The sequence below is a fragment of the Argopecten irradians genome, chromosome 4 (genome assembly GCF_041381155.1).
Source record: "Argopecten irradians isolate NY chromosome 4, Ai_NY, whole genome shotgun sequence".
In the NCBI taxonomy this organism is placed as follows: domain Eukaryota; kingdom Metazoa; phylum Mollusca; class Bivalvia; order Pectinida; family Pectinidae; genus Argopecten; species Argopecten irradians.
Genome location: NC_091137.1, coordinates 14,135,049 through 14,197,771, shown reverse-complemented (window position 1 = coordinate 14,197,771; position 62,723 = coordinate 14,135,049). Strand labels below are relative to the sequence as shown.

Below are 62,723 nucleotides of genomic sequence, written 5' to 3'. Positions count from 1 at the left end.
TCGTGCGAATTGTTTGATGCATGTCTGACCATCTAGTGTTGTATGTATGAATTGCGGTTGGTGTAGGGGGTAATGTGGAGAAAAGATATGTTTTTTTTTAATTATTCAAACTTTTTGTTGTTACACTCATCAGCATGTGGTCCAGATGTTTTCATTGATATACAAGCAGTCACTGTACATATACACTACATCCTATTTCGATTTCTATAAACATAGTTTGTACATACCAACTTTTAAAGATGTCTTTTCCATATTGTCAATGGAATCAAATACCATAAAAAAAAATTGTTACGAAATTCCATTTTTGGGTTATTTTTTTCTCTTTTCTTTATTGGATACGAATCCGAGTCAAAAATTTCAATTTCTTTTCTAGAAAAAAGGTAGGTTTACCAATCTTCAACTGAAGGAAGTTTTGATTTCAATTTACAATGATATATATAATATTTTAATTAAAAAAATCAAAATCAATCAATTGGTCCTCAAAACAATTGTCTACAACGCCAAAGACCATTATAGTCGGGTCTCTATATAACTCCATATCATATTTTTTCTTCAATTCAAACACAAGGCCATTCTAATTTGATTTTTCGTTCGTCGGATTTCCCGCTCCTATTTTTCCGAAAATGAAATAAAAATGAAACACTTTTTTACCGCTCCTCATTTTTTGTCCGGGAAGTCACTCAGATGTTTGAATTTTTCGTACATTGTCTCTTTAAACACGCCAGCGACTTACAAACCTTTACAAAAACATACCTAAATGTCAAGTTTTTCCGCCACCACGTGCAGACAGAGTGGTACCTAGAGATAGAGACTAACGGACGCATATGTTTTAATCAGTCTGATTTTGTCGATGTCCGCAACTATTTTAAAAGACTTTGCATTCGATGTCACGTTAAAATGGCGACCATGACAGGTGATTTGACTGGCCGATTTACGAACGAAAAACGGTAATCAGACATGTCAATTATTTGATGGGAATCGCTGATCAATTAACACCATCTTAAGACCCAGTCAGTGTGTATTTTGACACGTGGCCCTCATAGCTTGTATTTGCCAACATGTTTTGAATGCTTGACTTACATTGTAGTAACAGCTAGGTGATGATTCGTCGACTATTCGGTCAAATATATGTAGTAAATTACACACTTTACTGGGATCCAAACTAAGTGTTACTTATGTTTCATTTTGATTTCTACAACAATATAACATATATTTGCCTTCTTTTTTGTGTTGATAGATTATATGTATGCTTACGTTTGATATTCCCAAAGCGTTTCATGAGAAAATCATAAAAAAGGAATATAAAATATTTCTTTTATGATTGCTAATATACACGTAAATGTGGTGTAATTTTTGAGCCATACTCTCCATATATTTTTTTTTATACAAATACACTTTTTAAAGAAAATGAAGGAATGTAATTAAAATGAATAATTTTTTGTGTTTATATTTTTGGTAGTTACATGTTTAAACATTATCTCGTTGTAAGTATGAGCAGCTAAATAAGTAACATGCTAAAAAAATAATCCATACAATATAATGTGACAACTAAAAAATACTGCACATGTCGGATGAGGTTATATTTGTTTAAAAGATTTTCCATTAATACTAATAGCTGATTGTTTCAATTAGTTTGTTGGCTTTTGCTGATAGCTCTGTCAACAGCAAATTAATTATTGAAATTATTGACAAGAAGTTAAACTTTCTTGACTATTTTCTTTTAAGTATTAAACATTGCTATTCAATGTTAAAATTGTTATGATTTGTCTTAAAATTGAAATATACTATGCATTGAAAGAATGTGTAATAGCATATTTTCAATAGCTGCACAAAACTAGACTTCCTGTTTTTAACATCTTTGATACAGTTATGAATGTTGAAAATAGCAAAACTCATCTTTTAACATAAAAACTTGGTTATCAAGGGTCATTTCACAAATAAACATAAAAGTCTAATAAAAACTCATGTGAAAATATTCGTTCGCTCCAATTTTTTCCGCTTCCAAAATATTTTTAGAATTAAAAAAATCGCTAGTTCGCTCCTATTTTTAAATTCTAAAATCCGAAGAACAAGAAATCAAATTGGAATGGCCTAAAGGATGACCATATTGACTGTGAATGGCAACATTCCTCAAAAAAGTGCATTTGTGTTTCTCTTCAATCTTTACAAAAAGTACACTTTTTTGTTTCACTCAGTTTAAATAGCATTAATTTAGGGTATTATTTTATGGAGAACTGGAGTTTTGTCTCATCTGTGACATTCTGAGGTATGAGAAATTTTTACGCCAAACTTCTTTTGGAATGTTGAAATTCAAAGTTTCATGCAATGAATTTCGAATTTTATACGGAGTTTCGAGTATAAATTGTAACGTATGATAATTAAAATACTTTGTAATTTTATCATACTTTTTTTTAATATTTAATAAATATGTTTTGTTTTGACTCATTTTCAGAATTTTGTTGGAGCATTATATTCTTCCAATGCAATGGTATTGAATTGATTACTCTAATAGAACTCAATAAAATAAGTTGTTTAATAATATTTTCCACATAATTTTTCTAAAGTTAAGAAAAATTTATTTTCTACTAAATCCTTAATGAAAAAAAATCCTTTTTCAAACCAACGTTTGTTTATAAAAATTTGCTATCAATCTAAATAAACTTGTTAAACCGTAAAGGTTGTGATGCAACCATGGCTGGGGTTGTGGAGGATCATCACCATTTAACTCTGCCCATGTCATAAATATTTATTTCTAAAACTGATTTAAACATTTACTTACTTCTAAAATCCCTTCTTTTTTAGTCCCAATACCTTGCCTCCTCCGAATGGTTCAATACTACCAAAAATAATGTCTCCCGGGGAGAACAGTTCAATGGGTCTAGCAATTTTTTTAATCCAGCACATTTTCAGAGCATGAGAAAAGGTTGAAATATGAGGTACACGTATTCCCCATCGTTAAAATCGCCATACATGACTTTACGTTTAACTTTATCTATCCTGCCATCCGAAATAAATGCAAAAAAAACCCCCAAAAACCCAACCATTTTTGTAATTCTTGCACAATATCTAAAGGAGGGTCTGGTAAGACTGTCAAAGATTGGATAAAAGATATTTTGGAGATGTGTTATGAACCATTTTTTGATATTGTAAAAGTTAATGTTTTCTACGACGTTCGACTAGCTTCTCCAGTTGTGTCTTTATACAGTAATTCTATGCCTGGAAGTTTGGTACCCCCTGTTACTATTCGGGGCGCTTCTGTTTGAACACTTTCTAACCTAACAATTATTTTCAAGTATTTTGGAATATTGTCCCAGATTATATCCGCATATTCTAAGATAGGTCTAATGATTGACATGTAAATGTGTTGTTAAGTGTCTTTATCAAGTGTAAATTTTAATTTTTTCGGTATGTTTAATCTATTAGAGGCTGATTCAATAATATGTATATTCCAAGAAAGATTTGAAGAGAACCAATCTCCAAGATGCTTGTGATTGGTAACTTCAGAAACAACACTGTTATTTAGGTAAATGTCTCCATGATCGGGTCTTAATAATTTCCGTGATGTTATTAAACTTTCTGTTTTGTTTGGGTTAAAAGTTACCAGCCACGTATCAGCACATGTTTTAATAGTTTCAAGATCGTTATTCCTCATTGATCTTGCCACATTTGGGTTATTAACAATAACGTACAGAGACGTGTCATCTGCAAACAGTTTAACGTTACATCGTAAGTTAACAACTAGGTCATTCATATAAATAAGAAAAAGTAGAGGACCGAGTATTGACCCTTGTGGTACACCCGCATTTATGTTTTACAAGTTTGAAAATTTACCACCAACAACTACCATTTGCTTCCTGGTTTTATTTTTAAATGACTTTCAAACCATTTAATAATGTTACCCCATAAGCCCGCTAGCAATTTATATATCAACCCATCGTGCCAAAGACGGTTTTTACTTTATCACAAAATACTATTCTTATTTCTCTCCCAAAGATTTCCCAATATCTTTTGTAATATAAAGTAATAATTGCAGAAACAACCGTTGAAAAACCGGACTGGTGTTCAGTGAAAAAGTTTTTTTTTTTTTTTTTTTTTTGCAAATTGTAAATAAATCTTAACACAAAACATTCCATTAGTTTACCAACAATACTAATTAGAGAAATGGGTCTATAGTTTGCTAGATTAGATCTATCGCCTTTTTTAAATACTGGATTTACATTAGCAGTTTTCCAACTATCTGGATAAATACCTGAATTAAAGGAATTATTAAAAATACAACAGAGTGGTTTACATAATTTCTTTTGCATCAATTACATCGGGAACAAATGCTTTAGACACGTCAAGAACACTTATGGCGTCATTTACATCCTGGGGAGTTATAGTGAATATGTATATATAAGGTGGATGGAACATATTGTGTGTAGGTAATGTAGCTTGTGAATTTTTTAATGAAGACTGTTCTGCGAAATAGGTGTTTAGTGCACCAGCTTTACATATATCATCATTAATTACTATGTTGTTACATCTAAGAGGGGTATAGAAATAGAGTTTTTGGAGAAACGAGTAAACATGTTTGCTGATTTCAAGCATTGTTGAGTGCATGGTTATGTAAGTTTAAGTGTATTTGACAATTTAGTTTGGTAATCTGACTTAGCTTTTCTTATAGCATCAACACATGAATTACATAATTTTTTGAACTTCTTCCAATTGATTTGACTTTTGATATTATTTTGCATCCAAGGAGAATCTCAAGGAACTTGTTAAAATTGATTCGAATAAAAAGTAAACAGCATATTGCGGTACCTGTCAATCAATTTCGCCAAATTTGTTATTGAACAGCTAATAGCTGGACAGCTGAACAGCTAACAGCTAATAGCTGGACAGCTGAACAGCTAACAGCTTCGATTGTATAGCCATATTTTTCTTTTAAATGTACAACTATAGCTGTTTAGGAATATAAATATAAACATATATAGGGCAGTGGTATCTATCTAAAGCTGGTAGATGATTCGCAAACAGATACCGGTTTTAATATATTCATATTATGAACTATGAAGAAAGCGAGTAAAGAAGAATTTTTTTCATCGAAGTTTGTTGGATCATTTACTGATTAAGATAGGGTTATTACACATTGGTCCGTGTGTACCAGGCAGGTTCAACATGTTTTCATTAAAATCACCAGTTATAAAGATATTCTCAGTATTTGTATCAACAGTATGATCTATAGAGTTTACTGTGAGAAGCTATATATCATTTTTGGAATTTGGAGGCCCATAAAATGTCCCAATTAAAATATCAATATTGTTTACACTTATTTTCAACCAAATACATTCCAAGTTTGCTATTCAAGATCAGTACGACGGTGTACTTTTATATTTTTATTTACATATACAGCTATTTCTCCACTTATGCGATCATATCTACTCCTAAGAAATGGGTAATGGAATTTGTCGAAAGTCAAATCATCCGAGGTCTCAGTGATAGAGTATAACCAAGTTTCGGTAATAGCGATAAATTCGAAATCTTAAGTTCAGACATTATAATATCTATTTTTGGTAACAAACTTTGAACATTATAGTGAACTTATCATTATCAAATGATACAGTGCTGTATGATGAAATTATGTCTGAGTTATCAACAGAAGAAGTTTTGAATTTAGCTGCTGGTTTTCTCATTTTCTCATTTTATTGATACAATTGGACATTTATATGCAAATTAAATAGTGTACATTTGAAAATATTTTATGCATATTTAGGACGATTACCATGGCAACTGAAGCTACAAATGGGAAAAAATATAATACAAGTGAATCAGAGATGTACTAAATATATCAATTACAACTTAATTAATTAATACTATTACTATTCTTTTGTCACTGTTCTCTTTATAAAACTTAACTGCTTTCTTCTTATTCTTCAACTGTTTATCTTATTTGCAAGTGTCGTGTATAGAATTTGTAATTTTGTACACATTCAAACATCAGTTGTGACGTCTTTTGATATTTGTCTAATGTTTAAAGTGAATAGTCGGGCAAAGAAAATCAGTCTAAATGCGTTCATTGGCCTTCCAAAAGTTCTCACATATTAATACGACGGCTAAGTTCTGCTTACGTTTCCCAGTTCTGACCATTAAAATAAAGGAAAGTTGAAAGCATTGAAAGCGAGGCTGCGTGGAAATGTAACCACGGACATAGTCAGTCGGGAGGACGTTTTAGGATTCCTATACTTTAAATTAATTTCTTCGTACGCAGACAGATTTTGGCGAGAGATTTTATTTTTCTATTTCATAAGAAATTATACTGGATACATTCACACCATTTTTACCGACTTCAGCCATCCTGCCCGACTGTTCACTTAAAATATATCATAAAATGATGGTAAGATATACAATGAGATGACATGAAAGTTAAGAACCAGTTTAATAGCAATATTCCTAGAAGGAACTTCGACTATCCCATAGGCTTGAAAAGACATATAGAAGAAAATAGGTTACACGTTATTTTTTGGCCTTTTATTTATTAATGTTTTCAATTTGTTATCCCCATATGTATTATACAAATGTAGCTATATAATTGCTAGTTAAAGATTGTTCTGTCAACAGTTTTCGACGGAGTGTTTTTGTGTAAACACTTCTATGACAACCAACAAATACGAATGTGATAGACGATGTGGCGGGAAGCAGAACGAAACATGTGGCGGCACCTGGAGAATGTCTGTATATACGACAAGTACCATAACTTATTTGACAGATTTGTGTTATTATCATCTTTTTTTCTTAATCTGATTAAAATACAGAACCTTATAATCACCTTGTTTAAGGAGTTTATGAGGATCTGACTACATCCCATAAGAGGTCACGTTCGAATAACCTTTATACCACCTATTAATTCACATCAAAAGCATTTTCTACATCTACATCAATTGTAAACGACATATTTTCTCAGTGTACTTATTGATTGATACCATTTATTCGCCTGAATTATTAATTTAAGGATCTGGAAGCAGCAATGTGATTTGCCAATTCGAAAGGTCACCGAAACGTGACCCCTATTAATTACATGTTGTGATTATGATTGTGATTATCAGGATCTGTATTTTAATCTTTGATTTTATTTTTTTCACTTGATAAATTCTATTTGATAGATTCTAAAAACACAATGCTTCATCGATCTTCCAGGGGTTATTATCGTTGTAGTTATATCAGCTCCATGACAGTTAAAGCGAAAATAATAAATAAAATCTTAGTGTAGATTAAATAAACCTTGAATAACTCAAGTATTGAATTGAATATAGTTTTGTGTTACGGAGATATAACACATAAAAAGATTGTTGTTACTTAGTATACTAGGTGATTTTTCTGTTACATACTTAAGAAGTGACCGTCATGGTAATTAGTAAAACATAATGTCATTAATATAAAAGACCATGATTTAATTATAATATGCGTGAATATGTGGATGTTAACCTTGATATAAAAAGAAGAGAACAAATCTTGTCGGTTTTGGAGAACAAATATATCTTTTATTTAATTGTAGATATTGAAACAACAACTGCATGTTTACAACTATCTGCAGTCGTTACTGACCACACCACCCCAAACATGTTCGGTTGATCCAATCACGACAGTACCTGAAATATTGGCAACATCATATACTACGAATACAAGCGCGATATACTTTTGTAAATGTATTTGCCATCGCATTTCAAATCGAACAGAAGTAGACCTTGGTCACACAATGTAATGACAAATCTTAAGATCGCATAGCATTCCACTTCTACCTTTAAAAGAACATTAACATGCGCCTACAGTCCGCAGTCGAGTAGCCTAGCCATCGGTATTATATAGCTAAAGTTGTCATAATTGGCAAAACAGCAACGGTTGTCGTTCCTGATATCCTACAGTTTATCCGAGTTGTCAATAGATGGCGCTGTTGTTGCGGTAGGCAGATCAGGAAATGATAATAAATAATTGTTGAAAGGGTGATTTTCTATAAAATGCAAAGAATTCCCTATTGGGCATGTTTTACAGCTAACAAACGACTTAGCTGTAAATAAGTAATAACCCAATATACTGTTTTTGTCTGTCAAACATTCTCTCGGTAAATGGAAGCAGAATGATAGTGTTTGTACTATTGTTTACTATTTCTTTGTTCTTTAGTTTTTGCATATTTGTATACAGTTGATATATGTCCACTTTTCTGTAATTCTAAAAATACCATCAATACTAGACTGGAAAGAGACATGATCAGATTCACTGAATACAGTGTGCTATGTGTAGAATCAGACACTTGGAATTTTATTGAATTGTTGTAGCATCACATTTATTCTCATATTACGCTTATGTTCAACTAAGGATTTAGTCTATATTATTATAACATAGGTGAAGTTGTTACAGCCTAAGGCGCTTTCCATTCCGAAACACGTTTGATTCGTTTCTTCATCACGTGATAAAAGTTATCCAGGTATTTAGTTGTTACTTAAGGATGTTTAATAGGTATTGTTTGTTGAGAGGACTGGCGACAGCTACATTATTGATGTTTGATATATATAACTAGCGGTAAGTATGGGATGCTGCTATTCTCTAGGCAACTACACACCGGGGTATGTGCTTATTTTATTATTGACGCTGATCATCAGTACTGATATATGGAATGTATTTTTTTTCTTATATATTCCCATGGGACCACATGGTTTATTTGGCAGCTTTAGGGATTTAGGATTTGTAAAAAAAAACATGATTAATTCATTCGATAGCCCTTCCTAATGATCCAACTGAGATAATAGGAGATTTTACTGGTTACGGTGCGGAAGGGCACAATCGCTCGATCTGTGCACAATGGCAGCTCTATATGTTTCTATCGGACTTCTTGTTTTAACGGACTCTACCGAAGGAGGTAAGTGCTTTAATAATCTACTAATTTTTATGTGAAAATACGATTGATCTAATATCAAAGGATCGTTCAGATGGCTTAAAACCATAACATTGATAAATAGTCACATTTCTGAACATTAGATAACATGTTTTAATGTGAAAATCGTTCAGCAGATTCAGAACGGGCAAATGAATGAAAAAATAAAAACACATTATTTTCAAAGATATATGAATCAATAGAAAATAAAGATTCAAAACTAGATATCAGATGTCCGTCAGAAAAAAAAATCCATCCCCACTATATTGACCCTTAGTGGGAACATACATGTTGGTCGGGCTAGTCATTCTAACATCTAAAATAGTAATACAGGAATTTTGTTTTGAAAATGCTATTATTGTGTTCAACATTACATAAAAAAGTACGGGATTTGAATAATTTGATCACAGCCGTTGTAATAAGCATTTTCATTGAGTAAAATGTGTACAGTACTACACTGCAAGTGAGCCAACAAATTATAATGACATGTTTGAGGCAATACATTATTAGTTAAACAATAAACTAAAACCGTTAAATCACACGATCAGGAAGAAGTTATATCTACAACTTTTATGAAACAATTTCACGCCTACTTTACTATATCAAGATCGATAGTTCTCATTGGCAGTTGCTGATATACTTCCACTGATATTTAAACGTATCAGCCGCCGTAATCTATCCGGAATTTCCGATTTATAAACCCTCCAATCAGAGGATGAATGAGTGGTCAAGTTGTGGAAATGGGTGGCGTAAATAGCGCTTTCATATAATAATATATAATATACAGCATACGACAGGTATTGATGATAATTGTCAGAACCAATACAGATATCCTAGTTATCATTATTACATGAGTGGCTATATAATAGGAAGGGATTAAGTACGGTCAATTCCGTTTTTAGCCTTCAGATCCGTCAAACATAGAATACATACTTGACACATTATACAACTATGTCATCTGTGGAAGGTTACACCTAAAATTGTTTCCCTTTTAAGAGTTATTCTATTAATCACATCACTTTTCATTTTGTTTTTATATAAGAGAAATCAGGCTCAGATTTGACAGTTCCGCCTATCGAATCATGCGACGTCATATTTTGACATCACGATAGTATACACGTGTGTTGTGCACTGTTTATGACATGGCTGACGGCTAGTAATGAGAAAAATAAACAAAATAAACGTTTGTATGAAACAAGAGATCCCAGAGGGATCTTGGCGCCCACCAAAGAATGATCTATGTCTGACAATGGAAAGAGGGATCTTTTCCCTGCTTTTCAAACTTTTTCAAACATACTACATATGAAATTTAAGACAGATTGCTTCATTACTTTCTAAGAAACAGTGGTGAAATCCAAGATGGTGGCCGCTTAGCCATCTTGTTGACAGATAAGTCCCAAAAGTACTATGCACAACTAGGGCCCAAAGGGAACCTATGCATGGAATTTGAGAGATATCCCTTCAGTAATTTCTGACAAATAGCGGTAACTATCAAAATCCAAGATGACGGGCTGTCGGCCATCTTGTTGACCTATCAGTCCCAAAATCTTTTATGCACAACTAGGGGCTAAGGGGAGCCTACGTATGGAATTTGAGAAAGATCCCTTCAGTACTTTCTGAGAAATAGTGGTAACAAACTTCAACTACCAAAATCCAAGATGGCGGCCAGTCGGCCATCTTGTTGACCGATCAGTCTCAAATTGATATATGCACAACTAGGGCCCTAGAGGAACCTACATATGAAATTTGAGAAATATCCCTTCAGTACTTTCTGAGAAATAGCGGTAACAAACTTTAACTATCAAAATCCAAGATGGCCGCCAGTCGGCCATCTTGTGGACCGATCAGTCTCAAATTGCAATATGCACAACTATGGCCCTAGGGGAACCTACATATGAAATTTGAGAAAGATCCCTTCAGTACTTTCTGAGAAGCAGCGGTAACAAACTTTAACTATCAAAATCCAAGATGGCCGCCGGTCAGCCATTTTGTTGACCGATCAGTCTCAAATTGCAATATGCACAACTAAGGCCCTAGGGGAAGCTACATATGAAATTTGAAAAAGATCCCTTTTGTACTTTCTGAGAAATAGCGGTAACAAGAATTGTTAACGGACGGACGGACGACGGACCACGGACAAAAGGCGATTTGAATCAGATGGTGGGCTAAAAATCAAGACACACTGTTTTCTTTTTTTTATTACCGGCGCCCTACATTTTAAGCAAGATCGCATTTCTACGGAGTATCATTTCACTTGTCAGAAATTATCGATTGTGACGTCATTATTTTGTAAGAGAACCTCACGGCATTTTCTATGAAAAATGTCAAGTAGCGCTCGTAAATATATGACGTCATGTGAATGAGTGTAACGTTCAAAGACGGAATTTCTACAACAACCTTGTATGAATACGATACAAAATAACATAATCAGCTTCGTCCGAAATCCACGTCTTTTGGATATGGACAAAATACAAACATCACTTATCATCCAGATTTTGAAATATCTAAGATATAAAGACAACTTGTATATGAAAATTATAAAAGAAATAGCCAATATCTCAGGCATTATCTTATGGGAGATCAGCGGGTATAATATATGCCATTACATTGTTTTATAGTGTAAATTCTGCGTAAGTACTATGTTTAATATATATAAGATACTTGTTTTCGATAAAAAAGTTCATAAAATGGAAGCAGTTCTACAAAAATATAATGAAAAATAAAATATCTCTGAAAACGTTAATTCTAACATTGATTTACATTTGTGTTTAGCATACATCGGCTGTTTTATTGACAACTCCAACAGAATCTTAAATGGAAAACAACAAAATGACCACCAGCTGACGATAGACAGGTGTATTGAGATATGTGTCCAGGATCAGTATGCCTATGCTGGCACACAGGTAAGTCCTTCTCTGACTTATGATACCGTATAGCCGGTTATAATCGCGAGGTCGCGAAAATCTTATCCACGAAAAATGAGAAATGGATCAATTATGTATTACCTTACAACCCAATTACTAAATTGAAAACCGATAAAATGTATTTTTCGTTTTAAGTCCAAAACACGAAAATTTCGCGACCTTAACCAGCTAGATAGAATAGATATTTACTGTGTTTCTACCTCTACTAATACACAAGCAAGGTTTCCTACTTATCTAAATTGATTAGGCATCGAACTGTAATTGAACACATATTCTGGTCCATTTCAGGTCATGCAATTTGGCTTGTGTAGGGACAGCAATATAAATCATCGACTTTTATTAATGCAAACCAATAAACAATTCCTCTCGGTAATAACACTTAAGGAAGCGATTTGCATGATATATTATTCATTGCAAATATACTTAATTCAGAGGGAAGTCCTCTACTGTTGATAACTGTGTGGTTCAGCTCAGTTCATATATTAACACTGTCTTAAGAGTGGGAGTCATTTAGGGACAACACATATTTGGTTTAGGAGAAGAACGAAAGCTGGAGTACCCAGAATAAAACACCGCTCTACTATCAGTTTCTTTTTTCGCAAAATATTATGGTTAATCAGATAATGGAGACATATATATTGAGTGTGATCAAAATAAGAAGGTTTGTACAAATGTATGGACACCACAAGTAAACATAAAATCAAAACAAGGATATTTAAATATCTTGGTAAATAGTGAGAACTACAATGAGCCAATGATCTGAATGATTTATCAATATACATAAAAACTCGTGCAGCCATTGTGAGACATGTCATAGAACATAGCGGATATCCATCCTTTTATCAAAAAGCCTGAAAGAGATTCACCATGCCTAACAATGTCATGGAAAGAAAACAAAGGCATTTTCAGGAAAAAGGACTTCTACAAAGCTATTGTTATTGAATATTTCAAAATTATAAATTTCTAAAACTATTTATGGCCACATTGTCACAAAGGTCTACAACGAATATAATAGGTGTAGAACAGCGTGGTAAGGGGAAACACTATATATTGTCCATACATTGTACAAACATACTGAACTGTTAAATATTGAATGATATTTCTATACGAGACCCATGTTACCTTTTCGAACTTTAGGTCACACATCCCAGCGGATATATCGCTTTACAAATCAACAACATCAATATCAACCTTTCTATACACTCTGTATGATGCGATAAAAAGTGATAATGCGTTAAAGTAATAAATAGAATTGATTTTTAAAACATTAATAGGATTTAGGTTGTGGTACAGAATCAACACATTTTAACTAATTTTCTAATACTGCCTCACTTTACGTTAATGTGTTCAAATTTACTGCCATCACTTCATCGAACTCAATAGTAAGGAAACTACACTTTGTAATTGTCATGGCAACATGATGTATGCTTATCTAATACTCAATTTTTTTTTTAAGTTCTGACCCTTTGAACTGGTTCAGCGGCGGGCTCATGGTTTCACTATTTAAAAATTACAACGTATATTTCTTTTTGCAGTTTTGGAATTCATACACATTCTTAAACCTTTTTAGTTTCGATTTTAAATGTTTTAGAATATTTCAGAATATTAGATTCAAATATAATATATAGCGTAAATTAATACTTAACATGTGCTATTAATACGTGATACCAATGTGTACGATGTGAGATGCCTGGCATGCCGTTACATGCTCGATATGATTTCAGAAGTAACTCACTGGTCAATAGAGGAAGTTGATTATCATTTTATTGTAGCATACAATTAAAATAACTAAATAAACATGGATTTGATATGTATATGTGCTAGTCGGCTGCCCTTCGTTGTAACTGGTTTGTTTCCAGTACAGTGAACCTTGGCGATAAACAATGTATTTATAGACGAATCAAGTGCGTGCATACGTGTTAATTAAATGTGAACTCTTGCGTGTAGGGTAAACCATTACACCAATTCAGTTCAGTACATGACAGTCAATGAACAAATTCGCGCATTTATAAAAACAAGAGGCCATTTTGGTCCTGAATTAACGGTCACCTGACGTGCGGCACAAATGTACTGTCTCTGTGGGCCTTTGAGAGTAACTTTATATTTTCCAAACTAAACTTAATATCTACATTTTATGTAGGTTTTGTTCAAAGTCCCATTGAACTTCGTGAACACAGCTCGGGTAATTGTGTTTATGAATAAGATTATAATTAAAATGGACAATGACTCTGTACTCAAGTACTTTCTAATATGTTTGATTTCCCCTTAAGAGATCTTACTAATGGTAGACTTCTTACAAAGTTTTGTTAATAAGTTATTATGTTAAAAATGTTCAATAGAAATATTCATTGCGAAGAGACTTAAGTTAATGCTTATTCAGTCCAATTTCCAAACTTGTCCTTTCGGCCTCGGGAAAATATCCCCTTTCTCAGATTTAACAATTTCTCGTATTCACCTACAAAAAGTTAATTTTGGTATATTTTATGTTTGATATTTACTTGGCTTTGGCCCCATTTTAGTGCGATAAAGGTTCATGATTTGATGGAAAAAATACCTGTCCATGGTTTTATTTAAAATTGCCTTTTTATAACCAAAATATCTGTAATTGAACATAAACAAAAATCGCAATTTAAAACTACTTTAGAAACGTTATATTATTCGAAAAGAAACTGCTTTGAAATAAGATGACCGTTATCACATTCACGTTACAGTTAAAGTTTCAGTATAAATATCATAAAATGTCATCTAGATCTAGTTTTATTTAAACACAGTATTTAGTGTAATGTATTGATTTGATACACAATTCTATAGCCCAACGATGATCATGTTTCTACTTCAATATTATGAATAATTTAGTGCAATGTGTTCTACTCAATGGGTAATTGTATTTGCATGGCTTGGAATAGCTGTAGTTTAAACTAGCAGTTAGAACAGTTATACATAATGTACGTCAATGGCTGCGTAGTCTAGGTTCTGTTAAGACCAAATTCAAACTTTAATCGACGGGACCCTTATGCTACCAAATAATTCTATAATCTGATTCAACCAGAGGGATCCTGGCGCCCACAAAAGATCGACCTATGTCTGACAAATGAAAGAAGGATCTTTTCTCTGCTTTCAAAATTAAACTGTTTTTTCTTCTGCTTTTCAAACTTAAAACTATCAAAAAAAGATGGTGGTTGGTCCCAAATTTCGGTCCCAAATGTAATCAAAATGGAAAAGGCAGAACTAGGGCCCTAGAAAACCTACAGATAAAAATTCCAGTGCCTCCTGAGGGGTGACAAACCTCAACTATCAAAATCCAAGATGGCGGCCTGTCGGCCATCTTTTTGACCGATCGAACCCAAAATGCAATCTGCACACCTTGAACCCTAGCGCAACAAACATATGAAATTTGAGACAGATTCCTTCTATATTTTCTGTGAAATAACGGTAACAAACTTTAACGAATCAAATTCCAAGTTGGCTGTCGGGCGGCAAACTTGTTTATCGATCGGTCCCAAATTTAATTAAAATGCAATAGGCAGAACTAGGGCCTTAAAAGAACCTACAGATAAAAAATTCCGGAGCTTTCTGAGAAATAGCGGTAACAAACCTCAACTACCGAAATTCAAGATGGCGGCCTGTCGGCCATCTTTTTGACCGATCGAACCCGAAATGCAATATGCGAAACTGGGTCCCTAGGGGAACCAACATATGGAATTTGAGAATGATCCCTTCTGTACTTTCTGAGAAAAAGCGGTAACAACACTCAACTATCAAAATCCAAGCAGCCATCTTGTTTACCGATCGGTCCCAAAATCAGCATGACACTCCTAGGGCCCCAGGGAAACCAACATATGAAATTTGAGAAAGACTTCTTCTCTACTTTCTGAGAAATAGCGGTAACAATTATCAACTGCCAAAATCTAAGATGGCTGCCTGGCGGCCATATTGATTTTTTTTATTAGTCTAAAATTCAGCATGACACTCCTAGGGCCCCAGGGAAACCAACATATGAAATTTGAGAAAGACTTCTTCTCTACTTTCTGAGAAATAGCGGTATCAAACATTAACTGCAAAAATCAAAGATGGCTACCTGGCGGCCATATTGATTTTTTTATTAGTCTAAAATTCAGCATGACTCTCCTAGGTGCCAAGGGAACCATGCATGTAAAATTTGAGTAATATCCGTGCAAACATTTCAAGTAATAGCGGTAACAAGCATTGTTAACGCAAGAACGACGGATGGCGAATGACAGACCATGGACCATGGACCACGGACGAAAGGCGATTGGAATAGCCCACTATCATCAAAAGATATAATTAATTAGGTTGTAAAGGAAACGACTTACCGTTTATATTCAGATTCCTTACTGGAATTACCATGGCAGCGCTTACTAATTTTAGGTTTAGAAAAAAATATGATATAAACAATTCTTTTTCTGAAGTGAGACCTGCCAAACGTTAGTATTTCCATCTGTTTTTCCAAGTTGTCCCCCTTTGATAATACGCCCTAAACAGTTACAAAGACGATGAGACTTGTCAATCATTATCTGTTATTCAATACAGACGTAAATCCCCACCAATTTTCTTTGAGAAGAGGAATCGACATAACTTATCAAATAGTAATAATTGGCTGATTATTGTGATGGCGATTGTGTATACATTTACTCTCGGTCATTGCCGTTACAGTATAAGACACAGTATTTTGTCTGTACTTACTTTCAGTCATTAATGTTATAGTATATGATACAGTATTGTGGCTGAACTAACCCTCAGTCATTGCTGTTACGGTATAGGACACAGTGTTTTGTCTGTACTTACGCTCAGTCATTGCTGTTACAGTATAGGACACAGTGTTTTGACTGTACTTACTCTCGGTCATTGCTGCTGTTACAGTATAGGACACAGTGTTGTGTCTGTACTTACTCTCGGTCATTGCTGTTAGAGTATAGGTCCCAGTGTTGTGTCTGTACTTACTCTCGGTCATTGCTGTTACAGTATAGGACACAGTATTGTGTCTGTACTTACTCTCGGTCATTGCTGTTACAGTATAGGACACAGTATTGTGTCTGTACTTACTCTCGGTCATTGCTGTTACAGTATAGGTCCCAGTGTTTGTCTGTACTTACTCTCGGTCATTGCTGTTATAGTATAGGACACAGTGTTTGTCTGTACTTACTCTCTGTCATTGCTGTTACAGTATACGTCCCAGTGTTTTGTCTGTACTTACTCTCGGTCATTGCTGTTACAGTATAGGATATAGTATTGTGTCTGTACTTACTCTCGGTCATTGCTGTTACAGTATAGGACACAGTGTTGTGTCTGTACTTACTCTCGGTCATTGCTGTTACAGTATAGGTCACAGTGTTATGTCTGTATATTTGCTCTCAATCAGTGTTATTAAAGTACATATCTTCTAAAATTGTGTTTGTACTTACTCTCGGTCATTGCTGATACAGAATAGGACACATTATTGTGTTTGTACTTACTCTCGGTCATTGTTGTTACAGTATAGATCACAGTGTTTTGTCTGTACTTACTCTCGGTCATTGCTGTTACAGTATAGGACACAGTGTTGTGTCTGTACTTACTCTCGGTCATTGCTGTTACAGTATAGGACACAGTGTTTGTCTGTACTTACTCTCGGTCATTGCTGTTACAGTATAGGTCCCAGTGTTTTGTCTGTACTTACTCTCGGTCATTGCTGTTACAGTATAGGACACAGTGTTTTGACTGTACTTACTCTCGGTCATTGCTGTTAGAGTATATGTCCCAGTGTTGTGTCTGTACTTACTCTCGGTCATTGCTGTTACAGTATAGGACACAGTGTTGTGTCTGTACTTACTCTCGGTCATTGCTGTTACAGTATAGGACACAGTGTTGTGTCTGTACTTACTCTCAGTCATTGCTGTTACAGTATAGGACACAGTGTTTTGTCTGTACTTACTCTCGGTCATTGCTGTTACAGTATAGGACACAGTGTTGTGTCTGTACTTACTCTCGGTCATTGCTGTTACAGTATAGGTCCCAGTGTTATATATTTGCTCTCATTCAGTGTTATTAAAGTATATATGTTCTAAAATTGTGTTTATACTTACTCTCGGTCATTGCTGATACAGAATAGGACACATTATTGTGTTTGTACTTACTCTCGGTCATTGTTGTTACAGTATAGATCACAGTGTTTTGTCTGTACTTACTCTCGGTCATTGCTGTTACAGTATAGATCACAGTGTTTTGTCTGTTCTTACTCTCGGTCATTGCTGTTACAATTTAGAACACAATATTGTGTTTATACTTACTCTAGGTCATTGCTGTATCAGTATAGGACACAGTGTTATGTTTGTACTTACTATTGGTCATTGCTGTTACATCATAGGACACAGTGTTATGTCTGTACTTACCTTCGAACATTGCTGCTACAGTATAGGACACCGTATTGTGTCTGTACTTACTATTGGTCATTGCTGTTACAGTATAGGTCCCAGTGTTTTGTCTGTTTTTATTCTCGGTCATTGCTCTTACAGTATAGGTCCCAGTGTTATGTCTGTACTTACTCTCTAACATTGCTGCTACTATAAAGGGCACAATATTGTGTCTGTACTTACTCTCCGTCATTGCTGTTATAGAATAAGACACAGTGATTTGTCTATACTTACTCTCGGTCATTGCTGTTACAGTATAGGACACAGTGTTTGTCTGTACTTACTCTCGGTCATTGCTGTTACAGTATAGGACACAGTGTTTTGTCTGTACTTACTCTCGGTCATTGCTGTTACAGTATAGGACACAGTGTTGTGTCTGTACTTACTCTCGGTCATTGCTGTTACAGTATAGGACACAGTAATTTGTCTGTTCTTACTACTATTGGTCATTGCTGTTACAGTATAGGTCACAGTGTTATATATTTGCTCTCAAGCAGTGTTATTAAAGTATATATGTTCTAAAATTGTGTTTATACTTACTCTCGGTCATTGCTGATACAGATTAGGACACATTCTTGTGTCTGTACTTACTCTCGGTCATTGCTGTTACAGTATAGGACACAGTGTTTGTCTGTACTTACTCTCGGTCATTGCTGTTACAGTATAGGTCCCAGTGTTTTGTCTGTACTTACTCTCGGTCATTGCTGTTACAGTATAGGACACATTATTTGCGTTCTGTACTTACTCTCGGTCATTGCTGTTACATTATAGGACACAGTGTTGTGTCTGTACTTACTCTCGGTCATTGCTGTTACAGTATAGGACACAGTATTGTGTCTGTACTTACTCTCGGTCATTGCTGTTACAGTATAGGACACAGTGTTGTGTCTGTACTTACTCTCGGTCATTGCTGTTACAGTATAGGATACATTGTTGTGTCTGTACTTACTCTCAGTCATTGCTGTTACAGTATACGTCCCAGTGTTTTGTCTGTACTTACTCCCAGTCATTGCTGTTACAGTTAGGACACATTATTGTGTCTGTACTTATTTTCGGCTTTTGCTGTTACAGTATAGGTCCCAGTGTTTTGTCTGTACTTACTCTCGGTCATTGCTGTTACAGTATAGGACACAGTATTGTGTCTGTACTTACTCTCGGTCATTGCTGTTACAGTATAGGACACAGTGTTTGTCTGTACTTACTCTCGGTCATTGCTGTTACAGTATAGGACACAGTGTTTGTCTGTACTTACTCTCAGTCATTGCTGTTACAGTATAGGACCCAGTGTTTTGTCTGTACTTACTCTCAGTCATTGCTGTTACAGTATAGGTCACAGTGTTATATATTTGCTCTCTCATCAGTGTTATTAAAGTATATATGTTCTAAAATTGTGTTTATACTTACTCTCGGTCATTGCTGATACAGAATAGGACACATTATTGTGTTTGTCTTACTCTCGGTCATTGCTGTTACAGTATAGGACACAGTATTGTGTCTGTACTTACTCTCGGTCATTGCTGTTACAGTATAGATCCCAGTGTTTTGTCTGTACTTACTCTCGATCATTGCTGTTACAGTATAGGACACCGTATTGTGTCTGTACTTACTCTCGGTCATTGCTGTTACAGTATATGTCCCAGTATTTTGTCTGTACTTACTCTCGGTCATTGCTGTTACATTATAGGACACAGTTTTCTGTACTTACTATCGGTCATTGCTGTTTGATTATATGTCCAGTATTGTGTCTGTACTTACTCTCGGTCATTGCTGTTACAGTATAGGTCACAGTGTTGTGTCTGTACTTACTCTCAGTCAGTGCTGTTACAGTATAGGTCAAGTTATATATTTGCTCTCAATCAGTGTTATTAAAGTATATTTGTTCTAAAATTTTGTTTATACTTACTCTCGGTCATTGCTGATACAGAATAGGACACATTATTGTGTTTGTACTTACTCTCGGTCATTGCTGTTACAGTATAGGTCCCATTGTTTTGTCTGGTACTTACTCTCGGTCATTGCTGTTACAGTATAGGACACAGTATTGTGTCTGTACTTACTCTCGGTCATTGCTGTTACAGTATAGGACACAGTGTTGTGTCTGTACTTACTCTCGGTCATTGCTGTTACAGTATAGGACACAGTGTTTTGTCTGTACTTACTCTCGGTCATTGCTGTTACAGTATAAGACACAGTGCTGTGTATATATTTACTCTCAATCAGTGTTATAACAGCATATATGTTCCAAAATTGTGTTTATACTTACTCTCGGTCATTGCTGATACAGATTAGGACACATTCTTGTGTCTGTAGTTACTCTCGGTCATTGCTGTTACAGTATAGGACACATTATTGTGTCTGTACTTACTCTCGGTCATTGCTGTTACAGTATATAGATACCAGTGTTTTACCAGTACTTACTCTCAGTCGTTGCTGTAACAGTATATATGTTTTCACAATAGTGTCTGTACTTATTTTCGGTCATTGCTGTTACAGTATAGATCCCAGTGTTTTGTCTGTACTTACTCTCGATCATTGCTGATACAGTATAGGACACCGTATTGTGTCTGTTCTTACTCTCGGTCATTGCTGTTACAGTATATGACACAGTGCTTTTGTGGCAACAGCATCGACATGACAGCACAAACCGATGAGGATCAGTGTGGTACTCGTTGTGCAGGAAATTCGGATGATATTTGTGGTGGTGCATGGCGAATGTCTGTGTATACAACAGGTTTGACAACTCTATATAATTTATCAAAGCTTTAATTTTCATAATTTGTTATTTATGATCTATTTCATATAAAGTATCTTTAGTTTTCTATCATTTCGCTTTTAAATTTTAATCTCACTTTTTTAAATTTTGATCTTAATATAATAAAATTATTTATTTTGGTTTTCTTATTTGATATATATTTGAACGTAAGATTTGCGTCACGTATTGCTTTCGTATCCATACATTCTCATGCTCCCATTTTCAAATTATTCATAACATATTTCATCTCTTCACATTTTTTTATTGTTTTCCCGTCTTCCTGATACTTTTTATTCAATCGTTGATTTTAAAGAAACATCTGATATTCCTATAATTGCAGAAATTCAATCGACACAATCTAAACTATCATTTCAGATCCTGCAACAACAACTGCAGAAATTCAGACGACTACCCAGGCTGAAACAACAACTACAAAAATTCAGACAACTACCCAGTTTGAAACAACAACTACAGACATTCAGACGACTACACCGGCTGAAACAACAACTACAAACATTCCTACCACTTCTGAACATGACGTAACTTCTACAGCTACCCAGAGCGAATCCACCACACAAACAACTGCACAGACGACTACTGTGAGGACAATCTCAACGAGTGAAGCAGGAAACCATTACTGTCGGTCTATTTGTTGTTTTAAATATTTCAATCTAACAGAGACAGAACAAGTGGAAATGTTAAAAGAATTAACTGCACAGTTAAAAGTAGCGAAGCGATCAACTTCAACATTTAGACGAAGATTTACCAGCGATTATGACCCTCGGCCAAGTAGTTTTACTATCGGTATTTCGGCTGTAACCGTCTTATCCTTGGTGGTGGGATTCATTGTCGTCCCTGATACCGTCAAGCTCCTTCATTATCTTTACAGAGTATTGTGAGGTTTGTAACTACAAAACAACAAGTCCCCAACTAATATTTTCTGACTGGTTTATTAATTAGGACATCAGTGCAACAAATTAACAGCTACAGTAACATATTGTCATCAGACCACAAAGGAATTGTAAAGTTGGTGTGAGCGTGTGTGTGTAGGGCGAGGATGGGTTATTTGTAGGGTACTGGTGGGTTTGCCAGGGCAGGCATCAGGTACAGTGATATAGGAATAAATATTAGAGTAGGGGTATTGTTGGAGAGGGAACTTGGTAGTTGAGGAACTAGGTAAAGTTTGGGGAATGGGCGGTTACTGTTAGTACGTGGAGGATATACAGTAAGTCTTAGTTCGCTAGCTTCCTCTTCGAAGTACCCTTGACTAGCAAACATGTGGTTTGTTAGTGGATAAAGTTCAATATTTTTGTATATTAAATGTAAATAACCATCATGCTAAGGCCAAAAATATCTTTTTAGGGTTACATTGGCAAAAAATAAAAGGGTCGGTAGGTTGGGAGCATTCTTTTAGTGTCTTTCACGCTTAAATAATGGCCAGAACCTGAGTCTGAGATCGAAATTCCGACTTTTAATTTTATTAGGTAACACTAAACAGACATATTATTTTTTTGACCTAATGCATATATAATAACTGATACAGTACATCAAAACTTGTCTAGCCCGGTTCCATATTCCGGTGTAATTGCGGTGTCATTTTCCTTAATGTATAATGACTGAAATATGTTTAATCGGAAAACGATACCGTTAAAATATGCTGATCCCGGTGGCATCCAGTTTAGACAAGGTACACTGTACACGTATTATAATAATAATGACAAAAACAGTTCATTTTTTCTTATATCATGGTACATTTTGTAACCTTTATATAATATGAAAATATTTTCGTTATATGATATTAATATTGATCAACGCATTGAATCAACATTAATTTCCCTACGTTATAGTTTTTTTTTATCTGTCAACGATATGAATGAATGGTTTAGCAAATAAAATCGACTATAGAAGTAACTTGCTATTTGTAAATTAAACACCAGAGAATTCGACAACATTTTAAACGATGTAGCGTGATTAGATATGCCATTGATACTAGTACCAAAACGGCCCACTGAATATCGATATCAATCACCGACTATTTAATTCTGAATAACCTAAATATACTGGAGCGAAAATTATCAACGTAAGCTGTGAGTTACCTTTGGGAAATAATAAAGTATACCTACAACATTATACACAACAATGCTTTTGGGAGGAATCGTTAAATGTGTTTGATAAAATAGTTTGATTGGTATCTAACTTTTATAACAAAGTAAATACAAAATAAAATGACTGTGATATTGCTCGTCACGACAGAGCGCACACACCAGGGGCGGATTCAGGTTTTGAGGTTAGAGGGGGCGTGTGACCAAGCAAATCAGGCGAGGGGTCTGGGGGCCGCCTAGGCCCCCAGAAGCTCTAGAATAAATGGTGCAAAATCCTGCATTCTGAGGATTTCATGAACACATTTTCCAGAAAATAATTGAAGCCATTTAATGATGTTTATTTATGGTTTTCGTGTCAAGTGTCATATTTTTCATTTGAAGTTTTGATTTAAATTTTTACTTACAGAATTGCAATATCAAAATCTTAATATTTATATGGACATAAAGCGATGAAGGGTGGGGGTCTGGGGGCCGCCTAGGCCCCCAGAAGCCCTCGAATAAATGCTAATAAATCCTGCTTTCTGAGGACTTCATGTACACTTTTTCCAAAAAAATATTTGAAGCCATGTAAAAATGTTCGTTTATTATTTTTGACGTCTAATGTCATATTTTGAATATAAAGTTACAGAATTGCACTGCCTAAAATCTAAATATTTATAGAGGCACGAAGCAAAGAAAAGAATGGGGGTCTGGGGGCCGCCTAGAACGAATATACGTACCCGGCCTACTATGCATTTACATATTATTTTTGTCCAAAACAAACATAAATACCATGCTTACTATCTACCGTACCGCTCATAAAACGTCAAAATCACATTTTGTGAACTTGCCGTATAAATTCCCTTCTGAAAGACCTTCATATGTATAATGTAAACAAATAATGCCTCGATGAAAATTTGATATTTTTATGTGGTTCGTTTTTATTGCCTAGTAGGTAAGCTATATCAAACAAGTACGATAAAATGTAAAACAAACGTTTTATAATGGTTTACATAATCATCACTTTGCTCCATTTGCAGTAATAAGGAACAATTGTAGCTCTAAAGAAGACACCATTTTCAGTCTAAAATACTTTTGAGCTACAATATTGCAGCTAGGGGTCGCCTATTGAAGGTTTTTATAGGACTAATAAAAATGTATGTGAACTTTTTTAACGATATAAGCTTTTACTTTTATACATTATTTGTCGGATTAGATAATTTATTTTCACTAACATACACAATCTTCATAATTCGTGTATTGGACAATGACAGAAAAGTAGGCTAGTGGTCTGTCTATGGCCAGACGCTGCCTGGAATTATTACTATCATCCTGTTTTCTAATAGGGAGCCTTTTGTCATGTGCATTAATTTTTTAACATCGTTTGTCCCATCTTATAACATTATCGGTAAGATATGTTTTTGTTGAAACAAAAAAAAGGAAGGCATCTGGCCATGGTGTGCACCCAGACCCCTAGAAGCTCTCATTTTCTGTCGCATTTGGTTCTCCATTTGGTTTGATTTTCCACTTTTTTCTTTACACACATTTTCTTAGGACAAATAAAAAGCTTCTAGAAGCATTCGACGTCAGTAGTAATCTTGTAACTGGCGTTTTGAAAGTACGCACACATTTGTAAATTGATAGTCGGATTTAATACAGGACTTTAATGCTGAATCAAAAATGTGTAATATGTCATTTACAACCTGGAGAACGAAGGGCATGGCATATAGTCAACCAGCGAGGCTCATGGCCAGCTACAATTCCTTATACCCACCCCCTCCCCCTTTTCTTTTATTTGCTAAGGATATCGAGATATAACCTGTCAATATTGAATATTAATGACAATAAATTATCTAATATATTGGGATTTTATCGGTTTTTTTTAGAAAAAAGTAAATAGAAGTAAAGAAGGGATTTACATCGTACCTTTTAAGCGATGGACATAAAATCTTATGTTCATGCATGTATGTACCACAAAGTCGAATACATTTAGATTTTAAAATGATAACATCCAACGGTAAAGGTAGGAAATGGAGCTTTCTGTCTAATTCTCACTCTTTATCTAATTCCTTATTTTTTCCCCTTTTCCTTTCTCCCTCTATTTTTTCTTTCTTCCTTCTTTTCCTTCCCTCCCCTCTTTCTTTTTCCCTTTTCTTTTTTTTTCTCTCTCCTATTTTAGGGGGGGCGTACGCCGGGTCCGCCCCCCCCCCTCACGACAGAGCGCACACACACAACACCATCACATCCGGGAACAGGGTATCTAGTATAAAAATATAACTTTACGACAATCACTCCACACACAGTTTCTATAACAGCGTATCTAGTATAAACATATAACTTTACGACAATCACTCCACACACAGTTTCTATAACAGCGTATCTAGTATAAACATATAACTTTACGACAATCACTCCACACACAGTTTCTAAAACAGCGTATCTAGTATAAAAATAGAACTTTACGACAATCACTCCACACACAGTTTCTATAACAGCGTATCTAGTATAAACATAGAACTTTATGACAATCACTCCACACACAGTTTCTATAACAGCGTATCTAGTATAAACATATAACTTTATGACAATCACTCCACACACAGTTTCTATAACAGCGTATCTAGTATAAAAATAAAACTTTATGACAATCACTCCACACACAGTTTCTAAAACAGCGTTTCTAGTATAAACATAGAATTTTACGACAATCACTCCACACACAGTTTCTATAACTGAGTATCTAGTATAAAAATAGAACTTTACGACAATCACTTCACACACAGTTTCTAAAACAGCGTTTCTAGTATAAACATAGAATTTTACGACAATCACTCCACACACAGTTTCTAAAACAGCGTATCTAGTATAAACATATAACTTTACGACAATCACTCAACACACAGTTTCTAAAACAGCGTATCTAGTATAAACATATAACTTTATGACAATCACTCCACACACAGTTTCTATAACTGAGTATCTAGTATAAAAATAGAACTTTACGACAATCACTCCACACACAGTTTCTATAACAGCGTTTCTAGTATAAACATATAACTTTATGACAATCACTCCACACAGTTTCTATAACAGCGTATCTAGTATAAAAATAAAACATTATGACAATCACTCCACACAGTTTCTATAACAGCGTTTCTAGTATAAAATATAACTTTATGACAATCATTCCACACACATAGTATAAAAAATAGAACTTTATGACAATCACTCCACACACAGTTTCTAAAACAGCGTTTCTAGTATAAACATAGAATTTTACGACAATCACTCCACACACAGTTTCTATAACAGCGTTTCTAGTATAAAAACATATAACTTTATGACAATCACTCCACACACAGTTTCTATAACTGAGTATCTAGTATAAAAATAGAACTTTACGACAATCACTCCCACACACAGTTTCTAAAACAGCGTTTCTAGTATAAACGTAGAACTTTATGACAATCACTCCACACACAGTTTCTATAACAGCGTTTCTAGTATAAACATATAACTTTATGACAATCACTCCACACACAGTTTCTAAAACAGCGTATCTAGTATAAACGTAGAACTTTATGACAATCACTCCACACACAGTTTCTATAAACAGCGTATTTAGTATAAACATATAACTTTATGACAATCACTCCACACACAGTTTCTATAACTGAGTATCTAGTATAAAAATAGAACTTTACTACAATCACTCCACACACAGTATCTATACCAGCGTTTCTAGTATAAACGTAGAACTTTATGACAATCACTCCACACACAGTTTCTATAACAGCGTTTCTAGTATAAACATATAACTTTATGACAATCACTCCACACACAGTTTCTAAAACAGCGTATCTAGTATAAACGTAGAACTTTATGACAATCACTCCACACACAGTTTCTAAAACAGCGTATCTAGTATAAACATATGAATTTTACGACAATCACTCCACACACAGTTTCTATAACAGCGTTTCTAGTATAAACATATAACTTTATGACAATCACTCCACACACAGTTTCTATAACTGAGTATCTAGTATAAAAATAGAACTTTACTACAATCACTCCACACACAGTATCTATACCAGCGTTTCTAGTATAAACGTAGAACTTTATGACAATCACTCCACACACAGTTTCTATAACAGCGTATCTAGTATAAACATATAACTTTATGACAATCACTCCACACACAGTTTCTATAACATTTTCTCCGGGGTGGATAGTAGGATTTACGTGATGATAACTGTTACAACCATCGAATGTTCCACATTTGACGACGATGTACATATGTTGTATTTATCAAAGCCATGTGAAACGTATAAAATACTGAACTTACTCTATACTGGAGTGTATCAAGAGGCTACCTTTATTCTGAAATAATTAAATAATAATTGTATACTGATTCTACGAATGTCTTCGAAAATAGAACTGAAAAGAAACCAATCAAATACAGATGGAGTGTTCTGTTTTGTTAATTAATTCCATGTAAAAAGACAAACACATTAAACAATTTACTTACACTTTTGAACATTTTACTCAATACATGAATCTAGGAACCATACATGGAATATTAAAAACAACAGAATAATTAATTTGATCAATATGGACTCCAAAAGTATACATGAAATACAAAGACTTTTCATTTAATTATCTCATGAGATCATTTGGCTAATTGAATGCAAATGAAAAACATGTCTCATTTTGTTCTGAAATGCTCACATTTGTACATATTAATATAAAGCATCGTGTTGAAGAAGATAAGTTTTTGTGGTTCTTATTGAAATTTCAGGAATATTTGGATTGTACGTTTCTCATGAAAGACAACAGAACAAGAAGATTAAATTGTAGGCATACAGGTATTTAACACTAGTTCAATTATTCTCATTTCTTTCCTGAACCAAATATATGAGAGCAGATATAATGTAATTATTCTAATATTGGTAGAGTATAGTCTACATTTGGATAAGTTACATATAGTGAGGGGGTATTTTCGGGGCCATCTTGTCAGTCCCATATACAAACACTGCCTTCATCACACATGAACTAGCTTTAAGACAGCTGAAATATATATTCTTCATATCCTTACTATCTTGCCATGTGCAAACACGTAACGTGTCGCCAACTTTACTCTCCCCCAGTAACGTGATGTCATACTTCTCTACCGGATAACGACACATGTCGTCATTGAAATGTTTATAAAATCCGCGCTGAGCTGCCTCCGTAGCGCAGTCGGTAAAGAACTGGATATACCTATGCGTGGTCACGTGCTGGTTCACGTCAAGGTCGCTATGGCGCGGAGTCACAGTTATATCAAAGATGGATTTGGGCATTTCCGGTATAGCTGGCATCTGATACGGACGGTTGGCATCAAATAATGATCTGTCCTTTAATTGCACTAGAAATGATTTAGGTATAGGACTAGATTTCCTTGTACCTCTGTCCACTAAGACAAACTTAATGAAAAAATCACCAAGTTTCTCTTTAGTATCCTGATTGGACATAGTTGTCAACATGCTGTATGACGTATTACCAATATGATGGAGGGATGTGGACATTGCCAACTTGATTTCCGGTTTCTGGTATTTTGATATCAAATGAACACTCGGTGTGAGTGAGCACGAGATCTGTACGACAAACGCCATCATATGACCATTCTGATAGAGGTCCGGTCTGCTGCAAAAGATAACACTTTGCGGAGGGTGTTCTGCAGTCAAAAACAGTTCTACGATGCTCCATACAGACAAATTATCTGCAAACAAAGTAAGTCAAACGGTTAAAGGGACATGAACCTAAAATAAGTTGTTCTGTATGCTTAGATATGGTTTTCAGATGTTTATTGAATATTTTATTACAATTATTTGTTATCTTAATGACAGAAAAACGTGGAGAATACCTACCCCAAAAAATATAAAAATATACCTTCATTTTCTATTTTTGGAGCACAAAACGAAAGCTGGCCGAAAGCAAGGTTATAATGAACAACAAACTTGCTGACATGACAAGGAATATTAGTTTTCCACATCTTAAGATTATTTTTTAATTTACGATGGTTGACAAATGAAGTTTAAGCCATATTTGTTGATATTTGTTATAAAACAATTTGTATTTAGCGTAAGAATGATAAGGCAAAAGTCAAACGAGACTTTTCATTCGACGGGGCACCGCGAAGGGAGGGTCTAGACTTATTGCACATATGCAAATCACGCAAGTATAAAGTGGGAAGTTGCTCCCGTCTCTTGCATTTCAGCGATCCATTTATATTTACCTACTTTGCCAATCGCGCACGTTACTGACTCTTGACATACTCTGTTTTCTATCGGAATTCATTTGTATTCGCGTCACCCACGTTTGTGACCCACCATTTTAGTTTACACTCATTTAATATTTGCATTGTGGGAGGCCACTAAAGTTCAACACTTCTATTTCAGTCTACAAAATTCGACCGGGCCGGTTCAAAATACAGAAAGATGGAATTTTCATTATAATTATTTTATTTGACCCATTTGCACAATAACTGATATTTATTACTTAGAAAGGTATCTGACACGTCTTAAATATGTATTTTACTCAAATTCACATGGTTTATTTAGGTTCATGTCCCTTTAATGGCATTGATGCTATCCGTATACGATTGATACATTGGTACTAAGGGAACAGTAAAACCTTTTATTCCATAAATATGCATGTTTCACAATGGAAAATTAATGTGTTAAATTTCATAGCAGTTGGTTATCGTTTATGTTTACACATCCTAGTGTGTAAACAATTAAAGCGCCTCTGATTGGTCAACTCCAACATCTCTTTATTCCGATTGGCTGTCAACTTTGGACTACTTATCATAGCGCATTTTTCAAAAATAATATTGTTTCTACTATAAAAAAATGTAGTTGCTTATTCAAAGTATTCAACAACAGAATATTGGGTCTCTATTTAGGCACTATATTTCATGGCGGGAAGATATCATTACATACTGTATGGTGGCAAGGTCAAATAATAGTTGTTGTCTAAGACATGGTATCAACCAGAATCCAAATTATTGTCTAGTAGACGGCAACAGTCAAGGTTAAATACAAAGGGCGGAAATACCAAAGGCCAAACTAGAGTTGCTGTCTAAGTGACGGTAGCTACCAGGGCCAATTGGAGTTATTATTTAAAGGACGGTAACAACCAGGATCGAACTTTGGGTTTGGTTTGATTATTTTAACGTCCTACGAACAGCCAGAGTCATTTAAAGGGACAATTCAGTCTAAGTGTACATTGAAATTTGCAATTTTTATTAAACAACAAGTTCTAATAGATTCTAATAGATTAGTTGGTTTTACTGTAATATACCAGAAAAGCCCACAAATGTATGTGAAATGTTCAAACTCGCTTACTGTCCGTCATTACACATAGTGGTCGAACCCTGGCCCTTGCCAAAGGATTTTTTGTCTAGAACTTCTCAAATCGCTCTTACAGTAGTGTATTTACCTTATTAGATTCATTTTCTTGTCTAAATATAATTTCATCAACTTCTCAGTGATAATTTATTGCATTTGTTTAACGTGTGTGACTTTGGCTCGGGTACATAATGTATGGGTACAGCGTACATGTTGCTTAATCGCATTGATCAACGATTTCGAATTCCAACAGTATCAATCAAAATATTTAAAACAATGTCGTGAAATTTCTCAATATTTCTTGTTATATGTATCATAAGGAATGTAGAACAATAAATTTATGTCATATTTTGTTTCATGATTATGTAACAGAATTAGCCTCACTGAATTGTCCCTTTAAGGACATGGCAGGTTTATGTGGTGGAGGAAAGCCGGAGTATCCGAGAAAATCCACCGACCTACGGTCAGTAACTGGCAACTGCCACACATGGGATTCGAACTCGCGACCCAGAGGTGGGGGCGTGTGCACATATGTCTGGAATCTCATCCAAGGGTGATGGGTGGGAGTGGGGTTGTTGGGGTGTCTACATCCTCGATACACCAGGGGTGACTGTCACTGACGTTATATCTATCCCTGGACTAGTAAATCATAGTAAAACTGGAGGCTACAGATGATTTACACCAAAGGAAATATATAACGGTATACAGTGGTTGACGCTGGCGCTTTGAAGATGACCGTCTCTCTCTCTCTAATATTAAAAGGAAATCTCTACAGACCTAGATTGGTTAGGTTTTTTGTTCTCCTGAAATGCCTCTAATTTTACTGTGAGAAAGTCCAGGGGTTGATATAAGGAAGTGATAGTAACCCTTGGAGTATCTAGGGTGGATTGCAAAGGAACACCGAAAACAGTAAAGAATTTACTCTTTCCTTCAAATCGAAAAGAGTTAGTCCAGTTGTGATATTTCAAAGGCAATTATATAAGGACTTACTGGTGCGATCGAAGAAGACTGTCGGCAATCCATGTATGATGATATCTACTCGCGCCAAAGATTCGTGTGTTACTTCTAAATAAGGCATGGTCTGTAAATAACAACGGTTACCATGGAAACACAGTGAGCAGTAGGAGAGTAATAAACTACAGTATACAGCTATTGATAGAAATAGATTCAGTCCAGTCAATTTAGTGAAAATGTAAGACTGGCTTAGATATAATTGCAACAGGTTTTTTTTTAATTATTTTTTTTTTTGCATTTCAAATAAGACTCAGTACTATAACAGGAAATAAATATTGGAAAATCATGATTTTAAAGAGTGATGTCTGCTTCATTTGTCAAATTATCTGTATGTCGAGTACGACTTTAGTATAGTAATTATAAGCTGAAACGGAGAAAATATTTAATTGAACGAAAACTAATTGAACAGTCATAATGGCGAAATATCTGTTGAGATGTGGCCATTTTTACTTTTAAGCCCTCTTCAGATACAGAAAACACTAATGTTTTACCCTGAACAAAATCAATTTGTGATTCGATTCTTCAGACATGACCTTTGTCTTGTATCATTACATTTAAGACGGTGCATTCACATGACGCAAATAAACTGGAACCTTCAAATTCGACCGATCATATAAAATTCATGCTATATTGAATCCATATTAATAATTTACATAATTCTTGAGCAAGTATTTTAAGATATTGAACGGAAGATAATTCTAAAAAGCAGATTTCATTTTGTACACGTTAGGTAAAACAAGTTTAAAAGCAATTATTTATGTACTGAAAAATATCTTAATTATTACAATTTTACATTTTGTGCCGAAAAATGGTCAATAAATATGAAAAACAAAAACAATTTTTTTTGATATGCTTTTTCAATTTGAAATACATTTGCATGTTTGAAAATAATACAACAAATGCTTTAAAAAAAACTTTAACACATAGCTTAATACTTTTCTTGAAATTATGCATCGTCAAATTACTTTATACTTGGGGAAATTTTAAATACAAGACCACACTGGAATTGCAATTCCGATTAACCAAAAATTTAGACTATGATGGCAATTTTTTGCCAAAAGATATAAAAGGATACATTTAAGCATTTTTTTTCAGAATTACATGCATACAGCAGACAACTTGAAATTTAGTTAGTGCGTCTAATATGGCGTAATATCACAACACTTTTAAATAATTCTAATAGGGTTGTAAAAATGTTACCAAAATGATCATGTTTCATGTACACTCGAATGAGGTGTAAATCTATTTCTATCGCCATAAGAACGGCCTATCCTCACTGTCCTATGTGGAATTTAGTTGGGAACTATCAGAAGGTTTGCTGTTAAAGTTAATTACAATATATTATTTAGTACTTCCTGATTAACAATTTGATATTTATGTGCTTATATCACCACATGTCTGCTTTCAGATTTACGACTTAAATTGGTAAAAAAATACCTTCGATAATTACTAGATTAATCTGAATATGTTATAAATCATTGATAAACTACTCGCATTACTCCGTCATGCTGGTGATTAAGTCGTATTTCTATCACGTTTTATGGATACTATCACATGCTGTTAATTTTATAAATCTAAAAATTATCCATTAACAACATTCGACCAGTGAGTAACAGTATTGTGGATAGCTATAGAACGATAAAGTTATGTAATTGTGATGAAAAAGGTACTTAGTAACTATATTATAACATTTTACGTTACAATGTTAGTATACATTGGCTATACACCAGATCAATACATTTCCAGGGAAATAAAATGTACAAACATATTTTATCTAACTAAAGTCCATTGAAGAGTAGGTTAGTTTATTTCGAAAATTCGCGGAAATCGTAAATTAATTCATGCATGAGTGCGCAAACTTTCGCTTTGTGGTACTCGTCTGTACATATTAATGTCTGGATGAAGCTAAACATTGTATGCTATGACCTCAAACCGCAATTAATTTTACGAAAAATCAAGAAAAACGATTTTTTAAAAATTAATAAAAAATATTGTTTCCACAATTTTAGTTATTTATGCTGAAGTTTAGTTTGAAAGTACCCCAAACCCTGATCGTTTTTGAGAATTTTTTAATTTATAAGTCACAAATTTAAACCTACTATTTATTAAATAATGCTATAGGACATTTGGAAATGACAAAAAGGTCCTACTCAAGCATGTACGGTTTTGTACTTTTATCGGTACCCTAATAAACTATGGCTTCATTTTTATGCAAGCAGTAGTATATTGACCATAGAAGTATAAAATATCCCTATGGTGCCCCGACAATGGTAAACATCCGGTTGTTGGTGAAATACTTCTTCACAAAGTGTGGTTAGCCTAACTCTGTCCCTACTGACAAATGTACTTGCATGTAAGGATGTATTAGCGATGCATTTACAGAGTATAATAAACGATTTTCCGAAAAAAATCACCTCACATCACTTACTCGGTATGCATTGAAATGATTCAGTCATATAGGTTACATGTCGCTATAACTTAAACCGATCGCATGTAATATAACAGTTCAGTTTGAACGTTGTTCATATCGCATGTCATTAGTAAGATCTTATCATAAATACGCATTAAGCACTGATAATACCCACCACTTTTTGTACATGTCAGTTACGTAATGTTGATAAGCTGGCCGCTCGCTGTTACAAAACCTACAGTGGGTTATAGGCTAGGTTTTGCCCTTTGGAGTTGGGGCCCAACAAGGGATAACTTTAGTGATAACATAATCGATACCAGCGTGTCTTTTTAGCGATAACATAATTGATACCAGCTTGTCTATACTATTTTCTGTACTGTTTTAAATTGTTTTTTTTATTTTAAGTATAAAATGATTCAACAAAGACGTTAAACCATTAAAAAGGCATTATCGTCAATTTGAAAGATTAAGTAAAATAATTGTACGAAAGCAAAACCTTTGATATAAAGGAAAATAGACGTATCACATTTCAATAAATATGACCCTTTAGGATGTAAATATTTAATATAAGTTAATAGTTGTCTCTAGCTGTCTGCGAAAGAAATAACAAAAGCTCATATCTTTCATCTTTTAAAACCTTTTTGGTGATTTTAAGGTGAAATGTATCTTGATGCGGTATTGCAGTCCGTATAAGTCAGTATAACTAAGAATCTGCCCCGGTGAGGTTTCAATCTCGTTGAAGTCTCGTTTCAACAACCGGCAAAGAGTTTTTGTGATTTTGTAGCAAGTTGCCATAAAAAATATGCCGCAAAATAGACTTCTGTTGCAAGTGGAATTTTTCATACACGAATTTTAATAATGGCGAATTTGGCGACCATTTTGAAAAGGTACATCTCTTATACTTTATCGAGAAGTGAAATTTCACCTTGTTTAATTTTTACTTAACTCCCCGGTGCGACACCATTTTAAGCTATATCAAAGTTAATTTTTGCTGTAGATCTTTTTTTATGTTAGCTCAAAATCAAGCAAACCACCATATTACTTATATTCCATTTCTAACTCTGGTAAAAGTTCCAATTTCCAAAAATCTAAATTAGAAAAAAATTTAACATGAAAAAAAAAACATTGACATTTCACCACAGCAGACCCCCAGAATTGTTTATGAACTGTTAGTGTGTAATATGGTAAATATATATGTCCACTTACATGACCGTCTTGCGATATGATATTTTACTTACAAGCTGCACAAGTACGCAATTATGCTGATATGTCAACAAAATTATAGCCCCTCCCCCCTCTCCCCAAATCACTTGGGTTGAAGTGGTAATGGTACAAACAAGCTAATGTCTGCCGAGAGGAAAATCAAAGCGGTAGAGAAGAAACAAAACAATAAATTATGACACTCATTTGGGACCCACGAGTGTGCCATGTCAAGCGTTGTAACATTTTCAATAACTAGATATCTATATTCAATATATTTCTATTACTAGTGGCGCGACACCTGAAGGGGTGTCGCAGATTGAATGAAAAGACTTGCGAAAGGGAGATAAATCTTGGAGCTATTTCATTATGTTAGGAAATCATATCACAGTTTGAAGTAAATTTAAGTAGATCTGATTAAAGACAAGAGACCCATAGGCCTTAACGGTCAACGGAGTTAGGATAACGATTGAAACAAAGACATATAAACACTATACAAATGCTCATCAGGCTCTTGAAATCAGTCAATGATAATATCAATTTGACTTTTTAATCTTTAAAGAGTTTTTGATTACATTACATCTGTGACATTTTCTATGAAAACTGAGCCAAAACACTCATAAATGTGTTTTCCCTATATAAACTAAAGTAAATTTGACCCGGGCCGGCCTCCCTAGGGAAAATCTAAGACCCCAGGGCCACTAATATATGGAGAGTAATTGGTTCATCATATCTTTGAATTCATAAGATGATTTTTTTTTTCAATTTTAACCATTTTGATCCCTTTTAGCCCCATCCTCTGGCCCCTTGGAGTCAGCCAGGGAAATACTATCTCTGGCTAATAAATCTAACCAAGTTTGACTCATTTCTGAAAATTGAGCAAATAAATGTACCATCCCTATATAAACTATAGTAAATTTGACCCCATCCCCTTGGGGAAAATCTGAGACCCCAGGGCCTTGAAATTCACAATTTTTGTACAGAGCCTTGGGACCTTTCAATCTATGAAAAGTATTTGATTCTACCAAATCTGCGATTAGAGAAGAAGTTTTTTGAAATTTTAGCCATGTTTACTCTTTTTGGCTCCGCCCCTCTGCCCCCAGGGAGTGGGGGGGGGGGGCAGCCATGACCAATATGGATATAATGTTAAACTGCTATCTAAGGCTAATAGATCTAACCAAGTTCGACTCATTTCATGTACCTATGAAAATTGAGCAAATAATGTTCATAAATGAAATTTTCATATATAAACTATAGTAAATTTGACCCCTTTCCTAGGGGAAAATATGAGACCCAAGGGCCATGAAATTCACAATTTTTGTACAGGGCCTTGGAATCTTTCAATCTATGAAAAGTATTTGATTTCACCACATCTGCGAGTGGAGAAGAAGATTTTTGAAATTTTAGCCAATTTTACCCCTTTTGGCCCCTCCCACAGCCTCCTAAGGAGTGGGGATAATATAATTAAAAATTTTAATCGACCGTATTCCTTAAAAGGTTTGTGCAAAATTTCATTGCTTCAGCAGTTTTGGAGAAGAAGTCGAAAATGTAAATTTTTTTATGAACACATGAAGGACGACGTAAAACGACGGACAAAATGCGAATAGACTTGCTATTCCTTGCAAAGTGTAGACTTATAAGGTCAAAAGAAATATGTGTGTTTAAGGTTACATTGGCAAAAAAAGGGTCCGTAGGTCGCCATTTTGTTGTTGTTTCTTTCACTCTAAGTAATGGCCATTTTGTTGTTGTTTCTTTCACTCTAAGTAATGGCCGGAACCAGAGTCTGAGATTGAAATCCAAATTTTTGTTAATTTTTTGGTTTGTAGAAAAGTGGAAAAAATAGGATCAAAGGTAAAACATTAGGTTTAGTCAGGTAACCCTAAACAGACATATATTTTTTTTTGCCTTAAACATACAAAAAAATAAATAAGAATTTCTATGTATGACCCAGGTAATATAAAGCGTCTCAAGCCTTTAGGTTCTTGATAAAAAGTTGCTTAAAGATTTTAGCCTATTTGAATCTTGTGGTCTTGAATAAAGGTCAAGGTCATTCATTTGAAAAAAAAACTTAGTAGCCCTTCATCCTTGATCCTAGCATATCATATACATATGGGTATCAGATGACATCATCAGTATGTATGGACAGTATCTATGATGAAATAAATACTCAATGACATCACTAATATCAGCACAAATCCTACTTACACTGTTGTTCTGCCAAATATAAACTGATTCTGATATATTAATAATAACATGATATCAAAGAAGTGGAAATAACGTGTATTTTCATAAATAATCATTTAAAAGTCTCTGCTACCAACATTTCATCAAAAAGAATCTGTTGTATGAATAAGAAACTGATTATCCATGTGATTTGGCCTGACCGAACACTTAATCTCTTACAAATGCATAATTTGTTTAGATTTTACAGAAAAAAATCACAAAACAATTCAATTACTATAAGTTTCCATTTATTGATTAATTAATCAAGTTAAAATAACCAGAATTCATGCTATATAGATTGTATGACAGCAGACATTCAATAAGTTATTATTGCACAAGTACGTTTTTTCGAATAAAACAAAAAAATGAAGTCCAGCTGAAACATTAACATTAACCTCGCATACTTACCATGAAATTCAGCAAAAAAACCAATTACCTTCCCTTAACCATCCCACATCCTTACAAAATTAGTTTTTCATCCCTTGTTAGAATTGCGTTTACAGTACTGGTGTTTGAAGAATGTTCGTCTTGTGTAAAGTTACAGCATTGCAATCTATTTTTTTATTCGGTGAAACTGCAGTAGAACATTAAAGATGCTCCACCGCTGACAAATAGTATTTTTTCACTACTAAAAATTGGAGCAAACGATTAGGTATTTTTCTTCAGTTACAAAAGTTACTTACTTTACACCATTACCACCATTGAAATTTTTGAGCTTCTAATTTTACTTTAAGTTAAAAATATAAAAAAAATAATTAATTGCATCCCGAAAAAATTACTATATCCTATATGGAATGAAATACTGATTGCGCATGCAAACCAAAGCAAAATAAATTATTATATATATTTTTTTTTTGGTGTTAATTAGACAAATACATATACGATGAAACAACCTAGTGCTTTATTCATTACTACTCTCGGCGCACCTTTAAAAAGACAATGCATTGAGAATATAACAAAAAATGTTTGAATGATAGGCCATAATTTTAGGATAGGGGGAGCAACTCTGGCAGCGGACAGAGGCATGTCAGATTCACAAATTAGGATGTTATGCAAATGCCACTCAGAAGCCTTCAGAAAGTACATTAGGACATCAGCCTTAGTTAATTTGCTGTTTATTCTAATTATGCTGTCTGTAAACATGTGTCTCTCTATTTTGAAGGGGGGGGGGGGGTCACTTAATGGAGAGGTTCGTGAACTGTTATAGTATTCACAATGTGTAGTGCCATATATATGTATTGTTTGAACAAATTTGTTTACTTTTTCACAGTATGAGACAGCTAACTGTAGGTTTTGGTTAAGTTGTTCTGTTCATGTGTCTCTCTGTTTTGAAGCGGGGGTCTCTTAACAGAGGGTTACAGGAGTTTTTATTTTCATGACTTTTGTGTTCATAATAATAAGATAATTGTATGTTTCTTTTATTTCAATGAATATAGATATTTAAACCTATATTTCAAATTTATATAGACATTAGTTTCAACTTTATCTATAAAATGGGTTGCCAGGGATATCCATGTTTAAGGAGAAGGAAGGATATTCTTGAAAAAGGACTATTAATTGTGGCCACAGACTTACATTGCTTTCACTTGGATTTCTATATCTTCCACAATAGGGATATGCCTGCACGGGCCTGACTTTTTTTTCTCGTTTGTCTCATCAGAACTAGAGAAATGAGATTTCGCGAAATTGACTTGTGACTATTTACTTGACTTCATCAAGAATCTATTGACCCAGTGATATATAACAGAGATATGTCAGTGAAACCACTATTAGGTGTCATTATCTATATGTACTACATTGTTCAAATGATGAATGTCATTTATGCTCTGTCGGCGGTGGAGCATCTTTAAAATGCTGAAATCATGGCATTAATATCACACTTACATATTTCAAAGAGTTCCATATGTATTATATCTTACGTGTAACAATTAAAAGGACAATTGCTTACCTTAAAATACTGCCTATTTAACTTGAACAGCATATCGAAGGCGGCTTCAACATTCAACCGACTCAATACACAATATTGGGATTCCCGGTAATGACGTCATAAGTATAAACGCTTCGAGAATCATCTAGAACATTCCAGGGGAATTTCTGATCAGCGTCAAAAATAAACATAATTTCGAGACCACAGTTTTGGGGTGTTGTGGCATATATTAAAGACTTAAAGGAACCATTTTATTCAGAAAAAAACATCACCTTTCTACTACTGATAATTTCTGTTCATCTACTGAATTATTATATTCACTAGGTCGGATTACAGAAACTATCGATGAAAATGTTGATTATTTTGCATGTTTGACCCAAAATTTCTCCCTCGAATGAGTTTTCGTACTTACACGTATAAAACTTATGCCAAAAGACAGATCAGGCCAAGATTTAACAGCATGCAAAATTTCAGCGAATTCGTTCCTACCGTCTCCTTATTACCAAATCGCGGTTATAAGCGTGTTGGTAGGTTAGATTAGCCGTATAAACATTTCGTTCAATAACTCCGTTAACGCTCTTTCTCTTCATTTCATTCTGTCTTGGACACAGAATCCAATTAAGTAAGTGGTTCATATAGTAATTCAGTTTATATCCGAGTGATTGTGTTTGATTTACATTTTCTTCAAACATGTTCATTTGTTGTACTAGTGGGGCAACACCTTAAGGGGTGTTGCAGATGATATGAGGGACATACACGACTATAACTCTCTGTAATTGTTTAACCCAATTTTTTTCCTGCTAAAGATTAAAGTTATATACATGTCTACATTCAAATCAGTAAGGATTCTTGATACATACCTCGAGCTTTGTTTGCTCAAATTTTCATGAAATAAAGACTAAACAATAGGATGGCTCTCTCTTAAATATTGGCATACCCCTGATAAAGAGGGGAAGCCGTTTATTTTAATAGATTTATTTTGTAAGGAAATATGATTTTAAATTTCTTGAAAATTTTTAGCGAAGGTGAGCGAAAATAACGCCTAACTGGCCTTATAAGCATAAGGCCAGGCGCCAACCGAGAGGTATGGACCACCTCCTTAATAGCGTATAACATAAAAAAATAAAAAAATAAAAAAAACTGAAAAAAGAAACACAAAGGAACAACAATCAATACTTATTAAAATGTCTGTTATTCCAAAAATCTGGGAAAACGTTTTTATATAGGCAAATCGCTTTGATAAAAGAAGCTTGACTATCCTATCAAATGCAGAAATAGACCTGAAAGTCTATATCCAGAAACTAAACTTAGTGCATTTACTGAAATGTAGTACATATAGATAATGACACCTAATAGTGGTTTCACTGACATATCTCTGTTATATATCACTGGGTCAATAGATTCTGGATGAAGTCAAGTAAATAGTCACAAGTCAATTTCGCGAAATCTCATTTCTCTAGTTCTGATGAGACAAACGAGAAAAAAAAACAAAGTCAGGCCCGTGCAGGCATATCCCTATTGTGGAAGATATAGAAATCCAAGTGAAAGCAATGTAAGTCTGTGGCCACAATTAATAGTCCTTTTTCAAGAATATCCTTCCTTCTCCTTAAACATGGATATCCCTGGCAACCCATTTTATAGATAAAGTTGAAACATACAATTATCTTATTATTATGAACACAAAAGTCATGAAAATAAAAACTCCTGTAACCTGTTAAGAGACCCCCGCTTCAAAACAGAGAGACACATGAACAGAACAACTTAACCAAAACCTACAGTTAGTTGTCTCATACTGTGAAAAAGTAAACAAATTTGTTTAAACAATACATATATGGCACTACACATTGTGAATACTATAACAGTTCACGAACCTCTCCATTAAGTGACCCCCCCTTCAAAATAGAGAGACACATGTTTACAGACAGCATAATTAGAATAAACAGCAAATCAACTAAGGCTGATGTCCTAATGTACTTTCTGAAGGCATCTGAGTGGCATTTGCCTAACATCCTAATTTGTGAATCTGACATGCCTCTGTCCGCTGCCAGAGTTGCTCCCCCTATCCTAAAATTATGGCCTATGTATCGAGAACTGTTAAGTCCACATACATTCAAACATTTTTTGTTATATTCTCAATGCATTGTCTTTTTAAAGGTGCGCCGAGAGTAGTAATGAATAAAGCACTAGGTTGTTTCATCGTATATGTATTTGTCTAATTAACACCAAAAAATATATATATAATAATTTATTTTGCTTTGGTTTGCATGCGCAATCAGTATTTCATTCCATATAGGATAAAGTAATTTTTTCGGGATGCAATTAATTATTTTTTTATATTTTTAACTTAAAGTAAAATTAGAAGCTCAAAATTTTCAATGGTGGTAATGGTGTAAAGTAAGTAACTTTTGTAACTGAAGAAAAATACCTAATCGTTTGCTCCAATTTTTAGTAGTGAAAAAATACTATTTGTCAGCGGTGGAGCATCTTTGATGTTCTACTGCAGTTTCACCGAATAAAAAATAGATTGCCATGCTGTAACTTTACACAAGACGAACATTCTTCAAACACCAGTACTGTAAACGCAATTCTAACAAGGGATGAAAAACTAATTTTGTAAGGATGTGGGATGGTTAAAGGAAGGTAATTGTTTTTTTTGCTGAATTTCATGGTAAGTATGCGAGGATTATAGTGTTCTATAAGGACGTGTATCATAACTTTAGTGTACTAAAAAGGACGTGCATTATGATAATAGTGTACTATAAGGACGTGCATCATGATAATAGTGTACTATAAGGACGTGCATCATGATAATAGTGTACTATAAGGACGTGCATCATGATGATAGTGTACTATAAGGACGTGCATCATGATGATAGTGTACTACTTTTGGTTTGTTTAGTTTTACGTCCTATTAACAGCCAGGGTCATGTAAGGACGTTCCAGGTTTGTTGGTGGAGGAAAGCCGGAGTATCCGGAGAAAAACCACCGGTCAGCGGTCAGTACCTGGCAACTGCCCCACATGGGATATGAACCCGCATCCCAGAGGTGGAGGGCTTGTGGTAATATGTCGGGACATCTTAACCACTCGGCCACCGCGGCCCCAAAAGTAGTGTACTACAAGGACGTGCATCATGATTATAGTGTACTATAAGGACGTGCATCATAATTATAATGTACTATAAGGATGTGCATCATGATAATAGTGTACTATAAGGACATGCATCATGATTATAGTGTACATGTACATCATATATAGTGTACTATAAGGACATGCATCATGATATATAGTGTACTATAAGGACGTGCATCATGATATAGTGTACTATAAGGACATGCATCATGATATATTGTACTATAAGGACGTGCATCATGATTATAGTGTACTATAAGGACGTGCATCATGATTATAGTGTACTATAAGGACGTGCATCATGATTATAGTGTACTATAAGGACATGCATCATGATTATAGTGTACTATAAGGACATGCATCATGATAATAGTGTACTATAAGGACATGCATCATGATTATAGTGTACTATAAGGACATGCATCATGATTATAGTGTACTATAAGGACGTGCATCATGATTATAGTGTACTATAAGGACATGCATCATGATTATATTGTACTATAAGGATGTGCATCATGATTATAGTGTACTATAAGGACATGCATTATGATAATAGTGTACTATAAGGACGTGCATCATGATTATAGTGTACTATAAGGACGTGCATCATGATTATAGTGTACTATAAGGACATGCATCATGATAATAGTGTACTATAAGGACATGCATCATGATATAGTGTACTATAAGGACTGCATCATGATATAGTGTACTATAAGGACTGCATCATGATTATAGTGTACTATAAGGACATGCATTATGATAATAGTGTGCTATAAGGACTGCATCATGATATAGTATAGTGTACTATAAGGACGTGCATCATGATTATAGTGTACTATAAGTCGTGCATCATAATTATAGTGTATATAAGGACGTGCATCATGATTATAGTGTACTATAAGGACATGCATTATGATAATAGTGTGCTATAAGGACGTGCATCATAATTATAGTGTAATATAAGGACGTGCATCATGACTATATTGTACTATAAGGATGTGCATCATGATTATAGTGTACTATAAAGACGTGCATCATGATAATAGTGTGCTATAAGGATGTGCATCATGATTATAATGTACTATAAGGACGTTCATCATGATTATAGTGTACTATAAGTACGTACATCATGATTATATGATTGTGTTCTATTGAATGTTGATACAAACCAAGTGTATATTGGTGATATAGCCCTACAATAACGAGGGTTGATACATGCTTGTAATTAGTGTACTGAAGAGAAAACCGGACATACATCCTACACATCGGTTTATTGACGAAACACTTCCTGATTACATTCCCCTTCGTTTAACATTAGTGTGAATCCGAGCATGGCTATGCTGTTCTCGTGTGACCATGTCTCTCCTGATGATGTATTCTGTGTTGTTGATTTGCGTTTTACAAGTCGTAATTGTTTACAGCCAAGGTATGTAATAACCTGTATAGCAGGCATATATCTTCATTCTTAATCGGAACATAACCTGAGGACTGAACCTAACCGTTAAAGTAATATATAGAGGAGATAGCCCTTGTTTCACGATGAATAACAGTTATATTTCATCTAGTGGAGTGGAGTCAGAGCCTCCTGACTGATATGCCTCACACTTATTTCATTTCGTTGTATCGAATTATTATAAAGTAAAACTTTTGAAAACGAATCTGCTTCATATGAATTTCTGCTCAGTTCTATGTAAATTCGTATCCGTGGTTTTGACTCCCCTTATTTATATAACTTTGCTTTTAACGCATTATTTTTGATATGAAGTGATTTCGTGGTCCCGCCTAGTAAATATTTGCAATACAATTACATTTTTTTCCCGGGATGTTGTTCTGATAGTGCTGGATGTAGCCTTGTTTTAAAGTGAAACTTGGTGTCAAAAAGGGAATCGATTGATTGAAAATCAAATACGACCAAACAAATATACAATTAATTGTCTATAATGGAAACTTTGCCCAAGAAGATATTTTGGACTATCTTTGGACTTTGGACTTTGTGAGTGAGCTTATAACTACAGCCAATGACTTCAATTAATTAATAGCTTCAGAAAATCTATCACGAATTCCTGTTATAACGAATTTTTTCCGCTTCAATGGGATTCGTTGTAGCAAAGTTTTACTGTATTTCGTTTTATCGAAATGTTAATTCGTTAAAATAAATATTATTTCGTCTTAACAGAATGTTATTTCGTTTTATGAAACTGTTTTTCCGTTTTAACGAAAAATTATTTTGTTTTATCGAAATAATATTTGAGATTATCACATTACCGTTTAACTCTTTTCTTATAAGACCAAATGTCCAGATAACAATCAAAGAACTGAAGTGGTCCTTGACCCGTATCCATGAAAGTTACCCTGTTCAAACACAAGGAATGACTAAGGGTGCCATTAACATTATTTCATGTTTTTTTTTCTTCTGAAGAAGACAAAGTTGAAGTATTACTTCTATTGTATACCACAGATAAATAAAATAACATTTCAATTACATCATTGGCTGATATTCATGAAATTGCATGATTTACAAAAACCGTACAACAATGCAAGTTGTTACAGTATGTAGTACGAAACTTACTTATCAAAATGGGAAAAATTAACTATCGAATTCTATACCAAGTATAGAATATGTCGCAAGTTCGAGATCAAATCCCTTTTTGGGTAGCTGCCAGGAATTGACCGCTAGTCCGCGGATTTTTCTCCGGGTTTTCCGGCGTTACTGTGCGACCGATGTGACTTCATAGCTGACATGTCATCGGTTAAAATAGTAAAATGTTTGTTTATTTAATACGGGCAGAACGAAAACAAAAACAGAGTCAGAGAAGTGTGTGATATCACTTTTAATGTTATAACATCACTTTTTTATGAGGTGTTATATTATTGAGAGATGTGTGATATCACTTTTAATGGTTATAATATCACTTTCTATGGGATGTTATATCAATGAAGGATGTGTGATATCACTTTTAATGGGTATACTATCACTTTCTATGGGAAGTTATATCGTTGAGGGATGTGTGATATCCCTTTAATGGGTATAATATCACTTTCTATGGGATGTTGTATCTTTGAGGATTGTGTGTGATATAACTTTTAATGGGTATAATATCACTTTCTATGGGATGTTGTATATTTGAGGAATGTGTGTGATATAACTTTTAATGGGTATAATATCACTTTCTATGGGATGTTATGTCATTGAGGGGTGTTTGATATCACTTTTAATTGGTATGACATCACTTTCTATGGGATGTTATATCATTGAAGGATGTGTGATATCCCTTTAATGGGTATAATATCATTTTCTATGGGATGTTATATCATTGAAGGATGTGTGATATCCCTTTAATGGGTATAATATCACTTTCTATGGGATGTTGTATCATTGAGGGGTGCATGATATCACCTGGACTGTGCATCAAATGATAGGAGTTTAGCATTACAGCACACACCAAGTACATTTATTTCTTTGTGGTATACAACCTCTCCGATCATTGCCCGAGTTTGTAAGCCGTCTGCCCTTTGGCCCTCTGATTTATATCTTGACACTCAATCTGATAAAATGTATGATACTAAAATGGTTATGAAATAATATCTTTTTATTATGTTGTTTAATTACGTTAAAACGAATTAGTATTTCGATAAAACGAAATACAGTATTTTGATAAAACGAAAAGCCAGAGGGCTCCGTAGGTTACACCTCCTGATACATTTTTATCATTATTAAGTAGAGGTAAGATGATGTAAGATCCTCTGGGTAATATAATGGAGTGATAATTGAAAAGGGTAAATATAAATCACGTTTCGTGTATCTAAGAAATATCCAAATAACAAAGATCAATTGAAAACCTGCCAAAACATTCTAAAACCAAATTCTTAGCTGTGAATTAAAACCAAGAGTTTTTTTTAATCATACCTGGTTTATCCACGTCATGCGGTTATTCTGATATTGTACTTGCTATTTTTATAGTAGCTCTTTGGATCACGGTAGTCAAATTGTTAAGAAATCACGACACACATGTATTATTATTTTTCAGCTGAGTTATGAAGTATTTTGTGACAAAAGCATTTAAATGTTTATGTAAATTTCTTACCGTCGTCAGCTTAGTTATGTGCTTCTCCCTAAACATATTCAACACAGTGTTAGGACACTTTTGTGTCATCTGCTTTGGCCACCGTTCAGGCAACACAGAACAAAACCATGAACAGTCACTTTTGATCCTGAGTTACCTTGACTGCAACTCGGGGTGTCTGATCAATCGGAGGATAAACATTACAACTATAGTCAAGAGATTTCCGGAATATATACCGACTTCTCTCAGCCCCAAAATGCAGCATTACGTTCAGGTGGTATGTTCACTAACGGCTGATTTAATGTTGGCTCGTCATTACCCCGTTTCATAGGACATGCAGTTGAGCAAGTCGGGTTTAAGACAGACCACATGCGGATCTATTTGCCACGGCCCTGAAACTCAGTTGCCAATCTATATCTTTCCGGTTCCTAACCAACAGCTACTGGCAGAACGCATCCTCTCCTTTCCATACATTTTTGATGAATATTTATAGCCAAACACAGTGATTAAAACAGTTGTGATTTAATAATGCAACTGATATCACATAATTAATGTTCTCTGAACTATTAGAGACGCGTTTCTCGGGAAATAGGATATGTACTCCAGTATCTTCGGTGAACTGCGTAACAGGACGGAAGTAGCTCATAAAACTCTCGGATCTATGTTAGATAGATGTGGACGAGTGACACATCACGGAGACGGACCATCTAGTGGATTTTATTTCGGGCGAGTTGTCGTCCGACGTATTTTTTCACTTGATCACATATTGTCTGGCTACGTCCATAATTTATCCCTTACAACACCTCGCTTTTCTATATTTAGAATTATATCTATTTGTTTACTTGAGTTTGTGAAGTGTCCTTTTTGGTTCTGAGACACACTTAGTATGACCCTTGCCGAGATTCCCACAGCGGGCGAGTTTGCTCATACGGCGTAATGTTTATAAACAAACAGACCGACACTATTTCTGTTGTGTACGCCTAGCATTACACACGTTTGTTACACTGAGTGTCTGCACATGCAAATAATTTCGTATTTTTTAGTTTAAACTGTACACCAGTTTAAAACAATATATACATCAGATTTACCCTCCGTCTTTGCATTCAAAATAGACCTACAAACACCATGCAAACACTTATCTATCCTCCGTATAAGAAAATGAACGTTATGACTATGAAGAATTTAGTCTTTGGATCTACATCGTGTTCGTCGACCAATAAATCCATGACATGCATTCAGCAGTGTCACCAACCATTGAACCATCAATAGATAACACAGTAACTTTCTTCGGTTGAAAATGAAATATGGCGGCCCGCTCCACTTCAGGCCGCATCACTAATCTGACAACGATAGATAGATGTTCCGCCCCGGTTATCTCCATTTTTTTAAAATGGACATTGTTGATATATGATCGAATTTTGAAATTGAAAATACATATCTTAAAAACAATTGAAAGGTGTAATTGTTATATTTCAAATCAAACTGTAGCTATAACGTTCAACAAATGGAACTATATCTTCGGTCATCCTGACTACCGTAGTCTGTGCCTAACTTAGCAACCAACCCCATTTTAAGTTTGACGACGAACATGTAAAAGTAAACTTATCTATGTAAATAGATATCGATTGAACAGTGATTTGAATGCGTTAAATGTGGCATGAACGCAATAGGATACAGACATATTCTACACCTTTAACGCAATCAAAACACTGTTCAATCTCTACATAGATTATATGTTATATTCAGTATTTGCTTTTTTAGCATCGGACATTTCGTTGCCGTCAAACAGTTAAGTAATTTCACTTACATGCATATTTACATTCATATTTACGTTTATATTTACAAAACACACAACTACCTCAATTGTACAGTAAGTCAAATCTCCATAACGTGTTATGTCTGAACATACAAATCACGATAATTAATGTCGTTTGTTATCAACTAATATTTCATATAATAACAAAGTGTTTAATACGATGTTTTGTCATAGTGCATGTTAACACAGACCAACTTGAAAGTAGAGTGTTTCATTGCTACGCCGCTTGAGCCGTAGCAGTTAGAATCGGATGCAAATCATGCCATCTTGTAGGATAGCCATGTAGCAAGAACTCTTGAGTCAGATGGATGTTCGGTGTGTTACACGCATTGCCTCTTGAAATAATATTAAAACGAATTACGGAAGCAGACTTTAATCTGTCCGGATTCGGACGCTATCCTCCTGAAAAAGCATGGTCACATGTGCGCCTGCATCCGTTAATTAGATTTCGGTGTAGAACCAGCATTCGTGGTAAAAGTATTCTGAATAAGGATTTTCTAGAAATTAATCGGGCATTTTAATTAAATCTGGTTCCATTTACAGATGGAACAAATATATCTGTAGTAGTATACCATGTTCGAGACATTACTTTTATATTTCTTATTTAATTTAGATCACCATCGTGTAACATTAATAATCAGACATATTATTAACGGGACACGGAACATACTAAAATGCGGGATGACAGTACATACTAAAAGCGGAATGAAAACGGACCATAGAAAAACATAGAAACATATTAGATTAAGTTCAATATTTTCTTTGCCTTTTCTCTGAGCTTAGCAATCTCTGCATAAAACCCTTTTTAATTTGTTGGAAGCAAAAGTATTATTAAAACTGTTCGTCTGTACTAGACCTGGCTACCTTGCACTAACACAAGCACACAAATTATAAAATGGCTTTCAACAGTACAATTACAATTGCTAAACAATATCATCATATCATTGTTAAATTTCCATATTCTGTCCAATCAAAGAGTTAAGCTTCCGCGTAGCCCACCTAGCTTTTTGGGAAACTAATACTTGTTTTGTTGTTATGATCATAATAATGAATCGTGTTTCATACATCCTTTACAGAGGAGAGTACTTGATAAAAGCCGACGTGTATGTTACACACTGACGGAACACTTCCTTTTAAAATCCTCGTGTATCAAATCTCAGTGTAAAACATGAATATTACCTAATTGATTACATGTAAAACTGACCACATCACGGCTGCTGATGTATTTTGTGCTGTTGATTCACCTTTCACAAGTCTTATATGTGCACAGTCAAGGTACGTAATGCTAATGATGAATTGAAAATGGCCACCATAAGGTGACATATTTATTATAAAATTATATAAAACTCATATCAAAGTAATAAAACAAATATTATGCAAACAAATTGACACTATGCAAACAAATTGACACATAATTCAGTTTTATAGAATTATGTTAAAAGATTATGAAACATAACATAATCTAGAACATCTCAATATTGATATTAAGGTGGGGTTTCGATAGAACAGGGCCCAAAAACATGAAAAAATCTCAAAGAGGAACTAAAATAATAAAAAAATTGGGCGGGTATACAAAGGGTGGTTTTTTGGCAATTTGTTGAGTTATTATCAATAAAATGTTGCACAAAATGTATGCCAATATGGCGCCCGTGAAAATTTTTTCTTAGATAAAGGGCTGATGGCTTAGCCAATCAGATTCATTTACAAAAAGGTGACGTCATACGGTACCCTAAATAAGGGACAGTCAAGCAAAGGGGAATAACTCCTACTTAAATTGTACACAATTACTTCTATATGTGTCAGTACATAAAATTAGCTATACGTATAGCTTGCATATATACGTCCTTTGAATTTATTTAATGATGGGACAACAGATGACAGACATTACCCATGGATTTTATCTTTCTTCAACTTTTCATTCATCATGTTGTCATGGGTCAAATGCATAGAATAATATAGTTATGTCAACAGAGGTGTTCTTAAGGTAGACTTTTAATCATCTAGTCAATATATATCTTTATTATTATCATTTTGTGTTATGGTTGATATGGCAACATCAGTAGAGTTTATGTTTTGATTGCCTATTACATTGTCCAATAAAATTACAACAGTTCGTAGTGAACGAAACATTGAAATATACGGGTAGATGATTAAGAAATCATGCAATTAAACAAATTTTTAGCACTGACTTTAGCTTAGAGCAGGTACAAAATCGATTTGACAAAACGTAGTATAATTAAAATGCATAATAACATTAAGACAAATTGTGATATTGAGTTTATGGTAACATAGAATAAAACAAAGCGTTAAAATTGCACTTGGTTTGAGCTTTACTGAATTAAAGCGAGTTGTAAACTTTTGTTCAATGTTTTTGTAACAGTTAAACAATGTTGATGTATTTTCTTTGGTTCCTATTTGTATTAAAGACATTTTCGTTTTAACTACCACAAAAATATCCTAGAAAGTTTAGTCTACGTCCTATATATGTAAATCAGTTGTATACATATGTACCATCAAATGCTTTTACTTTAAATTTTGAGTTATGAGATGGATAAACATCAGATGTTGGATAATGACACAAATATCAACCTTGAAAAAAAATGATGCATAATATCATTGTTTCAACGTTGGTGTAGGATTAGACTACGACCGTAAACAAAACACTGAAACATACAACAAATGAAATGATTTAATTCATTAATTCATGCAGCAGATAAAGTGAGACTGTCAGACTTCACTTTACCGAACGACAACTTCAGACTTGTTGAGGTGTTTGGTGAATCAGGATACGGTTACGTATGTGGATGGTGCTGGACATCGTTTAACGCTAATGTCACATGTAAAGGATTAGGATATAGGTAAGTACACTTAACAAACACTTGTCTGAAGTAACAAAATGATTATACGTATGCACAGGCGTGAATGGGCTGTAGTTAACTACAGTTGTGACAGCACGGTGACATATTTGTGGAAACAATGAAGTTCTGCTAGTCATGATCAAAGTTTGAAATCTTCAACTGGGATGTCATATTCCGTTATTAGAATATCAATATTGATTTACTCCCTGTACCTTTATACAATATGTACAATGATCTGGAGTGCAAAAACATACTGTGTTAGAAAAGACAATTCTGACCCACTAGGAAAGAAGATGATGGGTTAAATAGCGGAACCGAGATTACGTCCTATAATTTGCTACAGTACTACTAATAAAAATATATCTTAATTTTGGAAATAGGGTTTTAATAAAATGGTGACTCTAATTTTAACTCATAATCCCTGCCCTCTCCCTCCCTTCTCAGACAGAAGAGATAGGGGACGCTCGATCAGTAAAAACAGTTAATTCCTTATGAATCACTGATTAATTGTTTCGAAAGGAATTGAAACGAATTCGGTCACGAAAAAGGAGTTTGCATAAGTAATATGTCTGCCCACTTAGATTAGGAAAGGTGCGAAATAGGGCATTGCCTTTTGATTGGTTTAAATGATCAATGGTTTATCTAAAAATAGTTAACTCATACTGTCATGTAGGGTGATATTCCAATAAGGAAAAAGTAAACAAAATCTTTGGAAAGAGTCAAAATCGATAAGAAGGAAAATAATCACTTTCAATTTCGCGTATAATTTTTATTTATGTTTTGTATCAAAACTGTATATATATATACATGTATATTGTTGTTTCATTTGTCATTCTTATTGATTCTTTTTTGGAACTGTCAGTCGTTAACGTGTAAGCCTCTTAGCATTCAAACTGTAGCGCATTTTAGTTTGGATAAGAACTGTCTGAGCCTAATAGCTCTTGGAAAATATTATCATTGTTTTCATGAATCATAGAAATTAGTTGTCGTCGGGTTGATTTCACAATGTCAATGTATAGAGAACAACCAACTAAATAATTTTACATAGACCACAGTGTTAAAGTTTTGTAATGTATTATTAAAGCATCTGAATATTAGTTAGCTATTGTGTTCTATAATTAAAGTCTAGGTTATCATATACCACTGGATAGAAAAAAAGTTTGGGTCCTTCAGATCGAACTCCAACCAGGGTAGTCATTTTGAAATAAGGCGCATTTTACACCAAACAAATCCTGAAATCCTAATGTTTTTATTTATCTATTAATTATCAATATTGATATTTTGAACATTAATCTCAGTCTGAATATCCAAATTTATAAAAGATTATCATGGTCATCTAAGAATAATTGCCTGTCAGAAAACATTTTTACTTTTGATATTCATAATTAGCCAGCCAATCAGCGGTGGGTCAAAATTCTATTCTGGGCTCAATCTTTTATACACAGGGGCCATTTCGTAGGTCTTTTTTTTCATTTAGTTGGTTGTTTCCTGGAGTATACAACCGTAGCTAACAAGGACAAAATGTAGGATATAGCGCTTATGTTTACTGTTTGTACTATTTCAATGTATAAATTATATTGTAATGTAGAAATTACTGTGTTACAGCGGAGGCATGGGTTCGTTAAGACCAATTCAAATTTCAAACATCACCATCGATTATCTGATCGGACAGTATATATGCGATGGTACAGAGTCAGACCTCGGCAGCTGTCGTTGGACTAATACGCCATGTTCACCATGCGATAGTTTCGCGGTTGTTAAATGTGACGGAAATTCACTAGGTAACTTGAAGCAAAATCATTGATTGATTGTTACCTATAACACTCAGAACGGAGATGCTACCGTAATGATATATCTCTCACAGAATTATCAAATCTTCAAAATATTACTGCACGTTTACAGCTCTATTGATCAGGCATGGTCATATTGATTTTTGTATGCGATACCATTATATACCTGTGCGTGTATAAAATCATGTAGTTTTTTGAGCCTATAAAGATGCAGATGTGCTTGAACCTGGGGGGGAGACATTTTCAATGTCTTTTTGGCGGTTTTTACTTTGTAAACCCCACATTGGCTTTTTGGTTTATTAATTCTTGAAGCAAATATTGTTTTATATATATTTCACATAAGTTTTGTCATGTATTATATTGGATTATCATTTGCTGTTGATTTAATAAATACCCTGTCACCCTCTGTGAGGGTGGCCTTATTCATTGAGTTGTTACTTTTAAGTGTGTAAATGCATAAATATAACTTCTTTCAGTTGATGGAGGGTGGAGTTCATGGGGTTCTTACGGACCTTGTTCTGTGATGTGTGGAGAAGGAATCCAAATCAGAACACGGACGTGTGATAACCCAGCACCTGTAAATAGTGGACGAGAATGTACTGGTGGTGACCAAGAGAACAAAATATGTACTAATGTTGAATGTCCAAGTAAGAGTTATCTCCCTGCTGTTGATATCATTTAGTATAAAACAAATTGTCATTTTGTCCAGAAATTTTTAGTGATTTAAAAAATCATTTTAGACGAAAACGGCGGCTTTCGTCTACAATGAATCTTTATACCTGTATCGGATATTGGTATAAGTGATCGCTCACAAAAAACTATTTACATGTTAGGTTTCGATAAATTTACAATTTGAACTTTGCCTTTTTCATACGCTTCGTTCTTTGGTACTGTGCTGAAATTCAAAATTTTACGAAACGGTCTAACGATTCAATGATTAGAAATTTAGCAGTGTGCCAAATGCATATTCATAGTGACCATTTGTTGAAGTTCCTGATTACTCAGATCGTACATTTTTAATTAAAGCTGTATATATGATAACAGGTGTTGAAATATAGTCTCTTCTTTATCAATACACGTACGTACTCTTATTTATTTCAGTTGACGGAGGATGGAGTAGATGGAGTAATTTCGGACCTTGTTCTGTGACGTGTGGACAAGGACACCAGAACAGAACACGGACGTGTGGCAACCCAACACCTCAACATGGTGGTCAGGACTGTGTTGGTTATGATAGGGGTGTCACACCATGTAGTAATGGTGGATGTCAGAGTAAGATTTGTTTTATATAATGCATTCTACGTACGCAATTGATTGGATAACGACCTTTTCCACACTCTTGTTAAGCTACCAAGACATACGACACACAACATAAGTATTCACTGTTATTTACACATGTTCTGTTGACAGTAATACCTGACCTTAGTCTCATTTTACACCAGGTGTGATAATTGCAGTTGTAGCTGCCTGTGCGGGACTGTTAGTGACGGTGGCTGTTATCTTCCTAATCAAAAGGTAAATAACATTGTATATCAACCAACAGTGTAAACACAAGGGAAGGCATCATGTGATGGTTATTGTACAGTACAAGTATCATCTTCAATGTGGCACTTGCAAAAACAATATGATGTTACTTTGGTCGACAGTCATGCTTTTATTTCATATTGGCAAATATGAATATATAATGCATGAAAACAAATCGTTGCGTTCCTTGAAATACTAAAACATACGCCTTTATAAAAATGACATAGTTTAGTATTAAGCTCCTTCTTACGAATTATGTAATTGTGAACTGATGTATACTATACTTCAAGTAGTGATATAACGATAACAAAATTAAGATAATTTATATTACTGTACAACCGTATTTCTTTGATTCCAGGAAACGACTTACTCAGGCTAAACCGAAAGATGATTCCAAACAACAGCCTCTATCAGTAACGTACAGTAAAGATGCTATCCAAGTCGTTCACAGAAGGGCACCAGACAATAATCATTATTCGATCGTCGCTGGTACATCTGAGGATACCAACCACTATTCGGAAGGTACTGCTGGTCCCTCAACAGACACAGATAACTATGGTTGCGGACTACTAGGTAAAACTGGTTCAAGGTCCGTAAGGATAGGTGAAGAGGACATGTATTCTCACACAAAACCAGGACAACCTCTCGACGATGGGTACGACGTGTTCGTGAAGAAGAAAGACACCGTCGACGAGTCGGGTATCTATGACCACGCTGGAAATTGTATGGCTGAAGGGGAATATGATAGTTTCCAGTACCAGAAGGGCTCGTGTGTTGAAAACGACTATTCACAATTTGCTTAACACAGAAAGATAACCATTATACTCGGTTCTCGATTCCGACGTCCCCATCAATGAGTTACAATCCGTCCGCTCTTTTTGTGGACTATGTTAATGATAAATCTAGTGATATTTACAAACCTATATCTCAACTTTCTGGAACTTAAGAACAGGCTAACTTGACCATAAATCATGATGTATAATGGATAACCAAAGGTTGTACTTAGCTTTATAGAAATGCACAAAATATCATTAGATTAAGCGGGCTCGAAAACTTTTGATTCCGCTTTAATCTTGTAAATACAAAATGGTAAATATTGTGTACAATGTTAAATAAGTTCCATAGAATGAGTGTCATATAAATGATAATAATTTGGTTTTATTTCTTAATGTGATTATAACATTCTATAAATAGCAAGAGTTAGTTAAGTACATTATTATTACAAACTAGGTGAAACGGTATAAAATATTCGGAGAAATATCATCATACCAACAGTACTTGGCAAACTTGGAAACAAAATTCGGAGAAATATCATCGAGGTACCGACGGTACTTGGCAAACTTAAATGACATTAAGAGAAACATCATCAAGGTACGGACAGTACATAGCAAACTAAGATAACATAAGAAGAAACATCATCAAGGTACCGACAGTACATGGCAAACTAAGATAACATTAGGAGAAACATCATCAAGGTACCATGGCCATCGTATCATTAAGGATGGAGTGAAAGTTGTCGCCATTAAAGCATGTCATGTTTTCAGTCTGGCTCCGCATCTTACTTCTACTAAACTTCTACAAATACGTCAATGGCAATCAACATGGTGGCAGCGGTAAGGAACTATGACATAGCAACGACCAGGCAATATAAACTTTCTGATGAATTGTTTGATCACAAATTATCTTCATCTATGCCGTGTTTTCTACACTCATGATACACACGTGCTCCTGGCTAGATCTTGATACCACGTTTACTTATTAACTTCTCGACATGGCTGATCCTGTCCAACCTGCAGCGACAGAAAACGTGAGTTTTGCTGCGTCCTTAAGAACCCCACCCCCTCTTGATATATCCACGGGGAACATCGCCGAAAATTTTAAGCGATGGAGAAGACAGATAGACATTTACGTCGATGCTTCCGGTGTCTCTGAAAAAAAGCAAAAAAGTGCAGACGGCAGTTATTTTCAACTGTGCTGGGCCACAAGTAGTGGAAATATATGACAATCTTACATGGGATAATGATACTGACCAGCATGACCCACAAAAGGTTTTACAAGCAATAGAGAACTATTGTAACCCCAGGAAAAACGAGGTATTAGAAACTCATCGTTTCTGGAACACTGTGTACCACGAGCCCTTTGATAAGTTTCTGACAGAACTGAAAACGTGTGCGGGTGCTTGTAATTTCAGTGAAAAAGACCGCATGATACGTGACAAAATCGTATTTTCAGTTTCTGGTAAATTGCAAGAACTTTTACTGAGAGATGACGACTTAGATCTCAACAAGGCTGTCAAACTCTGTAGGGCCTATGAACAGTCCAACCAACAGGCGAAGGAATTTCGTGACCAGTCTACAGCATCTGCTAATAAAGTTAATGCTGTTGGACATCAGAAAGGTCCAAACAGAAAGAAAAGCCAACACCACTCAACTCAAAAATATAAGAAGACTGTAAGTCAGAGTAAAGAGTCTGGAGAGACACTAAAATTCAACTGCAAATTCTGTGGATTTAAACATAAGAAACAACGGGAAAAATGTCCGGCATGGGGAAAGAAATGTGATCATTGTCATGGTAACAATCACTTTAAGTCACAGTGTAAGAAAATATGTGCTGGGTCGGAGCTGAAAGACAGTGATGAATCTGATTATGATGATAATTGGCTCATGGCGTTAAAGAAGAACAACTCGAACCGTATCAAGGCTACACTCATCGTGAATGATAATGACGTTTCCTTTCAAGATGATAGTGGAGCAGACATAAATACTATCTGCCAGAGATATGTCCATAAAGATCAGGTGACCCCAACTAAGGTTAGACTAAACATGTGGAACAACACAAACCTGAAACCACTAGGAGAATGTCGAATTCCGGTTTACAACCCACGGAACAGAGAGGTCTCCAACATAACCTTTGTTGTTGTCAAGAACGGATATACCAACTTGCTAGGACTACCTACTATCAAGCAGCTTGGTTTTGTAACCATACACGAGGATCGTTTTGTGTCAAAAGTTGAGACCACAACACTAGGTGATCTAGGGGAGGCAACCCTACATGTTGATGAGACTGTACCCCCAAAGGTATTACCCTGTCGTAAGATTCCCATAGCATTACAGGATAAAGTCAAACAGGAACTTGACAGTTTAGTAGATAGAGGAGTACTGATACCTGTGTCTGAACCAACCAAATGGGTTAGTCAGATGGCCATTGTTCATAAAGTTAAAGGCAAACTGAGAATATGCATAGACCCTCAACCTCTCAATGTCGCTGTAAGGAGACAGCACTACAAACTTCCCACTCTGGAGGATGTCTTGCCAAAACTAGCCAACACTAGAGTATTTAGTAAGCTGGATATCAAAGAGGCATTCTGGCATGTTCGACTTGATGAAGATTCAAGTTATCTCACAACTATGATGACACCTTTTGGACGTTACCGTTGAAACAGACTTCCATTTGGCCTCAAAGTCTCAAGCGAGATATTCCAACACAAACTGGATGAAGCTCTAGGCGACCTTGAGGGAACTTTCTGTGTCATTGACGACATAATCATCGCTGGACGTGGTAATTCTGATGAAGAGGCCAAGAAAGATAATGACGAGAAATTAGCAGCTGTGCTGAATCGTTGATCTGAAAAGAACATTATTCTGAATAAAGACAAGCAAGAAGTAGGGCTATCGGAAGTAAGATTCCATTGCCATCGTATCACTAAGGAATGGAGTGAAAGTTGACGACTCGAAAGTCAAGGCAATACTTGAAATGCCTGCACCAAGTGATGTATCAGGTGTCAAACGACCTTGTGGAATGGTACAATACATGTCCCGTTTCCTGCCAGATCTCATAGACAGGATTGAGCCTATCCGTCTACTTACCTGCAAGAATACTCCATTTGAATGGTCAGCTGAGTGTGAGGAGGCGTTTTCTTCACTGAAACACATGTTAACTCACTCACCTGTCTTGCAATACTTTGATGCAAAGAAACCTGTTGTTGTACAATGTGATGCCTCGGGAACTGGTATAGGTGCATGTTTAATGCAGGAAGGGAAACCTATCGAGTACGCCTCTCGTGCACTTACTCCATGCGAACGCAGATGGGCACAAATAGAAAAGGAGGCGCTCGCCGTATTATTTGGTCTAGAACGGTTTGACCAATACACATATGGCCGTAGTGTTACAATTGAAAACGACCACAAACCCCTTGCTTCAATCCTACAGAAACCTCTGAACCTGGCACCAAAAAGAATACAGGACATTATGGTGCGTATGTACAGATATGATGTGACGTTCTGTTTTGTCAAGGGAGAGCATCTATTTCTAGCCGACACGCTCAGTAGGGCTCATCTGAGCAGTTGTGAGAATGCACGTCCACGCATTCTGTCAGTCCAAACTTTTGAAAACATCCCAGACATTAGACTAGAAGAAATCAGATGAGAAGTTCAAAAGGATGGAAATCTACAAACTTTGGTCAGTGTTGTGCTCGAGGGATGGCCAAGTGACAAGTACAAAGTACCACACTGTAAATTGCCATACTACGACATTCGCGACACCTTAAGTGTAGAAGATGGACTAGTGGTCAAAGGCGAGTCTGTCATTATTCCGTCAGCACTACGAGCGAACATCAAACAAAGGTTACATAGTGCACATCTTGGATATGATAGTATGTTGCGTCGTGCTCGAGGTACAGTATATTGGCCAAGCATGGCACAAGACATTAGACAAATAGCTGATGCCTGTGAAATCTGTCAAGGAATGAAAGCTAAACCTGCTGCGGAACCCCTTAATCAGCACTGTGATGGTGATTTTGCTTTCCAGAAAGTTGGTGTGGATTTGTTTGAAATTGCGGGGAGGCAATACCTTATCACCGTAGACTACTATTCTAGCTTCATTGAGGTAGATCTACTCACAAAAACCACTAGTTCTCAAGTGATACCTCTACTCAAGAAACATTTTGCTCGCTATGGAATATCACAATCGATAGTATTCGATGGAGGACCGTAGTTCACAAGTCAGGAATTCAAATCATTCGTGACAGACTGGGGAATAAGACACTCTATTTCATCACCAATGCACCAAAGGGAGAATAGTAAGGCAGAATCTGCGGTAAGAATCATGGAAACTATACTTATCAAAACCAAGAAAGAGGGAGGAGATCCCTATGTGGCTATATTGGAGCAGAGAAACTCCAAGACAAGACACTGGACTTAGCCCAGCAGAAATGCTATTTCAGAGGCCTACACGAACATTCTTGCCATATCTTCACAAAACGCAGAATGACATCAGTCACACAAAGGCAAAACGCGAAAAACGTAAAAAGTCTGGAAGAAGTGTTATGACAAGAAAACCAAAAACTTGTCCCAACTTGAAATTGACCAATCTGTGTATTATCAGCATTCCGAAGGGCAACAGTGGAAACGCGGGAAAGTTGTCGGAATTCTCGGTCAGCGTACGTATGAGCTAAAGGGACAGGATGGTGGTGTATATAAATCGTGTACACATTAGACCAACGACCATTGATGTGCATGTGCGTGATAGATCCCCGTTACAAGTTAGGGTTCCAGGTGTAATATCGCGTTCGAGTGTGCAAACTAGCAGCAGTACCAGCAGTGCTAAAAATGAGAAACCCATACTGGAGGACCGACGGAAGGTTATCATCAGTAAGCCAGACACTCAGGACCCAAAGCATGAAAACTCTATCGCAAATAGTAGACCCAAACGTGAAATACGCGCACCTGTAAAGTTCAAGGACTTCGTCACCAAGTGATGCAATGGTCATGAACATTTGCATGCATTTAACTTGTGGATATGATTTCAGTGTTCAATTTAGGTTGTGTTTTTTTCGAGTTTAAAGTTCATTACCAGTTTAAGTGACGGTTACAGTGAAGGACAGTGTCTATAGCAAATCAGGTCATAAAGTAAAGTTTTGATTATTAAGTGATAACTCAAAGTTAAGAAATTAATTACAGTCTATTTCTAGTAATTTTAAAAAGATAAAAATAATCTTTCTTTTTTTAAAGAAGGGAGGATGTTGATAATATCCGGATTCTCCGTATCAGACTCTGTATATTAGCATTACCCTTAGAGTTTACTCCCAGAATCCTTTGTACTTACGGACGTTGACTGCCATTAAAGCATGTCATGTTTTCAGCCTGGCTCCGCATCTTACTTCTACTAAACTTCTACAAATAGGCCAAAACAGGAAATGAAAATCCATAGTCAATTTTCACAATATTTGTATATGATATGCCCAAGGTAATATCACTAAGTTTTGTCAAATATCATATAAAAACTACGAGGTCCTCGATCAAAATTTCACAATTTTTTGTAAGCTTGAAGTTTGTAACTCGCAACCCTACCCCCCATTTCATCCAGTGCTAAGATGGGTTATAATTGATTATTTTTTTGAAAACCATGCCGCCAAAAAAACGTGATTCCACATCATTTCATACGTTTTTGTGATATTAATATCTGGTTTATGATCTGTTTAGTTTTTTATGATCTTCTCCAAATTGTGTGTTTAAAGGTGCAATCCGTATGCGAATTTTTTTAGAATTCCGGAATTTCGGTCGGGCCGGGTCCCCTCTTATGATTTATAGCGACGAACGGCACTTCCGGTGTTTAAAAATCCATTCCCATTTACAACAGGGACCGCAAAAACCTCAGAGATAGCATATAATTTTCACTTCACTGCTTTTATTTGATTTATTTAATGATTTTAAACATTCAATATTATATGTAGACAATTTTCACCTATTGAAAAAATATCCAAGTGTGATGTCGTGGCGTATCGGAAACCATTCTGGAATTCAAAACAACCTCCGCAACTTCCGGTATAGCGTCATATGAATTGGCGCGATTTTCAAAAGTATGGACCTACCTTAATTTGTATTGCTTTATTTGTTTAAGATACAATGATACTAACTATTAATCCATTGACAGAAAATCTACATTAGTGTTACTTTGAAAATATCCTCGTCAACAGCAGAGTGGAATAACGGGTTGTGATCATAAGATGTGCAAACTTGGCATAAGGGCAACGGTTCAATAAATTGTAAATAAATAATAATGACTTCTGTTGTATTATTTGTCGCAATTAAAACTCCCTTATTTATTACTCCTTTAGCTGGCACTGTAAAACATTAACCTTTCAAACTTTTAAACATAAACAACTTTGTACATATTTCAATACAATTTACCACACATATCAGAAGATAGTTGAACTTTCCCAACACAGTCCCCCTCCCCCCAATTTCAACATATAAGCATCGATTGACACAGTTGTTAGGCCATAACAACATTAACCCCACCCAAACACCACATGCACATGCATGCTATCTGACATTTTTAATTAGTTTTGTCTTATCACAGAGAGCTGAACAGTGTGTCCATACCCAGAGCTAGGCCTAGCAGGATAAGTACGGGTACCTGGAAGCCAGGATATTATCCAGTCGAAGTATTAAAAGAGTCTAAAGGGGAGTTTTTGGTTCATTACACGGTGAGTAACCTGCAAGATATGTAATAAAATTGACCCAAATGGAGTTACAGAATGTTAGAAACATGTATCTACAATGATTATGATTCTGTAATTGTATACAAAAGTTTTCATTGCAAACTTGACTGTCTTAATTAACCCAAATAGTAGGGGGAAACAAATGTAGGATTTATAGTCCCGATAACATATCTAAGCAGTATAATAATTCATTATCCCCATACACCTCCTAAAGGAAGGCTCGGAGAAGGGGGTCGGGGTACTAATAAATGTGTTTCATTGAATGAGGGTGCGTAGCGACGGCGCCTTGGGGGAGGGGGTGTCCAGAGCAAGGAAAAAACATGGATATTATTTAATATTGTTAACTGGGTTTATTATTAAAAGTTGTCTTTTCCTTAAGCTTGCTGTGATCTTGCAAAAAAATGGCCCAGTGCCGTTGCTATTTATATACGCACACCTTTTATTTAGGATCTTATCTTTTCTCTTCTTCGTAACTGACTTTATCTTTCCTAATGCCTCCCTTGGCACCGCCTCACTTTTGGCCTTGAGTTGAGCGTTCGCCCCTGTGAGGAAGGCTCTGGGTTCTGTCCCCTGGCCGAGACACACCAAAGTCTATAAAAGTGGTAGTTTCTGCTCCTGCTTAGCGCTCAGCATACAGGGAGTGGGGCGACTGGTTCGCCCGTTGTCAGTATAATGTGACCGGGTGGGGTGTGTTGCTTGGTGTCTTCGGCGGCATGCTTCAGTGATATAGCACTATAAAAAGGGCAACAGTTCCACTATACAAGAAGACACAACACGAACATACCGCAGTCTCC

At 35.1% G+C, this 62,723-nt stretch overlaps 2 protein-coding genes across 8 annotated transcripts; one reads left to right on the top strand and one right to left on the bottom strand.

Moving 5' to 3' along the window:
• Positions 1-27,070: 27,070 nt before the first annotated feature.
• Positions 27,071-47,744, bottom strand: LOC138320684 (uncharacterized). 4 transcript variants are annotated; one of them, XM_069263841.1, is made up of 4 exons: positions 46,462-47,744; positions 43,546-43,569; positions 31,457-31,547; positions 27,071-28,836 (listed from the first exon to the last, which is right to left on the bottom strand). In XM_069263841.1, the coding sequence occupies exons 1-4, from the start codon at positions 46,528-46,530 to the stop codon at positions 28,055-28,057; spliced, it is 966 nt and encodes a 321-aa protein (XP_069119942.1). In that variant the 5' UTR covers positions 46,531-47,744; the 3' UTR covers positions 27,071-28,054. The 4 variants fall into 4 exon arrangements, with proteins under 4 accessions (XP_069119942.1, XP_069119945.1, XP_069119944.1 ...); XM_069263844.1 differs by lacking the exon at positions 43,546-43,569 and having other exon boundaries at positions 27,072-28,836; positions 46,681-47,743; XM_069263843.1 differs by lacking the exons at positions 43,546-43,569; positions 46,462-47,744 and adding an exon at positions 34,066-34,328 and having other exon boundaries at positions 27,072-28,836.
• Positions 43,600-55,235, top strand: LOC138320683 (uncharacterized). 4 transcript variants are annotated; one of them, XM_069263837.1, is made up of 7 exons: positions 43,600-43,802; positions 50,970-51,114; positions 52,720-52,895; positions 53,381-53,551; positions 54,006-54,176; positions 54,347-54,419; positions 54,787-55,235. In XM_069263837.1, the coding sequence occupies exons 1-7, from the start codon at positions 43,733-43,735 to the stop codon at positions 55,229-55,231; spliced, it is 1,251 nt and encodes a 416-aa protein (XP_069119938.1). In that variant the 5' UTR covers positions 43,600-43,732; the 3' UTR covers positions 55,232-55,235. The 4 variants fall into 4 exon arrangements, with proteins under 4 accessions (XP_069119938.1, XP_069119937.1, XP_069119940.1 ...); XM_069263836.1 differs by having other exon boundaries at positions 43,602-43,802; positions 50,967-51,114; XM_069263839.1 differs by lacking the exon at positions 43,600-43,802 and adding an exon at positions 48,969-49,531.
• The last annotated feature ends 7,488 nt before the right edge of the window (positions 55,236-62,723 follow it).

Excerpts from the sequence above, each read along its gene's own strand:
- LOC138320683 (XM_069263836.1), top strand. The coding sequence starts at position 43,733 with ATGTCTCTCCTGATGATGTATTCTGTGTTGTTGATTTGCGTTTTACAA. Across the intron at positions 43,803-50,966 it reads CGTAATTGTTTACAGCCAAG|CAGATAAAGTGAGACTGTCA; the intron begins GTATGTAATAAC and ends TAATTCATGCAG. Across the intron at positions 52,896-53,380 it reads ATGTGACGGAAATTCACTAG|TTGATGGAGGGTGGAGTTCA; the intron begins GTAACTTGAAGC and ends AACTTCTTTCAG.
- LOC138320684 (XM_069263841.1), bottom strand. The coding sequence starts at position 46,530 with ATGACACAAAAGTGTCCTAACACTGTGTTGAATATGTTTAGGGAGAAG. Across the intron at positions 31,548-43,545 it reads ATATCACCAATATACACTTG|ACCATGCCTTATTTAGAAGT; the intron begins GTTTGTATCAAC and ends TGTTATTTACAG. Across the intron at positions 28,837-31,456 it reads AGTCTTCTTCGATCGCACCA|ATAATTTGTCTGTATGGAGC; the intron begins GTAAGTCCTTAT and ends CTTTGTTTGCAG.